Here is a 72,089-nt window from a genome sequence, read left to right on the forward strand (position 1 = left end):
TGAGAAATCCTAGTCATTGGCCAAGCAGCATTTGTACCTAATATGTCTCTGTATTATTTTGTCCATCCATGCGGCGAGCAGAATTTGGGCGGCTGGTGGAGACCGCCCACGTGGTGGTAGGGCTCGGGTGGCTTTGGGCAGAAAGATTTATCGTAACACCCTCCATTTGTGTTTTCTCTATTATAGCTTCTATTTCCATTTTTGGGTCTCCACAGTTTCCTTCCTGTTTGTTTTTCTTGGCTTTCTTTTAGGGATTTATTGATCCCCCCAATTTTTTGTTAGTGTTTTCCCTAATTCCTTTAAGGATTTTTTTCATATCCTCTTTAAGGACCTCTATCATCTTCATAAATTCATTTTTAGTTTTTTTTTTTTTCCTTGTGCTTCAGCTGTATTGGATTGTTCAAGTTTTGTTGTTATAGGATAGTTGGACTCTGGTGATTCCATATTGCCTCTTCTGTTATTCATTATGTTCTTACACTGGTATTTAGGCATCTGGATTTGGAGTGGTTATAGGTCTAGGTGTTGAGTCCTGCATTTGTGTTTGCTGGATGGGTGTTTTGTTCCTTGCTTTCTTTTCCCTCTCTGATCTTCTCGCCTCTGGTGAAGTCAAAGTCTTCTTCCAAAGTTGTAGACCAGGATATGGAGTACAGGGGAGGGGGGTACAGTCTGTGGTCCCTAGATCTGGTCTGCCTTCTGGGGTCTCTAGATTCGGCCTGTGCTCCAGTAAAACTGAAGTCTGCTTCCAAAGTAGTAGGCCAGAATATGGAGCCCAGGGGTGGGTGAAGTTTGGGGTTATTGGATAGGCTTATGGAGTTTGGCTGGTGGTGGGTGGTATCTTCCTTGGGTCCCTAGGATCACTCTGGCCTCAGGTATAGCTGCCAGGGCTTTGGGCCCTAGATGGAACCCAGGGGAGGTGGTGCAGTCTGGGGTTGCTGGGTGGCTTTTAAGGAGTGTTGTCAAGCAGTGGACAGTGTCTTACTTACAGGGTCCCTAGATCTGTCTGGCCTTTGGTAAAGCCAAAGACTTCTTCCAAAGTAGTTGGTTGTGGTATTGGAGCCCAGGGGTGGGGTGTAGTCTGGGGTCCCTAGATCCTGCTTAGCCTCTGGTAAAGCTGAAGTCTTCTTCTGAAGTTGTAGACTAGGATATGGAGCTCGGGGGTAGGGAGTGTGCCTTGTTGTTTTGTTTGAGACAGATTTCCATGTAGTTCATGCTGGATGTGAACTAGTGATCGACTTGCCTCTACCCCTCAAGTCTTGGGATCACAGGTGTGCAACACTGCACCTAGCTAGAAAGTGACTTCTGTATGACACAATTGAATAGTACACCAGCCATTTTACAACAGGAGCTTTGTACCCAAGGGCCCAGGTGATCAACAGCTTAATATTCTTGTCACCTAATGTTGGCATAGCAATATGCCTTGGGAAGCCCCACTTGAAACTGACTGTGACTAGAATTCACCCTAGCTTCTACATAGATGCTTAATAAGTACCTACTGTATTTTCTCTAAGCTCTGTGTGTACAGAATTTCAGAATACTAAATCAGCCCTTCTTTCAGAGGAGCCCTTAGTTTCAGGCAGATAGATCTGTATTTCCTCCTAAATGAGTGGTTTGAATTCCTTTCATAGTCCTGCTCATTTCTATTGTTTTTTTTTTAAAACAAAATTATAGCATCATAATTTGTGGGGGACCGAATATCCCTGATATGGAATATTCTGGGTTCCAGGCCCTGGCCGACATAAACAGCAGTGGTGCCAGGGAGCTCCAAGTCGCTATTGTATTGTTAATTAACACCAGGCTGTAACTGTTTACCAAAGGTGATATGCCTCCTAATTTGCATCTCTGTAGCTTAAGCCTTAAGTAGGCCCATACCTGGGCCCAAGACTCTGCCTCCTTGACCAAGAGTTGTTTAGGCAACAGAATCACTTGATGTTAGCAATATACATTGTGATAAATGCTTCCTGATGTTGTCCCTGCCTTTAGAGGACTATTTAAATGGATCTCTCAATAAACTTTGACCGCTCTTGTGTCAGCTGAGAGCCCTCCTGAGATGATATGATGTTTTCTGTCTCATCATTAACGTGTTGGGTAATTAAACTTCCCTAGTCCACACACATCCACTCAGAAAACGACCCGGGACTGTACGGCTGGCTCCGTCCACAGTCCTAAAGACATCGGTCTAGAATAATAATTAACTTCATCTGTCTGAATCTTTGTACTATCCTTTCTATGACTCTTTCCCTACTACTGTTAAAATATGACAGTTATATATATTGTATTATGTACTATTTTATTAGACCACAAACAGTTCCAGTTCTTATAAAGCCTGGATTCACTCACCTTTTTCTCTGTCTGAACTGATACATTAAAAACCATACATACTGGATTCTTTACAGTGACTCCAATTCAGTTAGTTTTATACTTGTCAAATTTCCTTATACATCTTCCTATTGTTGCTATCATTGTAGCTATTTATCAAATTATTTACCTGGCTTTCTATCCCTACAAATTATATACAGAAAAATATCTTATACTTATATAATAAATATAAAATGTTCATTGGACAGCTATATTATTAGATAGTACCAAGTGTGGTCTCCTACTAGGAACAAGCACTATTCTAATATATACTATATATTATATAATTATATATAATATTTAGATATTCATATATATATGAAATATAAATTATTTAATTTTAAGAACATCCCTGCAAGTAAAAAGTCTTATATCTCTGTATTACAAATGTAGTAACTACACTGTAGATAAGTAACTTTCCAAATAGCAATAGCATGCTTGAAATGTAATCAGCAATGATAAACAGTTTTGACATGTAAATTCATGCTGACAGACATTCTCACACACTATGTTATGACAAAAGCAAGTTACCAGCTGCAGATGTGGCTCAGTGGCAGAGTCCTTGCTTAGTATGAACAAGACCCTTAGTTCAGTCTTTAGAATTGGAAAAAAAAAAGTTACATATAGGTGATCAGACCAGTAGATTATAATACCTAATGCTAAATGCTTCCTTCTAGGTAAATAAGCCACCATATAGGGGAGACAGACATTCTGCTATATGGAAAATAGAATGTAGAAACTATGATAAAGCATAACTAGAAAGCGTCAAATATTTAAGAGAACTAAAAGCTATTGAAGGCGTGGACATGATAGTATGTGTCTATGTTCCCGGCAGTTGAGACTGAGACTGAAAATGCACATGTTCTAAGTCAGCCTTGAGACCATTTGGCCCTATTGCAAGAAAAAGAGATTAACACTATGTGTGGGACATCTGTGAAGTGAGCTAGGAAATGAATTGGGTGCTTTATATATGTTATCTGGTTGAAGTCTCACTATAAATAGTTACTATTATTTCTGCTTTAAAGTTGAGGAAAACAAACCCAAGATATATTAAATAACTTGCTCAAGGGATGCTAAGCCTGAAAACTGGCAAGCTGAGGTTGAAACTTGGTCATCTCCACCTAGTTTTCTTTTTGGTGGGCTGCACTACCTATGATAATAGGGTACTCTGGAAGAAGGGTATTAAAGAAGAATTAGAGGGACATAGATAGGACATAAGGAAAGTCAAAGTGGGCTTCCTAAGATGACTGTGTGTTGGTCTCAGAAAATATCAGGAAAAACAGTGGGGAGGCATAGTGGGTGGGTATCTAGACAGGACCAACAGGGGAAGGGAGAAAAACTGGGACCTATAAAATGCCCAAGCTAGTATGTTGAACATATGTCTAGCCTTAGGCTCTCCCATCTCCAGTGTATTGAGGTGTTATTTTCCCTTTCTCCCCAGTATCTCTGCTCTTACCAGGGATGGAATTTGGCACTTCCCTAGATGCCCATTGACATCCCCATTACAGTAGAGGCAAGCAGGTAATTGCAAGAATATAGTTAGATTTGTGCTTATTTGGGGGAAATAATTTGTTAATGCAAATTTGCCCTTCAGAAAGAGTTTAGAAAGCATTCTGGAATAAACCTAATAAAGCCGATATTTATTGTCTCTAAACCATCACCTTGTGATGCTTGCTTCTTCTTTTTGTAGTTCAGCCAGTTCTGTCATCTACAACATGTATGTGGTAAAAAGGCATCTTTTTATATCCTGAGATGTCATATGATATTAGGTGGAGTTTTGTACATTGGAAGTAAGTGCTACATAAAGACTAATTCTAGTTCTTAGTCTGGACACTGGCATTTGCTATCACATGTATTTTCTTTGTAGTGTTTTACTTTACTTTGTCTTTTTTCCCCATTGTTCTTTCTAACACTGACAAAGACATTTGCTCGCAAAGAACTCACTCTAAAGATGACAACCCCTCGTATCTCTATGGCTTACACTCCACATGCGGTCTGGTCTCTCCTGTCTTTAATTAAAATTGTTTTCTTGGTGTTGTAGCTGGGAGCACTGTGTTGACACAACTCAGTCTTGTAAAGAGCAGATTAAAATGTCAGTGTTCTAATGTTCTCATCTGTGGGAAAAGGAAAACATTTGGGGCATTTTATTTATAACTTTTTAAAGACTCCTCTGTGGAGGAGGATTAGTTGGGAATGGAAAACCATTTGACAGTTAAAGGGACAGAACTCTAATTTCAGTTTAATGTAAAGGAGGGCAAAGTATGAGAGCATGCTGAAACTCTCCTTGAGGAATCCCAGCACTTCTTTCTCTCTTTTCATTTTTACATCGCTCTGACTTTGAATTCTCAAGTGTTCTGCTTGATCTTCCCAGATGCACTATCTATAGAACATTGGTGGCTTCCTCCAAAGGCAGTCAGTCAATGTAAACACATGTGTTATGTGAGCAGAACCATTAACCAAGGAAAATGAAGATGATATATTTATTAATCCTTTACCATTCAATTTATGTCTGAATGTAAATCTGTTCTTACAACCGAATCATTGATATTTGCTAGCTATTTATCAGTGAGTGAACCCACAAATTCAACGTGTCACAGTTTGGGACCCTTTTTCATTCATGAGGCATTGATAGGTGAGGTCACACCTCTTAGCTAGCAGGTAACATTATAAATTTTAGAAGTTGTAGTAGAAAGGTAGGTTCCTGCAAATTGATAGGGTAGATGTATGGGATACTTATGTCTTTATGTGTGGACTGTTTGATCTTCACAGCTCTGTGTGGATAACATTTCATTTTTACACATGAGGAAGCTGAGGCCTAGACTTTTCCAATGAGATTCAGAAAGTGGAAAAAAATAGTTTGACCAGGTAGCTTATTAGATTAAAGTTTTCTGAAAGATTGTTCAGTATTTTTTGTTTTATTTATTTTGCGACAGTCTCTATGAAGCCCAAACTGACTTCAAAATCATGATCTGCCTGGTGTAGTTGCCTAGTATTGGTATTATAGGTGTGCACAGCCATGCCACCTAGGTTTACTCAATTTCCTCTTGTATAGCCCTTGAGCATTGTTAATCAATATTTAATATTGTACAGATGAAGATAATAAATACTAAAGCAATATGGGAAGTTCTCCCTTATGTTTATGTTGGTAGGTGGTAGCCAGACAAAATGCCTATTCTACTTTGGGCATATCATAATTGGTTTAAAAAATCAATTGTTCTGTTTTGCTCATATGAAAAGCAAAGGGCATGTCTTGGAAGGCAGAAGTCTGAGTTCTTAGTGCCCACTGTGTCCTGCATTGGGGAGTTGGCTGCCTTGTAGAGCAGCTGCCTTACAGACCTTATTTAGAGCTTTGCCTGGTTTTAGTTGTCCCTTGGGTTAACAGCTGTGGAAGCTGCATTTCTGTGGCATTCTCTCTTCTATGTAAATTGCAGATGTTCTCTAATACCCCTTTGGGTGGCTTTTGGGAAAGAGGAAAGAGAAAACCTTTGCTTTGCTTTGCTTTTCAAAGGGGTCTATCATAGTTTCTATATAGGTGGTAGTGTTTCCTTCCAGCCTTGAAAACGACTCCCTGCAGCTCTGCTGCTATGGGATCAATTTGTTGGCAAGGGTTATTCAAACACAGTAGAATTTGTGTCCTCTTTTGATTAATGTGCTGAAGCCAACAATAACAATTTTCGTGTGGGAACTAGTGCTTGATATCCAAATCAGACCATGCTTAGTGCTCTATAATTTACTTGAGATTAAAAATATGCATTTAAGGGGCAAGAGGGTCTTTTTCCCAGGTTTTGTTGGTTTGCTTTCATTTTGTTTTCTTTTTAAATTGTGTACTTGAAATGAGACATATAACAAAGTTCTTTTTTAAAAAATTAGCATTTGTATTAAGGTATAACCTACTAGTAAGCAATTTTATCCAAAGTGTATAGCTTAAGAGCTCCTTCTCTCCCTCTTTTTTTCCAACTTTTTTTTTTGAATTAGAAACATGATTGTTTTACATGACAATCCCAGTTCCCTTCTCCCACCCGTCCTCCCTTACTCGCCCCCCCCAACTAAAACCTTATCTGTCACACATCTTTTCTGCTCCCCCTGGATGGTGAGGCCTTCCATAGGGTGTCATCAGAGTCTTTCGTTTTCTTTGGGGTAGGACCTACGCCCACCCCTGTGTGTCTTGGCTCAGGGAGTATTCCTCTGTATGGACTGGGCTCCCAAAGTCCACATCTATGCTAGGGATAAATACTGGCTTCTACAGGAGGTCCCATAGATTTCTGAGGTTTCCTCACAGAAACCCATGTTCCTTGGGTCTGGATCAGTCCCATGCTGGTATCCCAGCTATCAGCCTGGGGAGCAAGAATTCCCAGATGTTCAGGTCAGCTGTTTCTGTGTGTTTCACCAGTGTGGTCTGGACCTCTGTGCTCTTCACTGGTCCATCTCTGCATCTGGGTTCCAGTTCAGATGGGTGATTAGTTATGGGTGTCTGCTTCTACTTCCACCAGCTGCTGGATGAAGGCATATAAGTCAGTCATCAATCTCATAATCAGGGGAAGGCATTTAAGATAGCCTCTCCTCCTTGCTGAGATAGTTAGCTGGTATCATCTTTGTAGATCTCCAGACATTTCCCTAGTGCCTGATTTCTCTGCAAACCAAAAATGTCTCCCTCTATTATGATATCTCCATTCTTGTTATCTTGTATTCTTCTCCTGACTCATATTTTCTGCTCCTTCATGTCCTTGGCATCCCTCTTCCTCTCCCCTTGTCATTCTCCTAGCTCTCTCCCCCCTCTTCCCGTGCTCCCAGTTTGCTTAGCAGATCTTGAACCTCTCCCCTTCTCCAGGTATAGGATTAAGGTCTCTTTATTTCAGAAGACAGCAAGGTGAAACACAGGCCAGAGCTAGGTTATAGAACCCAGCCAGCGCGGCCAGAACAAAAGAGAGCCAGGGTCCCCACGTGCAACCCCTTAAGAAGCTCCCTTACGTCACCCCGGCTTTCCTTCACCACGCCCTTCTGGGCGAGTCCCGGATCCACCTGGTACCTGCCCCAGGACTATTGGGCGGGGCTAGGGTGACTCCCTACATCCAGGGGATCATGTATGTCTCTCTTAGGGACCTCCATGTTTATTAGCTTAAAAATATGGAACACTTCACGAATTTGCGTGTCATCCTTGCTCAGGGGCCATGCTAATCTTCTCTGTATCGTTCCAATTTTAGTATATGTGCTGCTGAAGCGAGCACTCTCTCCCTCTTCATCGCCCCCTTTCTCCCTTTTTCCCTTCTCCCCATCCTTCCTCCCTCTCTCCCCTCCCCCTTCATTAAAGTAACAACAAATCATGGTCAAAATACATTACATACATACTGAAATGTCTTTTGAAGCCTAATACTATGCACAGTGAATATGTACCAATAAGATGATAATGATCAACAATAAAACAAACAGGAAGTGAGGCAAGAAGCAGGGCCAGTGTGTCATGTGACCAGTGTGTGTGTGTGTGTGTGTGTGTGTGTGTGTGTGTGTGAGAGAGAGAGAGAGAGAGAGAGAGAGAGAGAGAGAGAGACCCCACAGCCATGTACATTGTAAAATTTAGTATATTTTACACATTTTTACTCTGTTCTTTCTCTTCTCTTCTTTTTTTTTTTGTTTGTTTGTTTGTTTGTGGGGGGTGTTTCGAGGCAGGGTTTCTCTGTGTAACAGTCCTGGCTGTCCTGGAACTCACAGAGATCCACCTGCCTCTGCTTCCTGAGTGCTGGGATTAAAGGCATGTGCCATCACTGCCAGACTCTCTTCTGTTCTCTTTGTCCATCTGACTATAGAGGAAAACTACACTATTATGAAATCCCCCATTCATTTAGGTGTGCAACTGAGGTTAAATTCTAAATACCAAAATGAGACAATCACTTCGAAAATTATTTTATATTTCAGCATAGAAAATAGAATGATACATATCTTATATATTCATAATGCAAAGGGGGAGGAGCACTAAATTCAAGTTGTTGGATTAAGAAACTTTCTTGGAGAAGATAATATTGCAGTGGATTCTACCAAGGCCAGAGAATTATGGGGAATTCCCATGATTCCCCCCTTCCCTTCCTCTCTCTTCTATTACTGCTGAGTCTCATTATCTCTACACTCTTAATATGTTACAAATGCGTTCCATCTTTGCCACCCCTACTGACATTCCTGTAGTTGATACATCTTCAAAGTAACACAATGGTCTTTTAGTGTCATGTTGACTTTCTAGATATGTAATCCACATTGCTATTATAATGATCTTTATTTATGGTGTGATCATGCCATTTACAGGCTGAAATCTTCTACTGGCATCCAGCTGCTGGCCCTGCTTCTTGTCTCACTCCATGCTTGTTTTATTATTTTTGTTATTTTATTAACATATATTTGCTGTGTATAGTATTGGGTGTTTCAAAGGACATTTTCATGTATATGTGTAATGTATTTTGACCATGATTTGTTGTTACTTTAATGGTGTTATTGAGTGCAATTTATATGCCATATGATTGACCTATTTAAAGTGTGTGATCCAATAGTGTTTGGTATGTTCATAGAATTGGTCACCATAACCAGAAGTCAATTTCAGAACACTTTCATCTCCTTAGGAAGAAGATCTAGATCTGCTAGTAGTCACTCCATCTCACCCTACAGGTCATGTCATGCAAACAGAGTCATACAGCATGTGGTGTTTTGTGACTGGCTTCTTTCATTAGGCATACCATTTTCAAGATTAATCCATGATGTAGCATGTATTAGTGCTTATTTTGTATGATGTATATTTCATTATGTGTGTAGCTGATGGACATTTAGGTAGTTTCTGGTTTTGATTATTATAAATAATGCTACTTAAAAATTCATGTGAAAGTTTTTGTGTGGGTATATGTTTTCATTTCTCTTGCTTGGATATGTAGTAGGAGTGCAATTTTGAGGTCATAAGGTTACTTTGGTTTCAGCCTTTTTTGAGGAATTGCCACATTTTTTTCAAAGTACCTGCAAGCACTTTAAATTCACACCAACCATGAATAAAGGTTTCATTTACTCTATATTCTTCGCAATGCATTCATTTCCTATTTGTTTGGGTTTTTGTTCTATTTTTAAAAATATATTGTTCATGTGTGTAAGTAGTTTATCATGGTGGATTTGATTTTCAATTTCAGCTTATTGAATATGTATATACTTATTTTCTTTGAAGAAATACTTTTTGATTTCTTGATAGTACCCCTTGAAGCATAAAATGTTTTAAAATCCTAAAGTATTTATATATTTCTTTTGTTCTATGTTTTTGAGCCATATCTAAGTTTGAGCCATAAGTAGTTTTCAACCAAAGGTTACAAATTTACTCCTAAATTTTCTTCTAAAGGACTTTCATCATTTGAGCTTTTATATTGTTATATGTGATCTATTTGGAATTGATTTTGGTGTATAGTATGAGAAAGTGTTCTGTCTTAATTCTTCTGCTAGTACATCAGTGATATTTGTTGAATTATTTTCCTGTCCTTGAGAAATGAAATATTTTAAGGTGAATTTTAAAGTAATTTTAAATTTATGCAGTGAAATTATTTGTGTAAATTTGGCACCTGTGTTAAAAACTCAACAGTAAACAGTAAACGTAAAAGTTAATTTATGGATTACTTAGTGCTATTCTGTTGGTTTATCTGAATAATTTGCAGCAATATGTGACTCTTCTCAATTAAGGATTCTGCTTGTTTGGTTTTAAACAAAACTAATTTTTTCTGTTCTGGACCACTTTCCTTTTCATAAGATTTTTAGGAAAGCTACCGGTGGGGAATTAGTATTTTGATAATAGATTTAGCTGAGTCTGCGAATCAATTTGATCTTTAATTACAAGAGTGTTTTGTAGTTTCACTGTATTCATTTTAAATTATTTTTAAAATCCACCTTAAAGTATATTTTGGTAGTGTTATAATTGAAATCTTTTTAAAATTTCACCTTTGGACTGTTCATTTTAAGCTTAGACAAGATGAGTTGATTTTTGTACATGAATCTTACATGCTACAACTTTACCAAACTGGTACTTTTAATATAATAAAATGTTGGTGGATTCCTTAAGGATTTCTACTATGTATCACTTCATCTGTAAGTTGGAGTGAGTTTACTGTTCTTTTGTTCTTTCTTCCAATCTAGATGTCTTTTATTTTGTTTTCTTGCCTAATTAATTGTCCTAGCTATGGGAGAATGCATTCTGTCTTTTATTGGTAAGTATTATGTTTGTTGAGTATTTTTTGTAGAATCTCTCTTATCCACAGTTTATTAATTTATATTGGCAAATTTTTATTTTTACACAGTATTTGTGGAGTTTAGTTTGTTCCATTAATTTATGTCATGATTTGTTTTCCAAATGTTAAGCCATTCCTATACTCCTAGGCTGTATCTCACATGATCACCATGGACAATCTTTTGTATGTCTAGTTAGTTACAGTATGATTTAGTTTCAAGAGAAAGTAGTTGAGCAAGGCATAGTCCAGGTGTACATGTCCATGTGGTGCATGTCTGGGTGGTGTATGTCTGTAACCTTAGCACTCAGAGGCAGAGACAGGAGTTCTAGGCTACTCTGGGTTATAGAGCAAGACTCTACACCCCTACTTCCACTTCCCCAAAGAGAGAAGAGATTGGTCCACAGTTGTTTTGTTTTTCATCTGTGTGATTTTCTTAGAATAAATTGATCTAGTGTCAAAAAGTAGCTTGCCTTTCTAGGAATGTTTTCATTTTACCCGGGTTATCTAATTTGTTGATACAGAATTTATTTTAGTATTTTCTAATTCTTTTTATTTCTGTATGGTTAGTAGTAGTCCTCTTTCCTTTCTGCTTTCAACAACTTGAGTCTTTTTTCTTTTTTTTCCTGGCTAGTCTGGGAAATGTTTTTCCCATTTTGTTCATCTTTATGCTGAAGCAACATTTAATTTTGCTAATACTTTGTGACTCTTCTATTTATATTACTCATTATTCTATTTTTATTACTATTACTATTTGCTTGCTTTAAATTTAGTGTCCTCCTTTTTTTTCCCCCAGTGAATTATGTGGAAGTTTGCTTTAGTCAGCTGAGATTGTTTTTATTTAACATAGGCATTGTAGCTATAAATGTCCATGTGAGCCATGCCATAGTCACATTCCACAACTTTTGCTTTGTTTTGCTTTTATTGACCCAAAAGGATTTTCTAATTTCCTTTGTAATTTCATCATTGTTTAATTGGTTTTTAAGAGTGCATTACTTTTAAATACTCATAGACTTCCTAAACTTTCTTCTGTTACTGGTTTTTAATTGCAGCACACACAGCTGGATTTAGTCACTTTTAATTGAGACCAAGGCCTCATACAGATCCTGTTTTAGAGAGCACATCATATATGTAGGCTGGAATGTTGTGTAGTCATATGCGTTGGAGTCCACCAGCTGGTAGTGCTGCTACTATTTCTTTTGATCTTCTTCCTAGTTCTATCATTTCTGAAGGTAAAGAATTTAAATTAAAAAAAAAAGATATATTTTGCTCTTTCTTAGTTCCCTTTCCATTGTGACTAACCACTTTGACCAAAGCAACTTAAAGAAGAAAGTTTATTGGGGGCTGTACTGGCTAGTCTTATGTCAACATGACACACAAACTAGAGTTAACTGAAATGAGGGACCCTTAATTGAGAAAATGCCTCCATAAGATCGGTTGTAAGGCATTTTCTTAATTAGTGATTAATGGAGGAAGGCCAAGTCCACCTGGGTCTGTGGTCCTGGGTTCTATGAGAAAGCAGGCTGAGCAAGCCATAGGAAGCAAGCCAGGAAGCAGTACTCTTGCACGGCCTTTGCATCCACTCCTGCCTCCCAGCTCCTGCCCTGTTTGACTTCCTGTTTTGACTTCCTTGGATGATGAACAGCAATATAGAAGTGTAAGCCAAATAAACCCTTTCCTCCCCAACTTGCCTTTTGGTCATGGTGTTTCATTGCAGCAATAAAACCTTTCTAAGACAGGGGCTTACAGTTTCAGTCCATGATCATCATAGCAGGGACCATGGCAGCCGGCAGACAGGCACGGTGCTGCTGTAACTGACAGCTTATATCTGATCTATAAGTAGGGGTGGAGAGGAGAGAGGGAGGAAAGGAGATCAGGGGTAGCATGAGCTTTGAAATCTCAAAGACCACCCCAGTGATACACCTCCTTCAACAAGGCCACACCTCCTAAAACTTCCCAAGTAGTTCTACCAGCTGGGAACTGAGTGTACAAATATGGGAACCTATATGGGGCCATTCTCATTCAAACCACTACACTCACCATTTGCCAGTTTTGTCTTCATGTACTTGGTGGCTTTTTGTTAGGAGTGTTTATGTTCATTACTGTTAAACCATTGTGACGGATTTAGATTTTTGCTGTCGAATGCCCTTTTCACCTCTGTAATTTTTTTAGCTCTAAAATGTTTTGTATGGTATTATATGCCATTGCAGCTCCTCATAGTTGCTATATGGATGGTACATTCTTTTCATCCTTTTTCCTTTAACCTATCGTAAGTGATCTTATGTAGAAAGCACATAATTAATGTGCTTTTGATGATTTTGATTTTTTCTTCTTTTTGCCAGTGATGACACTCAAACCCAGGGCCTGTACATAAATGCTAAACAACTGTTGTACCACTGGTCTGTATCCCCAGCAATAGGTCTGTTTTATCCAGTCTGGCCATCTATGTTCCCATGGTTCATGACAGTCTGTGGTAAAGTCATTGCCTATGTAACCCCTGAGTACACTGGTGTTTATAGAAACATCAAGATGAGTAATTTCTGAATTTCTTTTTATTGCTGTCCCTGTCCTAGCATTTTAAATGATACTGTTGTTACAGATCGAAGGCCACATGCCTCACATCAGATAGGCTGACTAGCCATAAAAAGCTACCTAATTAGCTTTGAAAAGTAGAGAATTCACAATCAGAGTTGTTGTATCATATTCCTTCAAGCCAATAGAATGTAGCATATAAACGAGAGCTGAGCAGGACCGTCTTACTAAAGAAGACACCTCTTTTCTAGCACACACACACACACACACACACACACACACACACACACACACACACACACACACGTTATATATAGTATGCATTATATATTTGTTTGTTTTTTGAGACAGGGTTTTTCTGTGTAACATCCCTGGCTGTCCTGGAATTTACTCTGGAGAGCAGACTGACCTCGAACTCACAGAGATCTGCTTGCCTCTGTCTCTTGAGTACTGGGATAAGAGACATGTGCCACCACTGCCCAGCTTGCACCAATAATATTAAAGTTATAGTTTAGCTTTGGAGTTACCAGAAATAACTTTGCTTTGTTGGACAAATAACCAGGCCCAGTAACAGACCAATGTGATTTATTTCAATACTATGATAGTAATAGAACAGTTATTGTTTTATTTCTTTTTAGCTCTAGTTGATTCTCATAGTTTAAATTGTGTTAATAACAAATAGCTTCTTCTCAGTATCTTCAGGTCCCGTGAAGAACCTGCTTCTTCATGGAGAGCTTTGAACTCACATTCCCAGCTCAGTCATTTCCCAGCACGGGCTGTTCTCTACACAGGGATGATAAGGGAGGGGAGTGCAGAGGCATTGGTGTGATGATCCAGTGCTTGTCCACTGAAACTATTCCTTAGAGGAGAGTTGTTTCTTAATTCAATTTTCCTTCCTATAGTCTCAAAATGATCATTATAGACATGGTAGTTACCAGGTAAGCTAAATGGTACATGCTGCTTATTTAAAATGGGGGATTTGAGCAGAGAAAGGGCACTAGAAAGGAGAACAGAATATCATCAGAAGGATTCTGTGTGCCTGCTTTATATAGTGACATGTAATAAAATATAGAAAAGAGATTTTAGACGAGGCTTCTACTTATTTTTTGTTGGGGATATTTGATATATTATCACTTAATTTCTTAAATAAATGGAACAAATAATTCAAATTGTGGCCCATGAGAGTGTTTTAATTCAGTCTTTACTCTGAAATTCCCTGTTTTCTGTATGCTTAAATGAATTACAAAGTAAAATGTAAAACCCACTAAACACTAAGTGGTTTCACAAATAGTCTCCTCCGTTTTTGTATATGTTGGAAAAAATACATAAAAAATTTTTGTTTGGAGGAGAAAATAAATCTCCTGTTAACACTTTATTCTGTTTGTGTTAGTGATGATTTATATTTTAAGGTAAAATATAGCAGTTTCTATATGATCTCATTTTAATAATCTGCAGGTTGACCCTGATTATCTTTGTCTATAATGGTTTTATGTCAACTACATATATAAAATGAGACTGTCTCACAGATGTTCTTTCTGGCCTACCAACATATTCCATCATACTCAAAACTACCTTGGATCACCGGCACAAACTATCCCAGCCAGTCCTCTAGGGTGTAGATTCTATAAGGCAGTTTAGTTTACAAGTCAAAGCTTTTGGAGTGGTAGAAAAATGCAGGGTTGGGACTTAGGGGGAAGGAAAGGCCATGCCAGCCTGGATGGTCCCCTGAAGAATTCTGACATTTGACTACCTTAAAGAGCTGTTTGGAGCCAGAGTAGGGGTGAAGCCTTTTGTATGTCAATATTGGTCAGCCATTGATGGAAGGTCCTTAGGGAAGGATTCTCATTTGACCACAGAAAGGATGTCCACTCTCCCTGGACTGGGCAAACAACAGTTTTTAAAACCAAGGGGAGCTGGACAGGCCCTTCCATTGTCTTCCATGACACAGTTAAAAATTTCAAACTGCTTGGAAGTGCATAGTTCTTTTATTCAAGTCAGAAGAGAGAAAACCCAGAGTTAGAAACAATAGAATGATAGCAGTTAAATACTAGAACAGTGCTTATTTAAAACTTACCCTGACAGTGTTTTGTTTTGTTTTGTTTTTGGGTTTTGTTTTTTTGTGTTTTCAGATTTATTCATTCAAGAGACTGACTACCTGGCAGCTGTACCCGTGCTCATGGCAGAGGCAGGCTTATTAGCACTGCAGAAGACTATACCTAAGATACTTGCTTTCCTGACTTTGACAGAGATCAAGGCCTTGACCTGCATGTGGCATACTTTGTCTCCAGGATCTGTATTATAGTGAGTTATCTTAAATTTCACTAATTTAAAGGGAACCGAGGTTCACTTTTAAATTAATAGATACTATGCCAAGTATACCCTGCAAAGGGTTATGCCACTTGACTCAAAGGCACTGAATGGAAGGCCTTGGGTGACTTGGAGTTCTAGTGAACATCAGTGTATCTTAGAAGGAGGACATTTTCCCCACTCTGCTTATTCTAATAAAAGTCATACCATTTGTGCTTCTGCATATAAAATTCTATAAAGACAAACCCCGTATAATGCAGTATTCAGATGTGAGAAACTTGTCCCAGGCCCTGTTTCTCCAACTAATGTCTAGCATATCCTTAACTTATTCATTACTCTCCATTGAGAATAAACATAGCACTTCTTGAAGCATCACTTTTCTTATAAATATATATTTAAGTATGCATAAATTATATATATTTATAAAATCAAATTTTTATTCTAATGGAAGCACAATGGATATATTTTGAAGTAGGAAAAAGAATTCTTCCATAAAAGTATGTTATGAATATGCACTGATTTTTTTTATTTTTTAAATGATTAAAGTTGACATCTTTTATCTGCTTAATTTCCATTATTGTAACTCTTAATGCTGTAGCCACATAAACTATCTGAAATCCTCAATACCTCTTAAAAACACAGGGGGTTCCGAGTCCACTAAGTCTGAGAATCATTGGAAAGAGCCAAACCAGCAGCTGTTGTACATGTGGGTTCATACAGCCTGATCCCTGGATGACACTGGTGGGCAGCTTCTGATACCGGCTTCACTTCCACTGTTAAGTATTGAGGTGAGACAGAGGCCTGGGTGGGAGAGGAGATGAGTGTGGACACCAGTAAGAATGCTTCTGTTTATAATGAGGCAACTGACAGACTTAGGAAATCTCAGCATATCTCTTTCATGCTTCTTTTTTTAGGCAATTTTTTTATTTATTTACTAAGTAATACTTGATTTACTTATTTTATAGATTCTTTTTATTAATTCAAGTTAGGGACCAGGCTTGTTTCACATGTAAGTCCCTTCTCCCTCTCCCTCCCCTCACCCCCATCTCTCCTCCCCCACCCCATCCACCCACCACTCCCCAGGCAGAGTAGGGCACTCAACAGAGGCTCTGCAAAGTCCACCTAAATTTTCCTGTGCTGGGCCTGGGCCCTTCCCCATGTGTCCAGGGCCAGAGTGTATCCCTTCACATGGGTTGGGCTCTCAAAGTCCCTTCTTACACCAGGGAAAAGTGCTAATCCACTTCCACAGGCTCCCTGGAGTGCAGAGGCCTCCTTATTGGCATCCATGTTCAGGGGGCTGGATCAGTCCTGTACTGACCTCCCAGGTAGCATCTCAGATAGCATCTGGGGTCAATGTGCTCTCCCTTGTTCAGGCCAACTGTTTCTGTGGGTTTCTCCAACCTGGTACAGACTCCTTCGATCTTCATTCCTCCCTTTCTTCAACTAAATTCCAGATTTCAGCTCAGTGTATTTCTGTGGATGTCTGTCTCTGCTTCCATCAGACACTAGATGAGGGCTCTAGGATGGCATAAAGAATAGTCATCAATCTCATTTTAGGGGAAGGGCTTTTAGGTTATCCTTTCTTCCATTGCCTGGATTGTCAGATCGTGTCATCCTTGTAGGTCTCTGGAGATCTCCCTGGTTCCAGATCTCTTCTCAGACCTATAGTGGCTCCCTCTAATATGGTATCTCTCATCCTGCCCTCTTTCCTCAATTCTTCCCCCTACTCAATATCTCTGCTCCTCCATTTCCTCTCCTCTACTCCTCTTCTTGTGCTCTTATTGTGGCAGCACCCTCTCCCCTACCCTCATGCTCCCAATTAGCTCAGGAGTTCATGCCACTTCCCATTCCTGGGGTCTATTTATCCCTTAGAGTCCTTCATGTTTCCTAGTTTCTTTGGTGAAGAGGATTATAGGCTGGTAAACCTTTGCTCTATGTCTAAAATTCATATATGAGTGAGTACCATGTTTGTCTTTTTGTGACTGGGTTACCTCACTCAGGATGGTTTCTTCTAGTTCCATCCATTTGCCTGTGAATTTCAAGATTCCATTGCTTTTTTCTGCTGAGTAGTACTCCATTGTATAAATGTACCACATTTTCTCTATCCATTCTTCAGTTGAGGAGCATCTAGGTTGCTTCCAGGTTCTGGCTATTACAAACAATGCTGCTATGAACATACTTGAACATATGTCCTTGTTGTATGAACATGCACTATTTGGATATATACCTAAGAGAGGAATGGCTGGATCTTGAGGTATATTGATTCCCATTTTTCTGAGCAACCGTCATACTGATTTCCAGAGTGGTCTTACAAGTTCACATTCCCACCAGTGTTCCTTCTTCTCCACATCCTCTCCAGCATAGGTTGTCATTGGTATTTTTGATTTTAGCCATTCTGACAGGTGTGAGGTGGTATCTCAGAGTTGTTTTGAGTTGCATTTCTCTGATGGCCAAGGATTTTGAGCACTTTCTTAAGTGTCTTTTAGCCATTTCAGATTCCTCTGTTGAAAATTCTCTGTTTAGTTCTGCACCCCACTTTTTAATTTCATTTGGTTTGGTATTTTGGTGGCTAGCTTCTTGAGCTCCTTGTATATTCTGGAAATCAGCCCTCTGTCAGATATTTGGTGGAGATATTTTCCCATTCTGTGGGTGGTTGTTTTGTCTTACTGACCGTGTCCTTTGCCTTACAGAAGCTTCCCAGTTTCAGGAGGTCCCATTTATTAATTGCAACCTCAGTGTCTGTGATACTGGCGTGATGTTCAGGAATCGGTCTCCTGTGCCAATTTGTTCAAGGGTAATTCCCACTTTCTCTTCTAGAAGATTCAGTGTGGCTGGATTTATGGAGAGATCTTTGATCCATTTGCACTTAAGTTTCGTGCATGGTGACAGGTATGGATCTATCTGCAATCTTCTGCATGTCCGAATCCAATTGTGCCAGCACCATTTGTTGAAGATGCTATCTTTTTTCCATTGTATAGATTTAGCACCTTTGTCAAAAATAAGGTGTTCGTAGGTGCGTGGGTTAATATCTGGGTCTTCAATTCGATTCCATTGGTCTATCTGTCTATTTTTGTGCCAATACCAAGCTGTTTTCAGAACTATGGCTCTATAGTAGAGCTTGAAGTCAGGGATGGTGATGCCTCCAGAAGATCTTTTATTGTACAGAGTTGTTTTGGCTATCCTGGGTTTTTTATTTTTCCATATAAAGTTGAGTATTGTTCTTTCAATGTCTGTGAAAAACTCTGTTGGGATTTTGATGGTGATTGTGTTGAATTAAGCATAGGTAAAATACAGAATATTTTGAATATATTAATGTTTTGCATTCAAAATTTTTTAGATCATTTAAGATAATTCTAGGTGTTTCATTTTGTTTTTTTAACATGTTGGTGATGTGTTTCCAATAGAAATCTTGGCGGAAATCATTCCATTTATGTGATTTGTTTTGCTACTTAGTCAAGAATGTTTTTTAGTATTTTTAAAAGAGAGAGACAATTATACTGATACTAGTAAATCTTCTGTTCAAAATTTCTAATTTTAAAAACAAGAAACATTGCTTTTGAAGGAGAGGAAAACATGATTTTTTTTTTTTTTTTTTTTTTTTGCCAAGTTTCATTGCTGGTTGGAAGAATAAGTGAGATGCTGAAAAATGGTCCTAGGGAACATGTGGACTGTTGTATTTATTCCTACATTAATTGGAAGCTTGGTTTGTGTAAACAGTTTTTTTCTTTTTCATTTCCAGGTAATGAATATTTTTATATCTTACCCAGACTGCCATGCTATTATCCTATTCATGAATACGATACTTAGGGGCATCAGAACATCCTAGAACTCAAATTAGCTTTGAAAAAAAGAAAAGGAGCAGTAGCAGCTTTACAGTCATTTGATTGTACCCTGTGAGACAAATGAAGTGATTTAAAGTCATTACAGATTTTAGGCACTAACCAACAAGTAGACAAGGCCAACGTGTTTCTACCATTGGCTGGCTGGTCAGTCCCTTCACTAGTTTGCTATTGATGACTGAGTATTTAGGCAATTTTGAGAGTTAGATTGCATTAACTAGGTATAAATATCAGTTTGTTTTCATTAATCTTTTTTAAAAATGAACTTTATCTTGACATAAACTTCAGCCTTACAGAAAATTTGGAAAGATAATATCCAGAGTTCCCATATTCTCAAGCACCTACTCTTGTCACCAGTGTCTTCCTCTGATCTCTCCTTGGTGCCCCAGTACTTGTGATCTCAACTGAAAGGATTTTGTTGAGACATATAGCATATCATAGGTGGTGGGGTTTATTACAGAGTAAAGCTGGCCTCCCTGATGGGTTAAGAATAGGCAATTGGCTGGGTGGTGGTGGTGTACATCTTTATTCCCAGCACCTGGGAGGCAGGGGCAGGAGGATCTATGTGAGTTCGAGGCTAGCTTGGTCTATAGAGCAAGTGCCAGGACAGGCTCCACACACACACACACACACACACACACACACACACACACACACACACACCCCAAACAAAAACAAAACAAAACAAAACAAAAACACAAAAAACACCAACAAAAAAAACCCCTGTCTCAAAAGAATAGGCAAAGGCTAGAAGTACCATTGTAAAGGAAACACTGTCATGGAGTAAGATTGGACAGTAGTCGTAGGCATTGTTGTGGAGGAAAATGCTTTCTTGGGGTAGAAGTGGACTATGGCCCCAGAGAACAATAGGCTTTATTCGATTACAATTTCTAGGAGACAGCTTTCTTGAGGGTTTTCCAGTCCAGGTGCTTTATAGGCATTTGCACTAACTCTTAAAGAGAAAGGATCCTAGTGATAGATCTTTGTTCTTTACCAGAAGGCCTCCTGCTGAATAGTAATTTTGTTATCACCGGGTCACTTTAGAATGTCACATCTTCACTTAGGGCTAGAGATAAAACTCATATTCCATTCTTGTGACTAAAAATCATATAACAGAGCAGATTTAAAGGAATTTAAAAATACAAACTTTAAATTAATGCTTTATCATGGGCCCCATTAAAGCCTTGCTATGTCTCCCTTTGTTTCCTTTGCCTAATTTGTAGTTATCCTTTCATGCCATGCTCTAAATCTTTCTTTGTTCAGAGGAGGTGCACATGCTCTTGTGTTTGCACGCACACAGGTCAACCTTGGCTGGTCTTATGTAAGACTTGCTTCTTTAATTTTTGAGGTTGGGTCTTTCTCTGAGACAAGGGCTTGCTGATTAGACTAAGCTGGCTGTCAAGGAAATTCTAGGGATCTGCCTATCTGTCTCCATAGCACTGGGATTCCAAGCACACACCATAATCCTCAGACATTGGGTTTTTTTTTGTTTCTTTTCCTTTTGTTGTTTTCATGGATGTTGAATGCAGAGGATCAAACTCAGGTCCTCATGCTTATGCAGCAAGCACTTCACCAATTGAGCCATCTCTCCAACTTCAGTCTTTATTTATTTTTTTGACATTATAATTTAATTGCAACATTTCTTGATTCCCTTTCCTCTTTCCAATCCCTCCCATATACCCCTTCCTATTAACCCTCACATTCATGGCCTCTTTTTCACTAGTTGTTATTGCATGCACTAACTAGTGAAAAAAGAGGAATACACGTGTATTCCTAGATATAACTTGCTCATTCTTTATAGTGCTGCCTGTATGTGTGTTTTCAGGGCTGACAGTTTGGTAGTGGACAACTGGTTGGTATGCTCCTGTTCCCAGCTTTCCTCAGTTGCCTGTAGTTCTTTTGTAGTGTGGAGGCTTCATAGGTTTTTCTCCATCCAGTTTGGTATTTTCATTGGTGTCACCCTTATTCAGCTCATGTTTGGGTAGTCATGTTGATGAGGCTTTATGGGTATAGCTTCCAACATTATTAAGGGATGCAGTCTCACAGCCAACTCCTGATTTGCTTCAGCTCTTATGATCTTTCCTTCTCCTCTTCCAAAATGTTCCCCAAACCTTAGATTTCAGAGAGTCTTATAGATATATCCATTGGCACTACTCTACAACTCCATTTTGAGTGGTTTTGGTTTTCTGTTATGGTCTCCATCTGTTGCAAAGAGAAGTTTCCTTGATGAATGCTGAATACTTGTCTGTGGGTCCAAGGATAAATGTTTGTAGATTGTTATTAGGGATTATGCTGGTTTAGTAAATTAGTGGCTATAAATTCTCCTCTAATAACCATGACTTCACTAGCACTGAGTAGTTAGCTAGGTTTCTGGTACCAGTTGTGGTTTCCCTCTTGTTGAGCCAGGCTTAAGTTCAATTAGAGAGCTACCCATACAAACAGCTCTCTACTGTTATTGTATACCAGTCAGTATTTCTGATCATATGTATACTCTGCTATATTTATTCAAACTTGTTATCACCTTCCAAGCATATTTTATTGTCTTATAATATAAACTGGATGGACTTTGTGGGGAGTTTAAGTTCTGTGGAATAGGGTTTTTCATCACTGAAAGCTCTTTGGGTTACATTTTCATTGTGGGGATATAGCCTATAATTCCTGCCAAACAGGAAAAGGCTTTAACCAACTACCTCATCACCCCTTGAAAAAACTGCTACTATTCCTGTTCAGTGCCCTTTGCATCTACTGTGGAGAGGGAGAAGTACCTAAAATAATAGATTAGCCACAGAAACAAAAGAATAACTAGAGCACTTGGAAGCTTATGAAAGAATAGGGCAGTGAGCTTCATGTACCAGGGATCCCTGCTGTTTCCTATTTTCAGTGTGGCAAAGCAAACCAGGCCCCTATGGACTCTTAATACTAAAGAATGAATTATAGTCCTGAATAGTAATGTGACATTGCTAATGATTTCATCAGTGACCAAAGTCCTCTCCTCCCCTGTGTGTGTGTGTGTGTGTGTGTGTGTAAGCATGAATTTACCAGGTAACTGTTTAGATTAAGTATAAACTTTAGGTTTTAAAAGAATAGTTTATTTATCATGAATTTAACAGTGTGAAAAATGCATTAATATACCTTATATATGTATGTATATGTGTACCTATGCAAGCATATTGGCTGAATAAATGAGCAAGTTACATCATTAGTTTTTCAGCTAGTCCCTTTACCTACTGCTATTAGTGTAGTTGTGTTTTTCTGACAGTCTTTAGAACCACAGAGGCAGACATCCAAAGATACATACTGAACAGAACTCTGGAACTTAGTTGCAGAGAGGGAGGAATGAAGATTGAAGGGGTCAGTACCAGGTTGGAGAAACCCACAGAAACAGTTGGCCTGAACAGGGGGGAACACATCGACCCCAGATGCTGTCTGGGAGGCCAGGACTGATCCAGACCCCTGAGCATGGATGTCAATAAGGAGGTCTCTGCACTCTAGGAGGCCATGGGTAGTGGATTAGTATTTTTCCCTGGTGTAAGAAGATACTTTAAGAGCCCATCCCATGTGAAGGGATACACTCTTGCCCTGGACACATGGGGAAGGGCCTAGGCCCAGCCCAGGATGATGTGGTGGACTTTTCGGAGCCCCTGTTGAGGGCCCTACCCTTCCTGGGGAGTGGAGGGTAGATGGGGTGGGGGGTAGGTCAGTGTGGGGTAGGAGGGGTGAGAGTGAGGGGAGGGAGAGGGAGAAAGGGATTGACATGTGAAACAAGCTTGTTCCTAATTTGAACTAATAAAAAAATGGAATAAAATCAAAATCCTCAGAGCAAAAAAAAAAAAAAAAAAAAAAAAAAAAAAAGAATTCTTCACTTTTCTTCCTAGACTTGCTTGACTTGCTTTTCCATTTTTCTTTTAGCTTGTTTTTGTTCATTCTATGTATAATAGTTTTAAATTACCATATAGAAGTAGTTAGACTTCATTGTGTGTGTGTATCTCACAAATCTAGTTTTGTTTTTAGTGCTAATGCTGGAACCCAGGGCCTTGCACATGCTAGCCAAGTGCTCTATCTCCAAGCTATACCCCTCGTTCCAGCCTTAGATTGCAATTCTGATACGTTTTAGTTCTGTGTTTTATAGCCATTGTTATGATTTACCATAAATTCACAATTATCTTTTGGTAAAGTCATACTACTGTTAGGGCTAAAGAATATAATACTAAATGTTTTCCTGGGTGTATATGTATTTGACTTCTAGAGTAACATAACACTTTGGTAGAGAAGTAGGTGTAGTTTCAGAAGAGACACTTTCCACGTTTTCATACTTCCTCACCCTGAATACCCCAGTGAGTTTGTATGCCTTCCTTGCTTCCTTCCTACCCGACTTTTATGGCATGCCCTCAGAATTGTGCTTCATTGGCCTTTCAGACCTTGTTTGATTTCATTCTGCTGGCTTTAGAGTTTCCTCAGCTTTGTAGGATCCCTGAGACATTCAGGAACCATGGTTCACTTGGGTGTGGTGGTGCTTGCTTATAATCCCCAAACTAAGAGGTTGAGGGGGAGGGAGAAGGGTCACAAGTTTAAGACTTGTCTAAGCTACATAGTGAGACTGTCTAATAATAAACAAACAAACAAATAAATAAATGCATAAATACATAAATATGAAAAAATTACTCAATTCATTATTCAGCCTATGAGATTAGTCAGCATTTCAGTATAGACAAATGAATTATCTCTCTTCTAATATAAGAAGTCACTTCATTTTTCTTCCTATTGTAGTACATACCAAGTTATCAACAATAGCTTGTAGAACTAGAGCTAGAATACAGTACTATAATCCACTGTGTGTAGTATAAAGATCAGATGGTGTTCCTGGTATTCATACAAATAGGTGAGAGAAATATATGTGGAAGAGATGGACACCCTCAAAGAATGTCTTTTTCTACCTAAGAGTATATCTTTTGTTACTGACAGTTAGTAGTAACTTCAAATTAGTAGTGTATAGCCCCACATGAAATGGAGAATTGATAATTACCTGTAAATCTGGATTGCTGTCTGCATCACTTGGGACATCAGTCTCTTCTTTATCTCTTACCATGGGGTCATGGCCCTTGTGCAAGTGACAGGATTTGTATTCCGGTTAAGCTTGACTTACAAGAAATAGCCTTTCTTTTCTACAAAGAAAGAAATTAAGGTCTCTCACTGAGATTTCCCATTGTCTTTTATGCTGAGAATCTCTCACTGAGTTTAGCTTGCCAATTTCTGTCTAATAGTTTTGTCTTTAGAGATCCCTAAAGCAAATAATTCTGTTGTCATTTTCCTTAAGTGCTTATATGCCTTTCAAATATTTGGTTGGAAGCAGAAGACTGTCCCTGTCTTGTTCATCTGGGTAAAACTCATTTACTGTTTTTCCTTTTAAACTGTTAGCTCAAGTGACCTTACACACAAGTCCCAGCTGTGCATTAGCATTGCTTGGGGATGTGTTTGTATCTTTTGTCTAAAAATACCCAGCCGGTAGGATTCATGATCCATGAAAGCTAATTGAAACAATTTCTCTTCAAGTTTTGGCAAGCGAAGCATGCATTATAAGCATTAATATCTATAAATTGAATTGTTAATGAATCTAGACACTAATAATGAATGCAATTTTGCAAGCTTAACTAGAAACACTAAAATTATCAGGATCTGGAGCAGAATTTTCAATCATTTTTGCTTATTAAATAGCAAAGCTATGCTTTTAATAAGCTAATCATTTTTATTTGCCCCCATAGGAGTAGCTCAGTTGATTAGAAACAGGTTTCTAAGTGCAAAGAGATGTTGTTTTTCTCTTACTGCTTTAGCCACCAAAGCACTGAAATTTTCAGCAGGATATTTATTTCACAGCCAGTGTCTTCTAAGCACGTTTGTACATGCATATGTTTTCTAAAACTTTTACTCTTTCCATTTCTTCTCCATATAGTGCCTGTCTCATTCATATGTATACTCTTTACATTTTTAAAAGAGTCATTATCACCATTGGTTTAAATAAGTGGTCTCATTTCACATGCAGACATTTTAGAAGATTGTACGTTATCAGAGTGAAAAACAAAATGAGTTTCATGATTACCTTTCTGATTTCTATTATTTTTAGATTCAGGAACTTCTTTGGTGTATATTTCAATTTGAATACCATCTCCATGCAAAAACTTTTCGTAGCCCCACTTAAGAAGCTTGTGACATCCAGTAAGCAAGGCTGATCAATGGTGTGATGTGTTCTGTTTAGTGCTAAAGTGACTGAGATGGCAAGTCGTGAGCTTAGGGGACAGTTAGTGTTTTCAGTAGTTCTTCCCTTATAGTTCCTGAGTATCCTGAGATAGTCAATGTGCCTTTCTGTGCCTGTTCACTTACTGCCCAGGAATGCCTTAAGCACTACCGAGAGTTTGGAACTAATAGCTAGGGATGTGTGGCTTCTCTGTTTATGTTCTCAGGCATGTGACTGAAATTAGATTCAAAGTGCCTTCTCTGAATGATATTGGCAATTATTTAGGTTTGCACCAAGATGCTGAAGCAGATATAGAATCTGATAGTCATTTTGGATTTTTGCATCAGATATTGCATGCTGGAGCTGTTGTGGAAGGGTAGAAGGATGATGGGGTGGGCGCTGGATTCTTTGTTTTTTTTTTTTTCAGCGATGTTGAATATTCCTTTTGACTACCAGGTTTGATGTTATATAACCATTTTAGAAAAATGAAATTTGTCACCTATGTATAATATGTGGTGCAGAATGCCCCAGTAATATAGTATATATGAATTGCTTTGTCAATTATAAAACGGTTTGCAGGCTTGTCCAATGTGGATGTAATAATCACAAACATGATTTTTTTCTGATGACTATTTACAAAATTCAAGCTAATACCTTAATTCTCAAATAAATAGCTTTACTAAAGTGGCAATCTAGTGATCTCTCAAGCATTGTTTACTGCTTTCCTTGAAATGAGTGAATAGTCTAGGGAAAACTGCCTCACCATAAAGCCTAAGGAAAACAAACAAAAAGACAAAAATATTCCCCCAAAGTGTTTTTGGAACACTCATTTCTTAGCTAATAAACTTTTTACTACTTTCTGGGATTTTTTAAAAATTCAAAATCCTATTTGAATCTAATTTTTTTTTTTTTCCATTCAAGGTAGCCTTAAACAACAACAGCAGCAACAAATGAATAGCCATAACATTTGGGTGATGATATTTTTTTCTAATCCATAAATCTGATTGAGTCCATGGATTTCAGCCCTGCCTAGATTTGATTGCCTATTTTATTACCATATTATTTAAGAAATATGTATACTGGTAAATGTGTGTAAATGTAGTTATGTCATCAACGTCTTCTACAGAAATGTGTCTACTGGCAGCCATCTGACATGGCTACTTGAAGCACTGGAATAAGATAGGAATTTTAACATTTGTCCATGATTTTCATGTAAGTTAGTTCTATAGCAATTTTTTTTTTCTTTTTTGAACTTGTTCTTTGAGAATTTTGTGTCATCATGGATTTGGGAACTATCCATTGGAGCCCGACTCACCATTGGTATATGACTGAAGACAAAATTCTTAAGCAAAACTGATTGTGATTATAATTACTGATATACTTAAAATGGTTAACTTTTTCTTATCTAAGTATTTGACAAAATGTCTGTATTAAGTTTTTTTTTTTTTGTTTGTTTTTTTCTCAAATACTACGCTGTGTGCTAGTTTAGAAAACCAAGTCACTATCCTTAAGAAAATATTTAGCCAGGTGAATTGCCATTATCATTATACTATTTTTTTAAAACCACAGCCCAGTTATGTAAAAATATTTTCTTTATATCTGTAGTTTTGAAAATAGAAGTACCAAAATATGTTACTGTGAAAGACATCTCATTCCTGGCTTGGCCTGTGCCCTGTTCCTTTCGTTTCTACCTCCTAGTGCCACAATTACAGGTTCACCTACTACACCCAGCTTGAAAGAGTATTTCTTTTTTAAATCACAAATGTTTTCTGCTTTTTATGACTGTCTTAGAAAGATGACACCCTAAAGATGAAATTAAAATTTATAAATCAGACACAAGTGTAAGAACAATTTTTACTGTAAGCTTGATTCTTGACCATCATCTTAAAATACTTTCAGTTAAAGTAGTATTGAAGGCTTTGTAAAAATGTATTCTGTAACTCTTGAAATTATAGTGACAGACAGAGGCAGAGAGATACAGACAGACAGACACATACAGACAGACAGACACACACACACACACTGACACAGACACAGACACACACACACAGACACACACACACACAGACACACACACACAGACACACACAGACACACACAGACACACAGACACACACAGACACACAGACACACACAGACACACACACACACACACACACACACACACACACACACACACACACACGGTGGCATAAAGATTTTAGCTTTGGCATGAGCAAGAACCTGGAATCTCTTTTGATCTTCTTCTTTATACTTTTTGTAGCATCTTTCTATGACTTATACAAAACAAGAAATCAGTGAAACTTACCCATTGTTTGAACAAGCTCTATGGGTTTGTTCATGGGTAACTGATGGGTAAATGGGTAAATGATGAGACTTACCACTAATTGTCCTTCAGTGCTCACCCTTCCCCCAACAGGAAGTAATCGGAAGCATTAGTTCTTTTTTATCCTTCCAGGTTTTTAAAAAAAGTATATGTAGAAACTAAGTCAAATAATGTATACTTTGCCCTTTTCTGTTCAAGCAGATGGTATTTTTGTCTGGTCTCAGTGGACCAAGAAAACAGGGTACTTTTAATATGGAGGCAGGATAGCAACCTGTTTTGTTTGTGTTGTGGTCTGAGTTGAGTCTAGTAGAATCCAGATAGCAGTGAAACTATTGATTGATTTAGCCACTGAGTCAGACTTAAGTGTTCTGCAGAATAGACTCCTGTGACTTCTGTGTAGTGCTGGATTCTGTGTAGAGAAGGAGATCAATAGGTGTACAAAATAGAGTTCATGATGTCTCTTCCCCCATAACTGCTCATTTTCTACGTGGTTAATGAAACTATTATTTTGTAGGTTGTACAGGCGGAAAGTAAATGGCCAACCTTCAGTCCCATCTCTTCAGCTTCTAGATGTCCCTGCACACCCGGTATAACAGGGCTGTCTGCTCAATCAAGAAATCCTATGGGCTCTGATTTCAAAAGGCATTATGTTACTTCATGTCTCCACCACTACCTTTAACCCAGCCAGGTTCTGATGTCGTCATAACTGTGTTCTTGGAGCAGCGCTTTCTCTCATCTGCCTTTGTTCCTTGTGGTGGTTTGGAAAGAAATGGCCCCCCAAAGGGAGTGGCACTATTGGGAGGGGTGGCCTTGTTGGAGGAAGTGTGTCACTGGGAACTGGACTGTGAGGTCTCTTTTGCCCAAGTTTTCCTCAATGTGACCGTCAGTTGATTTCCTGCTGCCTCCTGGTCATGATGTAGCCAGCACCATGTCTGCCTACATACCAAAGCCATGCATCATGATGATAATGAACTGAACCTCTGAAAATGTAAGCCACCACCGAAATTAAATGTTTTCTTTGTAAGGTTTGTTGTGGTCATTGCTCTTCACAGCAATAGTAAATCCTAAACTAAAGATACCCCTTCTTGCTCTCTACAGTCCGTGTAACAATAGGGACCTTAACTAACCATTTCTGCACCTGACGTTCTAGAAGCTTCCACCTGGAATTAGATTAAAACCCAGGTGCCATACTGACAGTTGGTTTCTACCTCCCTCTGCTTCACTTTTTGCTATGTCTACTCCTTGAACAGAAAGGTTGTTTGAATTACCATCCTTGAATGTTCAGTTCTCTTTATATCTAGAGTTGTAATGTCCCAGATGTACTTAAGACTGTATGCAGCACTCAGTTTATATAAGTTCCTTCCTGGAAACTTTTTTTTTTTTTTCATCTCTATGTCACCAATACAACTCTTTCTACTCAAAACACACATGGCTATCTAGAAATAATTTTTGTATGTATGTTAGTTTTGTGGTATTCCCTGCTAAAATTCTAATTTCCACCAGCGTTGAACTCTGGCTATCCTGTTTATTTTTAATTTTATTTATTTATTTTTGGTATTTCGAGACAGGGTTTCTCTGTGGCTTTGGAAGCTATCCTGGAACTAGCTCTTGTATACCAGGCTGGTCTCAAACTCACAGAGATCTGCCTGCCTCTGCCTCCTGAGTGCTGGGATTAAAAGCATGAGCCACCACCACTGGGCTATCCTGTTTATTTTTTAATTCAACAGATGTTAATTGAGCATTTGGCCATGGCATTTACATTGCAGGCAGGACAATAGTGCAGAAGGAAGTTGCTATAGGTGTGGAGCCTTTACTTTGTGTGTGCATGTGTGGGTGGAGGAACCAGGCAATAAAGATCTAAAATATAGCCTGGCGTTGGTGGTGCACACCTTTAATCCCAGCATTTGGAGGCAGAGGCAGGCGGATCTCTGTGAGTTCAAGGCCAGCCTGATCTTCAAAGAGAGTTCCAGGACAGTCTCCAAACCTACAGAGAAACTCTGTCAGGGGGGTGGGGTGGGGTGGGGTTTTATGTGCTAGGAAGGAAAACAAATGCAGAAGGTTGCAGACTCTCTACATGTTAGGTTTTCAATTTCTTCTGCTATATTCACAAAAGGTATATAACCAGATACTTAAAACCCAGTGGTTTATTAATATTCGGTGGGTATACTGAGGTTTTTATAATCCAGGTTAGACTTAGCTCCAGGTTGTGTGGTTTACAATGCATCTCCTCTCTTCCCTTTCCCTATTTCCTTTGTTTCTTTTTCCTCTGGACTATATTATTCAGGTTAGTCTCCAACTAACAGCTCAAGTGTTCCTCCTGCCTTACTCTCCCAAGTTGCTGGAACTGCAAGCATGTGCTGTTATACCAGGCTGCTGTTGCTTCTGTTGCCATTTAAATCCCCCACCGCTTTCTTTATTGTCAGTGGAGTACCAAATCATGCTATGATAAAAAGTTAGGATGAAAGACTGGTCTTAGCAGTGCAATACATTTTAAGGCTCTGATTGTGTCATTTGTATTAACTTTCCAGTAACCAAAGTAAGTTTCACAGTCAAGTTTAAAGTCTAGGGGATGGATGGGAGATGAGTTCTGGCCACTGTGAAAAATGGACACTAATAATATATCCAATATAAGTGTCAATGAAGTCGGCAGGCCAATTGAGTAAAGTAAGAGGAAGGAAGCAACTAACTATAGACATCTGGGGAAGGAGGTGGAGGAGAAGGAAGGGGAGGGAGGGAGGGAGGGAGGAGGAGGGAGGGAGGGAGGGAGGGAGGGAGGGAGAGAGAGAGAGAGAGAGAGAGAGAGAGAGAGAACATAGAGATGCCACTCCTGGCCAGCTGCAGAAACAGTAGACCAAGAGAGATCAGAAAAATCATGGAAGATGTAGGGAAAAGGACTCGTGGCACATTGTAAAGACTTGTTCTTGTCTTAGAATGAGCTGCAAGCCAGCTGTACGAGGGTCTTGAGCCTAAACACGATGATACCAGAGCCAAGCATAAGGCAACCCTTGTTGTCAGCTGGCTAAATAAACATATACTATAATACTTGGTCTGACCTGAAGACTTTGCAAAAACAGTCAAAGAGACAAATACTTAGTGTGTAAATAGGGTAAAATAATCAAAGCTCTATAACTGGTGGCTAAAAACAATAAAATAAAAATGACAAGTATAGATACTGATATGGATGGTACTGTTTAACAGGGAAATCTATTTAGTAGAATCTTTCAATCCAGAGGAATGCCCAAAGTGTTTGAAATTAAGCTAGTTATACAGAAAGTACAAGATTGAGTTTGGTCACCATCCTTTAGAGATCCAGTTACTTGTCGGGCTTATAAAGTGATAGGCAGCAGATGATTTTAGAAAAAGCAATTCATTGGAAATTGCAAGCATTATATTTATTGAATAGAAAATTAAGACCTATGTCTTAAACATTTAAATAATGCAGAAATAAAAACATTAAGTTGTAATAACTTCCAGTCATGAACCAAACAAATCAGGCAAAACTTGGTCATGCCCTGTTGGTACTTCTGTCGTATGAGACTAAAAGAAATTGTCAACAACCTCATCAACCCCATGCTTCATACCTCATCCTGACCAGAGGAGGTAATGGTCATGTCCAGATGATTTTCTTGTTTTGTTATGTAGCCTTTTTGGAAAAGAAGATCTCAAGACAGAGAAATAATTCTGCAAAGACTCGGTTGTTGTATTCTTTTTGAATATCTAAAGTTGGCAGCTGTGAAAAACTTCTTGAACAATAGAAAGATTAAATTTCTTAATGTCTTTTAAGACATTTTAATATAATATTTTATTAATTCTCTGAGAATGTCTTACAATGTGTTTTGATCATTTTCACCCCCTTTTAAAAGATTTTTAACAAATGTTCAACTCATCTGAAAATCACAGCTGTCTTTCCCTGGGCCCTGCATTATTCTTCTCTTATTAATGTATTAAAATTGACAGTTGATTAGAATAGCAAAAATATGACTCATATTTCTTAGATGTCATTATTGTTCTTTGATCAGATTATTGACTTTAATTGTAGTTTGAAAGACACCTGTGATTCATATTCAAACCCACACAGTCTGGTTTCAGAGTCTGAGCTCTTTCTCACACACTGAACTGGATTATCAGAGAAGTGTCAAGCACAAATTCTTACCATGGTTCTTACATTTTCTAATTGTATCATATTATAGTTTGTATTATAATTAATATAATCAGTAAATATTCATATTCACTACCTTAGCATAATTCTGGCTTTGTTCACTGTTACTCTTAGATTTGACTTTTCTTCCTGTTAGTGTCTATCCATCTTACTGCTTTCAATGGCAGCTGTGGGATTCTCTTTTTATTCTGGAAATAGCTTTCCCTCCTTGTGTAGTGATAATTGTAAGTCCATAAGTGTTTATCTCTCCACAGTTTGGTCGTTTCTTTTTCTGTTATTGAAAACGCTGACAGTTTTACTTTCTTTATTTTATAGATAATGTATTAGAAGATTTGTTAGTTTGCTTTGTTTTCAATATAACCCAGGCCTTGAACGCACTATGTAGTTCAGGCTGGCCTTTACTTACAGTACTCCTGCCTCATCCTCCCAAAAATTAGAATTGCAGGTGTGGGTTCCACACACAACTGAAAAGTGGTTTTTCTGGTTTTTGTTTGTTTGTTTTGGTTTTTCAAGACAGGGTTTCTCTCTGTGTAACAGTCCTGGCTGTCCTGGAACAAACTTTGTAGACAGGCTGGTCTAGGAACTCAAGGAGATCCACCTGCTTCTGCCTCCTGAGTGCTGGGACTAAAGGTGTGTGTCACCACACCTGGCTTGTTTGTTTGTTTTTAAATAGTGTTTATTTCATCATTCTCAAGGTATTCCCTAAGGACCTTTATAATTTTAGAATTTGTGATTTTTTTAAGTTTTAATAAATTTTGAATCATCATCAGTTCAGCTATTACATCATTGCATCTTCATTTCCCTATTTTCTTCTAGGGATTCTATTACTATTAATCTCTGCTGTCATTCTCTGTATCTGTTGACTTCTGTTTTGTGTCCTCTATCTATTTGGTGCATCATCCTGCACTTTAGAACATTTCTTCAACCTTACTTTGTAATTTACTAATTGTTCCATTATCTTTGCCTAGTGAACTGGTTTACCGTTTAAATGGAGTTTAGAACATGTTATCCCCAAACTTCCCTCCCCCATTGAGGTATCATGGCATTGAAAACCAACAGAAGCAGGCCTTTCCCCCCTGATGTTTGGTTACTACCTCTACTAGACAGAATGTGGGGCTGGTTTATCTCTTCTTTCTTTGAGAGTGATTCTGGATCTTGGGAAGGATTCATCCTTTTGTGCCTTCCTTGGGGAGTCTTTTTTATCCAATAGTTAAGTTACAAAAAGATGATTGATTTGGGTTCTGAGTTATTTAATAGGTACCTTTAGTTAAGAAAAAGAAAAGGCAAGTAAGAGTACTATCAGGAATACTTACTGTTTCTCCTACCTAAAATCTGATGACAAGATATTTTTAATCTTAAGAGTTCTGTGATCAGAACTCAGCTTAAATTGAAGCTGATATTTAATCTGTATTTTTTTAATGACTTCTTGTTTTCTATAGGAACCTGTTTCTCCCATAGGAACTTCTTTGCAGACATGAAACCCCACATGCAAACTTGTGCTAGCTATCTATGCTCTACCAATTTTGACTTCCTCCTTATGAGGCTTCATTGCTCTATGGAAACTAAGATCCCTGAAAGGCTCCCTCTGATCCCTCCCCTCCATCTGCCTCTGCTCTTCCTTCCTCCTTACCCAGCACTGATGCTCCACTGAGCACCCCTCAGTCCTTGATGCCACCTCTCATAAGGTAGCTGTGCTTGCTTGGGTCATGACAGTGAATGCAGCCATCATTTGATTTTCATTTCCACTGCTTGGGGATATGTATCAATTCCATTAGCCAAATTAGAATACATTGCATTTTTTAACTTCTTTATTGGATCTTTGGGGGTTTTACATCATGTCCTCCTGGCTTCTTCTTCCCATATTCTCCCCTCATCCCTGTTGCACCCCACCCCCACCAACAAAAGAAGACAAAACAAAGTAGGCAAGCAAGCAAACAAAAGCAAGAATAACAACAAAAAACCATTAAACCAAAACAGAACAACAATAACAACAAAAAACACATCTGAAACAGCAAAATCTCTGCTTCTTCTCTCCTGCCTCTCCATCACCTTTTCATTTGTCCTAGTGGCATTGGAGGCTTCATTGTGTCATATAGTAATACCCCTTTGTCCTATCAGCTCGGCTAGCAACTGTCCATTGCAATGAGTCATTGGTCTGGTTCAACGCTTCTGGTTTTTGGTACACTAGATCTTCACCAGAGCTCTTCTAGGGTATCCAGTGTCTTGGAGATCTTATGGTATCCTTCCACAGGAACAGTCCCTTCACAAGCTCCTCCTACAGGACCTAGATGGGGTAGGCGCTAGAATGGGTCAACCCAAGGCCCAGTTGTGGGTCTGGGTGTTAGCCAGTCAGGTCAGATCGAGCCACTGGGGCCACCCTCCTCAGGTGTGGTGGTAGGTGAAATCTTTCACCTACATGCATGTCCTCAGGGTGGGTTCATCCTTACCTGTTATGAGAGGTGGGGGCCCTTGCTTCCCTCTGATTTCATCTTACCTGATTCCTAAGGCCTCCTGAGGTGCCACTAGCCACAGACATCAACACAGACCTCAGCTGCAGCGGGACCATGACCCTTGGCCACAGCTTAGGCCAGGACGACACCCTGCCTCTGGGTGGAGGGAATGTCCACTAAGGTGGGAATGGTTCTGGCAGTCCTGTGGTCCCTAGACACCATCAAGACCTCAGGTTTCAGCCCCACCCCTGGGCCTCTATGTGACCATTAGTGTCAGTGCAGGACTCAGACTTCAGGTCAAACCCCACACCACTGTGGGACCATGGACCCCAACATGGTCCTTAGCAACAGCTGGGGCTGGATGTCACCACTGCCCCTGGTGGCAGTATGGCCCTGAGACACTAACTTGGCCCTTGATATTGTGTGTCTCCATGGCCTGCTATGGTAGCAGGAACATCTGGCATCAGCACAGACCCTGGCTGCAGTTGGATCCAGTTGTCACCATATCATTGAGTAGCAGCACAGGCCACTCAGATACAGATGCATCCTGGTCCTCAGTCACCAACCCCGACTCAGGTTGCTGGTTTGACTCCCGGCTTCTTCATGGTGCCTGGTAGTAACTGGAGCCACATAAGCCAATCTGGACCCTGGCTGCTACAAGACCATGGACCCAGATGTGGCCCTTGGTGGCAGCCTGGGCCCAGATGACACCCTGGCCCTGGGTGGTATCATAGACCACTCATGTCTGTATGGCCCCTGCTGTGGTGTGGCCCCCTGACTCCATCCAAGCCACAGGCTCTGGCCCACACCCCAGGACTCTGTAAGGCCCTAGTGGTAATCTGTGCCTCAGTTTTTAATGCAGACTCCAGCTACAGGTGGGCCACGGACCAGACATGGCCTCAGGCAGCAGCTCAGCCTGGTTGACATCCTTGTTCTGAGTGGTGGCTCTGGGCACTCAGATCAGGATGGTTCTGATGACAGCATGGCCCCTGGACACCAACAAGACCACAGAACGCATGCAACCCAGACCCCAGGCTTCATGTAGACTTTGGTGGCATCATGGGGACATGGATATTAATATAGACCTCAACTATGGTAGGACCATGGGCACAGTCATGGTCCTCAGCAGCAGCTTAGCCCTGGATATTACCATGGCCAAGGTGGCTGCAAAAGTTGCCCAGATCAGTATGGCCCCAGTGACAACATGGCTCATGAATCCGATCTTGGCCCCCGGAAGTGGCCCAGCCCACTGGAGTCAGCATGGCACTCAACAGCAACAGGAATCATGGGTATATACAGATACCCTGGCTACTATAGGACCAGAAACTCACATATGGTCCTTGGTATCTGATACAGAGATCACCGTGGTTCCGGGTAGCAGCAGACCTCCCTCCTTAGCCTACTCCTCACCACTGTCACCATGGACCCAAGTGGCAAGCTGGTCTCTAACATCTGCCTAATCCTCTACATCTACTTTTCTTCCTCTAATTCTCCCAATACCCCGCCCATTATGTACTTAAAATGAGGGGGCCCACATGCTCATGGCCCTTAGGCACCAGATGGGCCCCTAGCTGTCTTCCTATCACCCCAGACCCAGCTGACTTTCTTCTGCTTGCTGAGTCAGTGTGAAATCTGCATCTGGGGTGGGGGTTGCTGTCCTCGGGCCAGCCTGGGCCCAGGGACACTAGCTGGCTTTCTTCTGCTTGCTGGGAAGATTCCCAGCTAGTGCATTTTTTAATGATACAAATAGTGGCACTGAGATTTTTGTATATATGAGCCTGGTGTATACACATCTCTGCTATATTGTATAGACCATGTTGATCTGGTAGTAGACTTACTGGATCAGAGAGTAAAGGCACATTCAGCTTTACTAGAAAGACCAACTATGCTTTCCAATGTACCTTTAGTGGTGTTTACTTTCATTCACAATATACTTGAATTCCTTTTATTGGAAATTCTGATAATATTTGTTGGGACTTAAAAATAGTTTTCAAAGCCCTTGCTCTAGTAAGTCCATAGCCCCTAAGCCTCCTCAAATAGCCACCAACTGTAGACTAAGTATTCAAATGCCCAAGACTATGGGGAGCATCTCATTCAGACTACCACATTCCACTCCATGGGCTCCATAATATTGTGGTACTATCTGTTGTATTATTTTAAGATGTGAAACATTTGTTTATGCTGTAGAATTTCTTTATTGATGCAAAGATGAGTTGCATTCTTTATGATGGGTTTGCTAAACTCTGTGAAGCTGTGTTACTTTGACGTCTAAAATGCCTGATTGGTCTAATAAAGAGTTGAATGTCCAATAGCTAGGCAGGAGAAAGGATAGTTAGAGCTGGCAGGCAGAGAGAATAAATAGAAGGAGTAAGAAAAGGAGGAGGACATCAGTGGCCAACCACTCAGCTACACAGCAAGCAATGGAGTAAGAAGTGTACAGAATACAGAAAGATAAAAGCCCAGAGGCAAAAAATAGGATACTTTAAGAAAAACTGGTAAGAAACTAGCCACGCTGAGGTCAGGCATTTATAAGTTATAGTACGTCTCCATGAGTATTTATTTGGGTGCTGGGTGGCAGACCCCATCCCCCAAAAGAGCAAAGAGTAATTAAACAATCAACAACACATAACATAATGCAAAATGTGTTTAATACAATTTCAGAAGTCCCTATAATCTTTCACAATCATAACACTTTTGTGAAAATCCAGAGACTCTTCTGAGACTCCAGGCAATCTGTTAATTGTAACCCCTGTAAAATAAAAAAGTAAATTACATACTTCCAATATATAATGGTATAGAATATACATTACCATTCCAGAATGTAGAAATGAGGACATAGTGAGGAAATACTGGACCAAATCAAGACCAGAAACTCAGTAGGGCAAACACCAGCTCCCAGTTATATTAAGGGGCTCAGATGACTCTGCCCTTTTAGCTTTGCTGCCTGCAACTCACTTTTTCCTGTTTTGGGCCAAGTCTGCTCTGTTTTCAGCTCTCCATGGCAGATTTCCCACAACTGTGGCACCTCTGCTATCATGTAGTCTCCAACACAATCCATGCTTTACTTCCTCAGCTTCACACTGTGACCTCTCAATGCCTTTACACAAGGACTTCCCTGCCACGAACTGCCTGGCTTCTCCTGCTCTCTGAAACTGTGGAAGAAGATTCTACAATACCTTTATCCTTGACTTCCAAAGCTCTTAACATATGCTTGGCACTGCTAAGTTCGGCTGCCCCCTTAGATGGTCCCTGTTCTCCTCTATCTGCATTTGCAGCAGTTTTGTTTTCTGTTGCTTTTTAGGGACAGAAAATCCCCTATAAGTTGGACCACTGTGTGGGGTCTTGTTCTCAGGGCACCCTTCCCTTTGTTCCCTTCATTTAATTGGGGCTCTCCGTAATGGCTCTAATCTCTTAACAAGTACAGCCTCTCTTCCAACATAAGCCTTGGCTGTAACATCAAGCTTGCCATTACCCCCTTTCTTTCCAGAGTGTATGATCTGTATTTCTTTCTGGCTCATTTACTCTTTTTCATTGTTGACCTGTATAGGCATGCTTACTAATAAACACATAGTAAAGTCAATAGTATGCTGTTTTAACGTTTCTACTGCCAAAGAAATTAGTTCATTACTTTTAGATTCAGTCTCAAGAAAGTCCTTAGGATATGGGCAGAAAGAAGCCTCATTTTTTGACCCTAAATCACAGAAACAGTGGTGGCTATCCAAGCCACTAAATTACTATCCTCTGAAACCTCTTGTGATCAGCCTCCATAATCTGCATGGCTCTTATCACTACTGTATTCCAAGCTCCCACTAGGAATGCCCTAAGGTTCCACATCCAATGTCCAACCACTTTTCTAGTTCAAGGCCCCAGAGTCTTTCATATCATTCAAAAAAGAGTGAGGTCATGTTCTTTGTAGCAGTACTCCACTACTGGCACCAACTTCTATATTAATTAGTTGTCATTTCTGTGATAAAACAGCATGATCTAGGCAACTTATTGCCTAGGTTTATTTGGGACTGATGTGGTTTTTGAAACCTCAGAACTTGTCCCCAGTGACATACTTCTTCTAGCAAACCTCACCTCCTAAACCTACCCAAACAATGCCACCAACTTGGGACCCCAGTATTCAAATACCTGACACTACAGGGGGAGGTCTCATTCAAACCACACTTGTCAAGTTCAAGAAAAGGGCTTATTAAAATTTTGAAAATATATAAATGTGAGGGAGAATTGCTCTCTATAAAGTGTGGAGCCATTTTGTCTTTAGACATGCATTTATACTTTTCCATTCATTTATACTGTTCTTGGTGTATTTTAATCAGTTTACTTTTAATGTTATTTTTGTGTTTATATATTTATTTCATATACTTTAAAGCATGTGGATCAATGGGGGAGCACTTATCTAGTATGCACAATCCCTGGGTTCATTTCCTTGCATCATTGAAAGGTAAAGAAAGAGAAGGGAGGCAGGCTGATTTGTTTTCTTTAGCTGACTTTTTTTTTTAACATTTGTTTTCCTATTTTTTTCTGTCTGGCTGCAACAGAAATACTGTGTAAGCTCATCTATTAAAATGTGTTAGGAATTGGATGATGATTCCTGAGATGCAGTATAGGGGCTGGTAAATATCCTTTCTGTACTTGAAGATGTGTCTTCTCTGTAGGGTGTAGATTCTGTTCCCGACTAATTTTGATTAAGTCTAATTGGTTCAGTTCTGTTTATCTCTCTTTCCTTCCCATGCATTCTGCCTCTTGTCTACAAACTACAAATTTGTACCTATTAACTCATAACTGCTCTTTCCCCCTTACCACCAGTAACCACACTGATCTACTCTCTGTTTCTATGCATTTGAAATATACATATATTTTAGATGCCAAATAAAATGAGATCATATAGTCATATAATAGTTTTCATTCTGTTTCTGGTTTATTTCATTGACTAGATTCCAAAGGTTTATTTGTGTGATAAATGTGATATAATTTCCACAGTGAAACCCATTATTTTGTACAATTAACATGCTAGGATTATTTTTTAGAGATACAAAGTTGGGAGTGGGTAGGGAGGTGGGAGATAGATCTGGGAAGAGTTAGGGGATGCGTATATGCAAAATACATTATGTGAATTTCTCAGATAACCAATATACATTTTAAAATGTTAAAATAATAAGGAAGCAGATTGTAAAAATCTCATTATTCAACTTTGACAGAGATATCAGTTGTTTCCATATCTTAACTATTATGAAGAATGCAAGTACTTTTGCAGAAGTATAGTTTAATTACTTTTGGTGTTTTTCTATTTTGTTTGTTTTGTTTTGTTGTTTGAGACATGGTTTCCTCTGTGTAGCTTTGTAGATCAGGCTGGCCTCAAACTCACACAGATCTACCTCCCAAGTGCTGGGTTTAAAGGTGTGTGCTACCACTGCCCAGCTCACTTTAACCCATTTAAAGAGACACTATATCCAGGCTTGACAAGGCACTCTGTAAAACTAATAGACATTTTTAACTCTTTGGAACATTTTCTTTAGTGTCTAAAATTTTTACTTTGGACCATGAGCAGTTAAGGTAAAAAAGAAGAGAAAGTAGGGTTTTCAAGTTAAATAGCATTCATCTGTCTATTTTATACTTCAGAATCTTTGTCTCTTGCTAATGAGTTAAATACCTTTATCAGAGTATGAGCTTACTAGTGTTGCATCATCATCCTTAGGTACCACTTTCCAAATGGCAGTCTCTTCTCATTTAGTCTGCAAATACTGCTTAGTTTACCTCCAAAATGCATCCCACAGTCTCACTTCCAGTGTTCCCAAATTATTTTTGTCTCTTAATTGGACTTATGGAATCGCCTCTCCACTTAGCTCCGCTCTTACCTCCTAAAGGTCTATTCTCCAGGAAGCAGCTAGAGGCATCCTTTTATAACCATTCAGTTTATGTCAGTTATTTGCTGAATCCCCTCCAGTGGTTTCATTTCAACACCCAGTCTTCCCTGTGGGTTACTACTCCTACCATGGTCTGTTCCTACCTCTAAGGGCTCTTCTACTTCATTTTCATTCAACTCCCAATAACATTAACCTTCTTGCCTTTCCTTAAAGACATTTCTGACATTTTTATTGTTTCTTTTGCCTGGACCTTTCATCTAGATATTCTTAAAGTTGTCATTCTTATTCACCCTGTGTTCAAATCATTCTACAAAGTACTACCAAGGTGACAGGTCTCTCCTTGCTCCCATAGTCACTTGTCTTTAGGGCTGGTACATGGAGAGAAACATCAAGACTGTTCTGGAGACCAAGTGAAGATTTTCAGCAGAAGTTCCTATCTGTTCATGGTGGCAGGACAGGTGTCCATTCTTCAAAGAATGTTTTAAGTCTCTTAAGTAATAGCTTACTATCTAATGTATGTTATCAGTTACATTATTAACAGAGTTACTGGAAGATTCACATTTTGTAACTTCCTTATAGTGAATGTATGTACTTATAGAATATATTATTTATGATTTCATTCTGTTGCTATCCTGATTTTACCTCTTTGTTTTAGATTTAATTTGTATTCTGATATCATTTAATGTATTCCTTCCTTTATTAAATTCTTTTTGGAACAATTTACAATATAAATAAATAAACCAATAAGCTAACAGCATTATCAACAAAAGTTTAACTGCCATAATAGTCAGTTCTATCTTTAGATAGAAGAAAATTTGGCTTGTTGGGGCAGTGGACATCTATGACATAGTTGTTAAGCAAACCTTTCCCGGAATTTTCATTCTCCATTCATAATGTGTAACATCCCTCTTGGTTCCAGGTATACACTTCAGGAATAAGTACAGCTCCCTACCCACTTACTTAATTTGTGCAGTATTGGAAACATTGGAATCTTGCCTGATAAATTTGAATTTGACTCAACTAGTATTTTAGATGTACAGTAAACTTCCTTTACACGAGGAAAAGGCAATCTGCAGTGAAAGAGGATTAAACTGGCCTATAGAAAAAGGTGAGATTTATGGAGAAAAATAATCTAGCCCTAATAATGTCTTGTCTATCTTTGCACAATTCTTCTTTTTAGTCACTGAGATACTTCCATGCTATTTTAGTAAATTCTTCTTTTTCTAAGTCAGTTCAGAGTTGTATTGGTCACTTTAACTAGAAAGGTCCTGACTAGGCAACATAATTATAGGCAAAATGGGTAGTTGGAAAACCACATGGATGTAGAACTAGACCCTCACTATAAACTTTGTGAGCCTGAGTGAGAGTCTATAGAAATGTATAGTAGAACATTTTTTTTTTTGCTTTTAGCTTTTAAATTTATTTCTCTCACCAATTTTTGTTCAGAAAGGTAAAATTATGATGAATTCAGTTCTGTAAATACCCTTTATTCTTTTCTCTTTGGCTGTATGCATTGGTGGGTTTTTTTGTTTGTTTGTTTGTTTTTGTTTTTTTTGCTTCTCATACAATCATACAATACATCCTGACTGCAGCCTCCCCTCTCTCCATTCTTCCCAGTATCCCTTTCCTTCTCCCCCAGATCTACTGCTCCTCCATTTTCCTTCAGAAAGGAGCAGGCTTCCCGGTGATACCAACCAAACATAACATAACAAGATGTAATAAGAATAGTCTGGATGAGGCAACCCACAGGAGGAAAAGGGTCCCAAAAGCACACAAAAGAGTCAGAGACACCCCCATTCCCAGTGTTAGGAGTCTCACAAAAACTCCAAGCTAAACAACCATAGCACATATGCAAAGGACCTAATGCAGACTCATGCAGGCTCCATGTCACTGCTTCAGTCTCTGTGAGCTATGAGTCCTGCTTAATTGATTCTGTGGGCTGTCTTCTTCTGGTGTTCTCAATCCAAATAGTAAAGATACGGTCTAGTTATGAATAGGTCAAAAGAAATACAGATTATTTTGCTTCTGTGTCATGCCTAATAAATAACAAACTTCTGACTCTATTGGCAAATTGAAAACATTGATGTTGAGAGATTTTAATGACCAGTGTTTTTGACTCCTGTTACTTTGTTGTTATTGTTGGTGACAGTGTGTGTGTGTTAGTGTACATGTGCGTGTGCGTGTGCGTGTGCGTGTGCGTGTGCGTGTGCGTGTGCGTGTGCGTGTGCGTGTGTGTGTGTGTGTGTGTGTGTGTGTGTGTGCTTCCTCCCTTCTGTGGGTTTGGCTGGTGTGAGACTGTTTATTGCTTGTATTTTTGTAGGCGTAGCAAACTTCCTTGGGCTGGAACTTTCCTTCTAGTACCTTCTGTAGGGCTGTATTTGTAGATAGATGTTGTTTCAAATTGTTGTGAAATTTTTTTCTCCATCTATCATAATTGCAAGTTTTCTGGGTATATTAGTCTGGGCTATGATCTGTGATCTCTTAGAGTCTGCAAGACATCTCTCCAGGATTCTGGATTTTAGAGTCTCCATTGAGAAGTTGGGTGTAATTCGGATAGGTCTTCCTTTATATGTTAAAAATATGGAACACTTCACAAATTGTGTGTCATCCTTGAGCTAATATTCTTTGTATTTTTCAAATTTTAGTATATGTGCCTCCTAAGTGAGCACTGTGTGCACTGTTCTTACCCTCTTAGAACTTCCTGTTTTTAAATCTATCAAGGGAGGAGAGTAAAAGGACCTGCTTCCTATTGCACCAATATCCATGAAGTATATGAGGTGGCATTTATAGGCTCTAATAAACTTACTCACTCAGCAGTGTTGTCTCTTTGTGCCAGGGACTGTTTTAATGCTTGAAATAGTCAAGAAAAGACATAAATATGTCTGCCTTCAAGGCAAGTTCATTTCTCAGGAAGCTGCCTGTGGTTTTGGTTGAAGCGAGAAGGCTGTTGTATGCCATGGTACACTTCTCAAAGAAGAGAGCTCTCCTACAATCCAAATCACACCCTTTCCCCCTTTTTATTGAAAATAGATTTTTCTCACATTGATATAAATGAGTTAAATTTCCCCTCCCTCTACTTCTCTCAGTTTCTTCCCTTTTCCCCCTCATCCCAATCTACTCCCTTTCTGTTTCTCATTAGAATATTAACAGGCTTCTGGGGGATAAAAATACAATATATAAAATAAAACAAACAAACAAAAAATCACATTGGAATTGGATAAAAGAAACAAAAGGAAAAGTGGAAAAGTGCCCAGGAGAAGGCATAAGAAACAGAGATCCACTCATTTGCACACTCAGGAATCCCATGAAAACTCTAAATTGGAAGCCATAATATATACTCAAAGGACCTGTGGCAGACTCATGCAGGCGCTTTGGATGCTGCCCCAGCCTCTGTGAGTTCATATGAGCTTCACTCATGTTGACTTAGAGGGCTGGCTTTCATGCTATCTGTCATTCCCTCTGGCTCTTATAACTCTTTCTCTCTCCTCTTCTGCAGGGTTCCCTGAGCCCTGAGGGGAGGGTTTGATGGAAACATCCCATTTAGGACTGAAATTTTATAAGGTCTTTCACTCTCTGCACAGGGGCTGTGGGTCTCTGTATTTGTTCCAGTCTGCTGCAGGAGAAAGTTTCTCTGATGATGGCTGAGTAAGACATTCATCTATGAATACAGAAGAATGTTGTTAGGAGTTATTTTATTGCTACTTAAAAAAACATCTTGGGCTATCTAGTCTCAGGTTCTTGGTCACTTGAGCAGAGTTCCATCTCGTGGAGTGGGCCTTAAATCAAATCAGATATGGTTGGTTACTTCCATAAGTTTTGTGCCACCATTGACATAGTATATCTTGTTGGCAGGATACCATTGTAGATCAAAGGACTTGTGGCTGGGTGTTGTTTATGTTTCCTTTTTGATAGTGTACAGAGTACCTTCCTGTATTAAAGACACTAGAACGTAAGGGTGAAGGTTCTATGTAGGCACCAGTTCTACTACTCCATGTTCAATGAGTTGTGCAGGTGTTGTATTCAGCAGTGGGGCCTTGCTCCACAAACGTGTGGAGAGCAACCTATAGTCCTTGTAGTAGTCTCCATTGTTTGGGGATTCCCATGGGACCCTTTTGACCAACAACTCAATTAGATGTAATCTAATTCCAGTACTAGAAGCTTCATTTGGTGACACGAGATGTCAAGTTGGGGCTCTGTCTCCCCATTATTTGGCAATTTCATTTAGATCAAGTTTAAGTTTCTACTGTATTAGGTTTCTATGCTAACCCCCAAATGGTTCTTAATTTTTGCTGTCTCTCACAGTATTCCCTCTCTCATCCCCCTCTTCCCTTCCCCTTCCCACTTGATCCTCCTGTTCCACCCCACCCCCTCCATCCATAACTCTCTAGTCTATTTCCTTTGCCTTGGGATATCTACCTCTCTCCCTTAGTCCCTTAATCTATACCTAACATCTGTGGTTCTATTATTGATTGTAGCTTGGTTATCATTGACCAAACAGCTAATATCCACATATAAGCAAACAGATTCTGTATTTTTCTTTCTAGGTATAGATTACCCCACTCAGGATGCTTTTTTTTTCTAGTTCTATCCATTTACCCACAAATTCCATGGTTTAATTTTTTAGCAGCTGAGTAATGCTTCATTGTGTAAATGTATCACATTTTCTTTGTCCATTTTTGAGGGACATCTAGGTTGTTTGTATTTTTGGCTATTATGAGTAGAGCAGCAATGAACATGGTTGAGCAAGTGTCTCTGTGGTAGGACGAAGCATCCTTTGGTTATATGCCCTAGAGTGGTATAGCTGGATCTTGAGGTAGATATATTCCCATCTTCTTGAGCAACCACCACATTGATTTCCATAATGTCCGTACAAGTTCGTATTCCCTCCAGCAATGGATGAATGTTCCCCTCATACTCCTCATTCTTGCCTGCATAAGCTGTCACTGGTTTTATTGATCTTAGCTGTTCTGACAGGAATAAAATGAATTTTTCAAAGTTGTTTTGATTTGCATTTCCCTAATGGCTAAGATGTTGAACATTTCTTTAAGTGTTTCTCAGTCATTTGAGTTTCCTCTTAGGAGAATTCTTTGTTTAGATTTATACCCCATTTTTAAATTGGATTACTTGTTTTCTTGATATTTAGGTTGGTTTTTATGTTTGTTTGTTTGTTTGGTTTTTTTTTTTACATAATTTGGGTATTAGCCCTCTATCCAACATATACTTTGTCAATGTCTTTTTCCATTCTGAAGGCTGGTACTTTGTCCAGATGATGGTGTCCTTTGCTGCGTACAAATTTTCAGTTTCACGAGACCCCATTTATTAATTGTTGATCTTAGTGCCTGTGCTAATGGCGTTGTGTTCAGGAAATCTTTTCCTGTGCCAATGTGTTCAACACTATCCCTCACTTTCTCTTCTATCAGGTTCTGTGTATCTTGTTTTATGTTGAGATCTTTGATCCATTTGATTTTGAGTGTTGTATAAGGTACTAAGTATGCATGTATTTGGATTGCTCTACATACAACCTTCCTGTTTTACTAGCACCATTTGTTGAAGATACTGTCTTTTCTCCAGTGTGTATTTTTTACTTCATTTTCAAAAAGCAGGAGTCCATAAGTGTTATGTTTGGTCCTTCAATTCAATTCCATTAATCAACATGGCTGGTTTTGTCCCAATACCATCCTGTTTTTATTACTAAATCTCTGTAGTGCAACTTAAAATCAGGGATGGTGATACCTCCAGCAGTTCATTTACTGTTCAGTTTGTTTTTCAGTTGTCCTGGGTTTTTTTGTATTTTCATATGAAACTGAAAATTGTCCTTTCAAGATGTGAAGAATTGTGTTGGAATTTTGATAGGATTACCATTTTCCCTATATTAATTCTACCAATCCATGTGCATGGGTGATCCTTCCTTTTTCTGATATCTTCTTCAATTTCTTTCTTCTGTGTCTTAAAAGTTTCTAGCCATACAAGTTTTTCACTTGCTTTGTTAGAGTTACCCCAAGATATTTTATATTATTTGATGCTATTGTGAAAGCTGTTATTTCCCTGATTTCTTTCTTAGTCTGTTTGACACTTTTATATAAGAAGGCTACTGGATTTTGTAAGTTAATTTTTTATCCAGGTACTACTTTAAAAGTGTATCAGCTGTAGTTTCCTGGTGGAATTTTTAGGGTCACTTATGTATATTGTCATATCATCTTCAAATACAAGCACTTTAACTTCTTCCTTTCCTATTTTTATCCCTTTGATCTCCTTCAGTTGTCTTATTGTTCTAGTTAAGGTTTCAAGTACTATATTGAATAGATATGGAGAGAGTGAACAACCTTGGCTTGTTCCTGATTTTAGTGGAATTACTTTGAGTTTTTCTCCATTGAAATTGATGTTGGCTATGGGTTTACTGTAAACTGCCTTTATGATGTTGAAATATGTCCCTTGTATTCCTAATCTCTCCAGGACTTTTATCATTGAAAGGATGTTGAATTTTGTCAAAAGTCTTTTCTGCATCTAATGAGATCATCATGTGGTTTTTTTTGTCTTTCAGTTTGTTTATATGGTGAATCATATTTACTGATTTTTTGCTTGTTGATCCATCCCTGCATCCTTGGGATGAAGCCTACGTGATCACTGTGGATGACCTTTTTGATGTTTTCTTGGATGCAGTTTGCAAATATTTTATTGAATATTTTTGCATCTATGTTCATTGGGAAATTGGTCTGTAATACTTTGTTGTGTCTTCATTTGGTTTGGGTGTCAGGGTAACTGTAGCCTTGTAAAATGAATTGGACAATGTTCCTACTATTGCTGGTTTCTGGAATAATTTGAGGAGTGTTGACATTAACTTTTGAAAGTCTGGTAGAATTCTGTGCTAGCACCATTTGGCCCTGGGCCTTTTTGGTTGGGAGACTTTTTAATTACTGCTTCTCTTTCACGAGGGCTTATAGGTCTCTATTAATAGATTCTCATCGTGATTTAACTTTGATAAGTGATATGTATCAAGAAGATTATCCATTTCTTTTAGATTTTCCACTTTGGTGGAATACATGCTTTTAAAGTCTGTCCTTTATGAGTTTCTAAATTTCCTTGATATCTGTTGTCAGTGTTTGTTGATTACTTTTATTTTGTTTTGTAGTGTGTGTGTGTGTGTGTGTGTGTGTGTGTGTGTGTGTGTGTGTGTGTGTATTTCCCCCTCGTTTTTATTTGTTGTTCTGAGATTTTTTTTTTTTTTATTCATTGTGTTTTCTTGGGTATGATTAACCTCTTTAGCTTGGAGATTTCCTTCTAGCACTTTCTGTAGGGCTGCTTTGTAAATAGATTGCTTAAATTTGGTCTTTATCATGGAATGTCTTGTTTATTATATTTATTGTGATTGAATGTTTTGCTGGGTATGATAGTCTGGACTATCTATCATTTGTGGTCTTTTAAACTATAGAACATCTGTCCAGGCTTTCTGGCTTTCAGAATCTCCATGGAAGTGTCAGTTATTCCACTAGGTCTGCCTTTATATGTTACTTGGTCTTTTTACCTTGAAGCTTTTAATATTTTTATTTGTTTTGTAGGTTTATTGCTTTGATTATTATGTGCTGATGGGACATTCTTTTCTGGTTCAGTCTATTTTGGTGTTCTGTATGATTTTTGTACCTTGATAGGCATCTCATTTAGATTAGGGAAATGTTCATCTATGTTTTTACTGAAAATATTTTTTGTGTCTTTGACCTGGGTTGTTTCTTCTTCCTCTATTCCTATTTTTCTTTGATTTGGTCTTTACATAGTATTCCACATTTCTGGGATTTTTTTTTTTTTTTTTTTTTTTTTTTTTTTTTTTTTTTTTTTTTTTTTTTTTTTGCTTCAGCTGTGTTGCAGTACTTAGGGTCTGCTGGGATAGGGTTGCTAGACTCTAGTGGAGACATATTGTCCTGGCTGTTATTGTGTTTTTTTCCACTGGTATCTAGACATCTGGTTTTAGGAAGATTGTAATCCTAGGTGCTAATATCTTGTCTTTTTTATGTTGGGTGGGTGTTTTTGTTCCTTGGCTTCTCTTGCCCTCTCTGGTTCATACGAAAGTGTGGTGGCTGTGTGGTGCCTGGTTGGAAATTCTTCTGGAATCCTGAAACCTGTGGCCACTGGGGGTTCCAGGTAAAATGTGCTTTTAGGTATTGGTAGCTGATACTTGGGAATGGGGAGGGTCTGGAGTAGGGCTGAGAGAGTCCACAGGAGAGAGGAAAGTAAAGAGTATTGCACCAGGATCTTCTTAGTTCCCTGGGAATGGGGACAGAGAATGAGGAGAGGCCAAAGCATTTGGTCTCCTTCAGAACTAGGATGAGACTGGGGGATTGGGCTTGGAGGAAAGGAGGGAAAGGTGAAGATCTGCATCTGTCTCTCTCGGTTTCTGTCTTGTTTTTCTTTGTCTCTCTATCTCTCTCCCTGCCCCATATCTCTGGTTCTCACTCACACACATACATATACACAATCTATACAATAATAATAATATTTATATTCAGACTGGATTGAATAAAAGCTTACTCTTCCTATTAATAATCAGATGACATTGAAAAATTATTTTTCCTATGTTCTACAAAAGGTTGTTCTGAGGTTTTATATGCAAAGTGTCTTCTTTGCATATCAAGAGTGTTTTATATGCAAAGGTAGGCCTAATGGCAAATGTCTATCATCTCAGCATGCATGGAGTTGAGGCAGAAGTCTTATTAGGAGTTCAAAGCCAGCCTAGTAAGATGATCTCAAAAAATGAAGTAAGATGAAGCAGGCAATTTTAGTTTCCTTAGCATTGTTTATAGCTTCTTTGGTCATGAACCAAGTATTTCCTATCTTAATACTAGCTTTAGAATGCTTAGAAAAACTTGAATGATTGTGTTATTTGCTTGCTTCTAGGATCTTTTTCTGGTGTTGCTGATTATACTTCCTGGTGTGTCTTGTAATTTGTCCTGTAAGAGACTCCTTGAATCTAATAATAGTTTGGATTTGGAGACTTCAAATATAATTACCCCTAGCCCTTGTATTGAAAACTTCTTTGTGTCTTCATTGTATAGGGCATTGGTTACTCAGTATTGTCCAGGTTCCATTGTTCATCACTTGTCTGTTCTCTGCTAAAAGGAATCTTATATGACAGTCTTTTCAACAGCATGACTATTATTTCCTGTTTGTCTTTTACCAATCTCAAAGTTTCTCCTTTATGTTAAATAGAAGCTTATGTGGGATAGTTTGCTTGTTTACATTTGATTTGTTTTGAGAGTCTTCTGTACCAAGGCCTGGCTTGAACTCACTATGTAACTGAAGAGCATCTTTAACTCTGATCCTCTTGTTTTCACTTTCCAAGAGTTAGAATGCGCTTTTGATATTGTTTTAGATGTTGTCCTATGTGTAGGGACCTTACATGTTAACATGGTCACAGTTTCTTGACACCCTTAAAGTCATTTGTCTCTTGTCTTGCTACCCAGGATGATTTCCCCCGAAATACCTTGTTTTCTTGTCTCTTCCTGTAATCTCTAATTCCTCAGCTCACTCATTTTCCTTCCCACTGAATTTTATGTATATGAGACTCCAATTATTTTTGCCATTTGTGTTCTTATATGCTGGCAAATAGTTCCAGTTTGTCATCTCCTTGAATACCTTGACTTCTTTTTCAAATTACAACCATTTGTCTAATCTCCAAGGAGTAAATTGGTTTTGGTCCCACGTTCTATCATTGGTTTTGTGTCCCTGTCTATTCCTTCTCCTGTTCCCCACAGCAAAACATTTAAAGTATGGTCCCTAGACCACAAACTTTACCATTACCTAGGATAGTGGTAGAAGTGGAAAGCTGTAGACCCCGTTCTACACTCAGTGAATCGTAAAACTCTTGGCGTGAACTCAGGCAATTGGCACTTCAGTGAATCCTCCATATTATTCTGATGCACACCAAAGTATGAGAACCACTGTCCTAGAACATTTAATTAAAACTTCTTTTCTCAACCTTTCCCTCAGACATTGTCCCTATTTACTATTAGGTAACAACTGATTGTTGCTTCATAGGGAAAATAGATGCCATCAGTTATGAGTTTCATCAACTTTGTTGATTGTTAGGTTCCTATCATAGCTTCTCATGTAAGAGATTGTGTGTGTGTGTGTGTGTGTGTGTGTGTATTTGGTAAATTTTGGTTGATAGCTAGGTATGTTGTGTAGGATTATAGATACTACAGGAAAAATATCGATGTGTAGAAATGGGTCCATATCCTCTGCTAGGCTGTTAGGATAGAGTCAGTCCAGTCAGAAAGAACTAGGTCTAGATTTTTAAATTGGTTCCCTCAGTTTTTTCTAGCATTGTCTTGTGTTGAAGGTTAGTGTTGGTTTGCCTGAATGATTTTTCCATTTGTTTATTGTTTTATCAATGCCCGAGTCTTCCCTGTGTGCTTACACCACAGAGAGAACATAGAATCTTTCTCTACTTGTTGTAGTAGTTGATTCACTCCATGCTTACTAGCCTGGTGAGGTATAAAAAGAAGAGACCCAGTGCCCTGTCTCCATCCCACTGTTAGGCAGGTCCTCTTGTTCTAAGAGGGGTGGGTGGGTGTCTTCTTGTTGACATCCTGGTCCCATCACACTGTTAGGCAGGTCCTTGGACTCTAAGGGCGGTAGGGTATTCCTGTTGACTTTGGAAAGCTTCAAACTTTGGAGATACAGGACAGTTTGCTGCTTCTCTGGGTGGCTTATAGCTTCTGTTTTGTGAGGAGGAGGCTAAGTATTTCTCCAGCATGGTGTCTGCTTTTTCCAGGCCTGTGTCACAAAGGGAAGCTTTTTCTATTCTCCTCCCAGCCTGGAATTTGCCTTTAAAAACTCACTAAATATTCATGTCTGCAAATTTCCTTGAGTCTGTGCATATCAGGGTTGATGTTCTCACAACTTTTATTTGGCCTGGGTTATTTGTTTACAACTTTTAACTAGAATCTTTTTGCTCCTTTCTTTATGTTCTTCTATTTTTCAGACCCAGGTAGGCCAGTGTCCGTATCCCATGTCTTCTTAGAGACGTTTGCCTCTCAGATTTCAAAGTAGTTTCTTTTCATGTGTCTTCAGTTGTCACAAGTGAAAGGAGCTAATAATTTGTATATTGTGTAGTTTTTTCCTGTTAGTTAGTAATGATATTGTTTTGGACCTTTTCTTTTCTTTCTTTTTTTTTTAAAGGCAGGGTCTCATATCTCAGTCTGACCTTAAACTCGTTATATAGTTGAAGATGACTTTGAACTTTTGATCCTACTGCCTCCATGGAGATTACAGGTGTGTACCACCATCTCTGATTTTTTAATGTGTCTTTTTCTTTTTTTGTGGTACTTGGGATTAAACCCATGTTTTTATGCATGCTAGCCAGCACTCTACCAACTGAGTTACCCCTCTAGCCTTATTTTATGCATAGTTATATAGTGACTATACAATGCCAGTCAGTCTTTGACCATTAGGTAATTGTTGCTATAAACCATCTCCAGATCGTTTGGTAAATGAGTGTGTTAGTTAGACATTTCATCACTGTGACAAAATACCTGGCAGGGCTCAAAAGGGGGAATTACTTATTTAGGCTGTGTCCATGGTCTGATTCCATTAATTATACATAAGCCTGGATGAAACAGAGTGTCATTCAGCAGGAGCATGTGACAAAGACAGGAAATAGTAGGAGAATAGGCCCAAATGCTTGATATAATCTTTAGAGGTCCCTTTCCAGTGATCTACTTTCTCTAAGTCCCACCATCTCCTAAGCTGGAGACAAATGTTATAAAACATGAGCTTGAGAGGACATTTCATTTTCAGATGATAGTATTCCACTCTTATCCTTTGTACAGAAAGGTTTATGTACAAAATGCACATAGAATGGTTCCAAGAGTCCCCCAAATATTGACAGTCTTAATATTGTTCGGAAGCCCAAGACCAGCATCTTTTCTGAGACGTGGTGTAAAACTCTTAACTTGGATCCCCTGTAAAATAAAAAGATAATTATATACTACCGAGATAAAGTGGCCGTGAAGAAATATTCTGATTGGAAAAGGGGAAAGGAGAAGAATCTACTGAAACAAGATGAACCAGAGGGGCGTCATTGAATGCTTAGCTCCATGACTTGCATCATTGTGACCTCCAGTAGTGCAGCCCCAACCTTCTGGCCTTGTTGTTTGCACCCCACATGGGCTCTTTTGGGGGATCTGGCTCCACTCATTGCCAGTGCCTTTCCTCAGGTATAATTTCTCATTCTTGGTGTGTCTTCTACTTTCTAGCATCTCAGTTTTAGCTTATGCCACAACCTCAGCTTTACACATTGCTTTAGAGGGGCTGCCTGCAGGGACTCCAAACCTATGTATTGCCCAACCTTTCAGGATTTCCTTTCAAATCTTGGTGGAAGCTTCCATGATCCTTTAATGCTTACATTTTGTATGCCTGTAAGACCAGCATCATATAGACAATATAAAAGTATGCCATCAACTAGAGCAATAGGCAGACATCAGACAACTGAGTACAGTGAAAGAAATCCTATTCAGTCTGCAAATGGGTGCTCTAGAGGCTCTCTTTTCTCAAGAGAATTTCTTCTAAATTTATTGGCTCTCTCTTATCCTTGAGCCTGCCATTGGTGATACCTGGACAATTCAGGAGATACCCTCACAGCACCTTTGCTGCTGTTTCAATGTATACTGCTTGGCTGATTTTAATGGTGCAAGTCTTTTCAGAAATCATATCATCTTTAGCTCTAATTTTACAGACTTCTGAGACCAAACTGAAGGTTTTTCCGGTCTTTCTAATTTGCATTTCTCCTATTCATACCATAAATCTGATTAATAGCAACTTTCAATAACTGTGTACTGTTTGAATCCTGGAATGACTTTAAGAATCTCCTCTACTATATTAACTAATCCATCACCATTAAACTCCCACAGTCTCAGGCACAGTTGAAATGTAAACAGCTTGTTGCTGTTTTTATATCTTATAAAAATGACATCTACTCAGTTCTCACGGGTCTTTGTTGTCTTCTAAAACTTTGCTGGCACAGTCTGCTATCTACTCTCTGGTCTTCTAACCCAGTAAACTCTGCTTACAGCATTTGAGGCTTTCTCTCACCCACTTCTCCAGACTTCTCCATTTTTCCCTCACAGTCCAATCATAAGAGCTCAGTGATCTCATCTCTCTGGTACCAGTTTCTGTGTTGGGTCTTTAAGCACCATGCCTTAGGGGGGATGTTTATTTTGCATCCTGGTTTCAGTCCAGTCTTTGGCTGCATTAATCCTGGGCACATGATCTGAGGGATTAATGGCAGCATCAGCATGTGACAGAGGCTACTTTCTTTCCTCAGGATTGACAAGAAGCAGTATGGGATGGGGGGGGGGGAGATAAAGCGATAGAATTTGTGACCTGTACCCCACTCAACAGAGGTAGTCTTCCACATTGGCTGGTTCAGAGCTGTTTTCCAAGTATGCATCTAATCTGAAGATGTATACAAAGCCTTATAATGTTTATAATTTGTTTTGAGGTATAATATACTGTTAATTTGTACAGGTACCACAGCATGTCTGTGTGACTCTGAAATCTTCAGCACTGTGTCAGGACTGTCGTTTATGGGCATTTTTATCTTATCTCATAGAGCACATTTTTCTTTTTGAAGACATCCCATTTTGATTCATTTGGTGATCCTAGTGCATCCAGAGTGGGCCACTGTGGCATTATGTGAAATGCCCAGTCATTTCAATTCTCTTCAACTGTCTTGTGACATGTATTGTATGATGAGCAAAGCTGTGAAAAGCACCACTGGTACTGTGCATCAGTACGGTAATAGCATGGTTCACAGTGGACTGTAGAAGATCTTGTTGCATTTTATTGAAAAATGTTGTGTTAGTCATTCACTGTTATGATAGCTGTGATAAAATGTTAGCACTCATCACAGTGTTCCTACATCATAGTAAAGTAATGTTTAGAAAAGATAGAAAATTTAAAATCGACTTTCCCATTAAGTAGAACTTCTTAGCAAAAATAAAATTAAAACTAAAGTAAGTTTTGGGAAACCTCTCTTAGATGAACAAGGAAAATAATTTATTGGTAGTAATTTGGTTTCAGTAGCTGAAAGTATGTGTAGTAAGAAAATTAACATAATAAAGATTATTAGTCTGTCAATTAGGGGCATTAAAGACATTGAGAACAATATAGTCTATTTTAAAATAAGGCTAATGAGAAAAGGAAGGCAAATTATTTCCTTGTCTCTTTGAGTACTTGCTCTAAATAACCATAGGCAGGATGTTTAAAAAACAGAACAAAACATTAGCACCACACGAAGTGGAATCTGCTAAGACACGTGTTGCTGAATAGTAAAAAAGTGCATGTGGTGAGAGGAAACCTGCTCCAAGTGAACCTGTGAGAGTCAGTGGTGAAGACTTTCCTGGGATGACTTCTAAAAAGATGCTTTGTTGGAAAATATTTGGGTCTATCATGTGTTGTTAAGCCAATTCTGTCAACCATGAATTCCATTGTTCTCAGGGACTTAGACAGCATCACTCCTGTTATTACTATTATTTCTTGTGTGAGAAACTGAGCCTAAGTATCCCAAATTACACACAACAGTTTGGTGGCTTTGCAGTTGTAAAGTTGCATTTATGAATTTTTTGAGCTCCGTATTAAAAGTGCACTTGTTTTTTTTTTTCAAATGAGAAGAACTCATGCAACCACCATGATAAAGAGAATGGCTCTGGAAATGTGTTTAATGAAGCTCACACTCTTTAGTTAGTTCAGTATCAAGCCACACTTGCACATGATATACTGAGCCATATCAGTCTTATAGTACTTGAATAATACAGCTTGTTTTGTACATGCTTGACAAAACAAAAAGTAGAATTCCATTGCCAATCAAGCTCAATGCAGTTCTAGAAAAGTTTTTAGACCTTGATTCAAGTACAAAGGAATATTCCATATTTTAAGATCCATTAACTGTATAATTGAAGAGCTTCCACCTAACTTTCATTTGGAACTGATTAATGTACAATGTAATGAAGTGCTAAACTGCAATTATCATAAAAATAATTTGCTATAATTCTATAAATGCCTTCCAATTGTTGAATATCAATTAATACCATATGTTCATGACTGTCTTCAGTGTTTGGTAGTTCCTATTTAAAAGAAAATTTCAAAGAGTAAATATGTAAATCTTACTACAGATCTGCTTTAACTGGTGTACTTTAAATTAATTTTAATAATTGACAGCACTAACATTGAATCTCCTATTTAAACAAGATGTTATTATCTCTATAATTTTCCTGTTATTGATAGGCTTCCATTTCTAAAAATATATGAAATGATTATAATATGCTTTGAATTTCATCAACAAAAAGTTGCAGAAGATTGCATCTGTTTTGTTGCATGCTTTTGTAATATCCTTCCTTAAGCTTCCCTTGATTCAGACTCTACAAAGAGAAACCTTCCAGATCTCCTGCTGTATTAATTGGTTTTCTGTTCCACCTCAACTTAGGCTTTCTATTCGTTCTCCTTGTGTACTAAAATGAATACAATATGTAGGGCTAGAAATGTAATACAGAGGTATAGTACTTGCTAAGCAAGCACAAGGCCCTAGATTTGTTTCCCAGCACTGTAGAACCCAGTGTGGTGGTTCCTGCCTGTAATCTCAGCACTGGGGAGGGTCAGAAGTTTATCCCTCAACTACAAAAGGATTTCTAAACTAGCCTTGGATCCATGAGACTCCTTTATAAAATGCACAAACCGTAGGCATACATTAATAAAACTTAAAAAGGGAAAGAATTTTCAGACCAGTAGACTTATATGATATATCAGAAGATATGTGAACTTTTTTTTTGTTTTGTTTTGTTTTTTAGAGGCAGGGTTTCTCTTTATTGTTTTGGAGCCTGTCCTGGAACTCGCTCTGTAGACTGGCTGCCTCTACCTCCCGAGTGCTGGGATTAAAGGCGTGTGCCACCAATACCCAGCAACATGTTAACTTTAATAGCAAAGCCACCAATCTGATGCAAAACTCTCTAGGGCTATGGCTTAGGTTGCATCACTGTAATTCATTATCTTCTGCCATAGCAATGTGTGATGTCATGTGTCTACTGTCTTGTGTTTATTAGTGTTCCAAAGAAGCAGAACCAATAAGCTGTTTTATGGAGGGAAAGAAACTCATTTTAAGGAATTGGCTCATGTAATTTTGGAGGCTTGATGAATATGATGGGGACACCTTGCAGCCTAGAGAGAATGCAAAGTGTTGAAGTTTGAGGCCAAAAATAACCTACTGTAGAACCAGGGAGAGTAAATGAAAGTAAAGGTGGCTGATGAGACCAAGGGCAATCTGATGGATTCTTGCTTGCTTGGGCAAAATTGAGGCAACATCTCTTCAAGCCTGGTATCGATTGTATGAAGCCTGTCTGTATTACATATTAAAGTATGCTTTAGTAAGAGTCCATAAATTTCAATAGAAATCTCATCCAAAACCACTATCAGAAATATCTAAATTGGACTAAAAGCATATGGTTAAGAAAATCTGACAAATACTATTAACCCTATGTACTCTTTTCTTTCACTTTTTAAAAGACAGTTTTGTATCTTTTAAATACAAATACAGATTGTTTTGTGTATTCCCCACAGAGATACAATACTAAAACAAACAAAAAAATGGACTGGCTTACCAGTGGATAGGGTATTTTATGGAACTTTTCTATGTATGCCAACTTTGATTCCGTGGGTCAGGAAACCAAGGTGAGAAATTTTCAAACTACTAACATATTTATTTTCATTTCTTTATCTACAGGCAGGGGAGCTAACCCCTGAGTGGGTCTCTGACCACAGTATATTCACTCTTGAAATATGCATGGGTTAATGTCTTAGGGTTTGTTTTTGTTTTTGTTTTTTTTTGTTTGTTTGTTTGTTTGTTTTCAAGACAGGGTTTCTCTGTGTAGCTTTGGAACCTATCCTGGAACTAGCTCTTGTAGACTAGGCTGGTCTCAAACTCACAGAGATCCACCTGCCATTGCCTCCCGAGTGCTGGGATTAAAGGCGTACGCCACCAATGCCCAGCTTGTCTTAGGGTTTTTATTGCTGTGAAAAAACACCATGTCCACAGCAGTGCTCTCCCCCCCCTCACCCCCACCCCCCACCCCCACCCCCACCCCCCGCAGGTTTCTCTGTGTAACAGCCCTGGCTGTACTGGAACTCAATCTGTAGACCAGGCTGACCTTGAACTCACAGAAATCCACCTGCCACTGCCTCCTGAGTGCTGGGATTAAAGGTGTGTGCCACCACCACCCAGCTGAGCCCAGCAACTCTTAAAAAGAAAACATTTAATTGAGGGTGGCTTACTTACCCTTTCAGAGGCTCAGTTCATAATGATCATGAAGGGAAGCATGGCAGGCAAATGTAGTGCTGGAGCTGAGAATCTGACATCTTGACTTGGAGGCAACAGGAAGTCGACTGACTGTCACACTGAGGGAAGCTTGAGAAAAAAGAGACCTCAAAGACTGCCCCACAGTGACACACTTTCTCCAAGGCCACACTGACTGACAGTGCCACTCCCTTTGGGGGCCATTTTCTTTCAAATCACCAATGTTAGTATGTTAGTATGCCTTCTATTATCTGATGCACTCATGTGGTGACTAAGACATTTTGTATGAAATGTTCTTATTTATTTTGCTATGAAAATCATTCAGAGATAAATGGGTTTATGCTTAAAAATCTGTTTAATTTTATGCATATGTGAGTATAAGTATATGCACCACGTGTGTACCAGAGTCCTCAGAGGTCAGAATAGGGCTTGATCTCCTGGAACTGGAGTTACAGATGGATGTGAGCTGCCATGTAGGTGCTGGGAACTGAACCTAGATCCTTTGCTAGAGCAGTGAGTGTTCTTAACCTCTGAAGCATCTCTTCATTCCCTCACGTTGTTTTGAATTGGTAGTTATCCTTACTCCATCACTCCTCTCTCCATGTTCTCACTAATTCCCGTAACAACCACCCAATTTCATAATATTTGTCATTCATTCTTGTCATGTTGGGAGCTGTGGACATGCTAATGAACTCTTTTCCATGTATGTTCCCTCCTACTTCCCAAGTGAAAGCAGTGGCAGTTGTACTGCAATAGCTTGCCCCCAACAAGAGACCACTAATTTGGGATCCTCCTTGATAGCCAATGAGTAATGTATTCTAGAATCTCACTCTTACCATGTACTGCTGTCACTGGTTCTTCCAAGTTGGATCCCATAGGATCAGTTCAAAAATGGGGATTCTTATGCAATGATTTACTGAGTGAGTGCTCACAAAAGACAGGGAAGCAGAAAGGGGCAGGGAAAGAAGCTAAGTAATGATGTAATTTCAAAGTTTGGAATCAGATTCAACCAGTGAGATGCTCTGAGAATCACACCCTAGAAATACTCATCTTAAGATGTGATGACATGGCTTTTGTAACTGTTTATCACTAAAGTGTTCCTGGGCACTTGAGTTTCTAGACTTTTAAATCTCAGGTACTAGAGGGCAGAGGGATGCTCAGTGAGAAACTAAATTGGCAGTTGCCAGTTTTAATGAAGTTCATTGTGATTTTATGTACCACTCAGCTAGATTGTATCTATCTAGCTCCCTAATTATTAGTCATTTTGATTGTTTGTGGTTTTTTTTTCTACTACAAACCATGTGGAGATGACTATCTTTCTCTAAATAGCTGACACATGTACTTTTAAGGCAATGATAAGATAATTGGTAAAGTACAAATGAGTCCTAGATTTGTCAGTTTTTTATCGTATAATAACCATATTTAAGGGAGAAAATCAAGATAAGCTTTGACTTAGAAAATGGAAATGTGTTAAGTTGCTGCTTGGATATGGGGATGAGAGATAGAAATTACATTGTAACAACAACAACAACAACAAAATATGCCAGGATAGATTTGATAACCAAAAGAAGTACTTAAAGTTTTGAGGAAATAAATGTAGATTTTATATTTAAGTGCCCATGAATTTTCTAGCCTTTTAACAAATAAAGTGAAAAGTGAGAATTGGCTGGAAAACTAGGTTAAGGGATCTCCTTATTGACTTAATGCAATCAGATGTATTTTCCATAATTAGACGATTAATAAGCATTTAAAATATGTATCTACCTATAAATGAGAAAAAGGCAGCCCAAGTAACTGCTCCAAAAGACATAAGTGAAGGCTATGGATTTATGACAAGAAAAGATGGTATATAAACCTAACACTGGGGATTTAGGTGAGGAACTTTTGAAGAAAAGAATGCACACTTTCTTCCAAGATTATTGAAAACACATGACAAGATGTTCATCCAGGAAAAGAGAAACATTTACGGAAAAAGAATTAACTCATAAAATGGAAACTAATAACCAAAAAAATCTAAGATATTCAATTTTCAAAAATTATAGGATTACATAGATAAATTATAAAGTAAATTATTGTGGAAAACGCATACCAACAGTTGCCTCATGGGAAAGAAGAGATTTTCTTTATAAAATGCATTGTATCTGTTTACATTTTTTTGGTGTGTGATATATATATATATCACATATATATATATATATATATATATATATATATATATATATATATATATATATAGGCACATGCCATAGCATACATGTGGAGGTCAGAGAACAAGCTGTCGGAATCAGCTATCTCCTTTATTATCTGGGTTCCATAGAACAAAGTCAGGTCACCATGTCTACTGGTAAGTGCCTTTACCCAGTAAGCCATCTTTCTGACCCAAGAATTAGAAAAAAAAAACCATTAGGCTGGAGCTCGCTTTGTAGACCAGGCCAGCCTTGAACTCATGGAGATCCACCTTCTTCTATATCCTCCTGAATGCTGAGATTGAATGTGTATATAACTATGCCTAGCCCAAAACTAAAGTTTAAAAACAGGTTTTAGAATAGCAGAATATTTAAAAATAACCAATAAATTAAAAAGAAATAGCAGTTGTAAATGTAAAACAACAGAATAGGTTTTGTTCAGTTCATATGAACCATTGATCTGGGTTCAACTTACTGATTTCAAATGGTTGAAATAGAAACATTTTTTTACTTGTTTAATATGGCAGAATAATATCATTGTAAATTGGAATGAAAAGTTAAAATAGCTCCCTGCACAATACAATTTGTAATGAAGATTTTTTGACGTTTTAATGTCATGGTGTGGTATAAGAACACGGATGAAAAATGTAGCAATTGTTGAAGGACAGAAGACTATAAGAAAACCCTGTCTTGTATTACAATAAAGATAATTTCATACTAATGTTCATAAAGGAAATAGCAACTCTGAACTTTATCTTTGTTAGTCTACCCACTTGTAAGTAAAAAATATTATTTGTCAGAAGTGGTATATTCTTAAGAAAATACGAAGACTACAAACATTAAGCACTATTAGATTAAAAACCAAATTGTTGTAGAGAAACCTCATTAATGATTTATAAGAGAGGATACACATCATGTTAATTAAATTTACAGATGATGGTAAATTGGATGGTGTTGACAAAACCAGAGAGGGCACATAAAAGAGACCTAAAGTGGTTAGAAATATGGGCAGGAAATGAAATGTGATTCAACCTGGAAAAATGTAGCTAATACATCTGGGGAAAATAATCAGAAACACAGCCATTCAGTTGGCAGCATATACAGTACTTGGAAAGTAGTACTACCAAGAGACTTTGCTTGAGATGATAGTGGCGGCAAATTATGTAGTCTTGTAATACAGTACTCAGTAAAGTCAGTTGATGAGAGTTTAGTATGTACATCCAAAAGGGCCATACCACATGTCTGGAAGCTAATGTTATTTTACTAGTACTGCTGAAATCACAATGAGAACATCAATTTGTGGCACACAGGATTCAATTAAGCAAATCGCATAATGTTCAAACTGAAAAATAAATGTATGATAAGCTTTAGACTTTAACTTAACTGCAAAAAATGAAAGTAAAACATAATTTTTATTTTCTCTTATGTCCAGTTACAGTAATTCACAAATATTTGAAAGATGTAAACATCATGGAAGTCAAGTCACTTTAAAGGTAGGATAAGAAGCTTTATAGTTAAGTACTGGGATGACATTAAGTAACGGAAATTTAAGATTGAATCCGGGAAATGTTTTCTGACAGTGAAATCTATTAGTCTCTGGAATGAAGTCCCCAGAGAACTGGGGGGAAGTTCCATTCTCTAGCCATTGGACTGGATCAAGGCTTGGACAAAACATTATTAACACAGACATACACACATACATGCACACACACATACATACGCGCACACACACACACACACACACACACACACACACACACACACGCATGCACACAAAGACAAAAGAAAAACCAATTAGATCATTTTGTATCAGCAGAGACGTGTGCATACAATGACACCATCAGATCTCATCTAATTATCTCATCCCCAGACTTCTCTGACGTGCTGTAGCCTATCATTAAGGAACTACCTATTATTTTTTTAATGAATGCTTTTTAGAAGATCAAATTCATATTTTCCAGCTCATAGACTTCAATTTCCTGGATTATTATTTCTTTTTTCCAACTCATAGGAAAGCTAGAAAAGAAAACAGCCTTCCTCTCCCTGTTGATGAGATATGGCCTTAAATATTCCAAACCTTTGGATCAAATCATATGAGGTCACTGAGCTCTGAAGTCCCACTTACACCAGTGCATTAGAAACATATTGTGATTGCAGTTTTGCAACCACAACTGTGGAAGAAATGAAATTCCTTCACTTCCTTTTCTGGGTGAGTCCACAGAGAGATCTCAACCAGATGCTGTCTGGAGGTACCTCTTCCTTTAAGAAAGCAATACAGCTGAGTTTGAAAACTATAAAGGATGCAGTTCATCCATACATTAAAACATCATGTCAATTGTGCAGTTAAATTGCCTCAGAAGATTTTGTCTGTAATTGTATTCTGTGCCCTCACTAAGCAAAAAAGAATGAAGAAGATGAGTACTTTTAAATAAAAATTTAGTTTTAATACAAGCTATGATTCGTTTTTAGTCATGAGGTAAATGTGTTTTCTTAATGCATATGTGTATTATATGTACATGTATAAACATATACATAAATATACATATAATCTAAAAGAAGATCTGTAAGTTATATTTTGTAATATCAATTCCTTTTGTTACTTCTTTAGAAAGAAGTAAATAGATGTTCTATTCCAGTGCTGAACATCCGAGCTGGAGAAAAATAGATGCTAAGGAAATATAGGCAGTGTAGATAAAAACTAATTTTTAAATAACATTATTTAGTTTTTGAGTTTATAATTACTTCATTTCCCCCTTCCCTTTTCTCATTTCAAACCCTCCTAAGTGCTTCCTGCCTTGCTCTCTTTCAAATTCATGGTCTCTTTTTAGATATTGTTGTTATGTAATATATATGTAACAACAATTAAAGAAATGTGTGTGTGTGTGTGTGTGTGTGTGAGAGAGAGAGAGAGAGAGAGAGAGAGAGAGAGAGAGAGAGAGAGAGAGAGATTTTAATAGAAGGATTTAGATAATTTTATAGAATTTGTTGAGGTAGAAAAATAGTATTAAGAGTTAGGGTAAACAGGTGACTAATAAAGGTTCTTCAGGGTGTGCTTATGCACACACATACCCTGAAACTATGGAGTATGGTGTGAGTCTAAACCCTGCAGAGCAAGCATCCCAGGCCAAGTGTGAGATGCCGAAGAAGAACAATGCCATTGTTTGAAGTCAGAGGAATTTCCTGTCATTCTGAGAACAGAAACTTTCTGTTCTGCTCAGACCTTTAGTGGATTGGATACGAACCCTCTTACATGATCAGTGTCATTCAGTCTACTGATTTAAATGCTAATCTCAAACACAACACCTTCTTAGGTGTTTAACCAAATATTTGGTCATGTTTTGGCTCTGTGGGTTCACACACACACACACACACACACACACACACACACACACACACAAACACACTCACCATCACATAAAAATCTAGAGGAACTCAAACTAGAAAACATTTTAAAGAGAGAAAATAACTGTAGAAATAGTACATGAAAGCTATTCTAATTACAATAAATAGGAAAACCAGGAAGAACAAGCCTGACCCAACAAAAGTTGGTGGCTGTGGAAAGGCTGTCAGGAAGGAAAGGCTACTGTGTGTTAATTTATTTCTGTAGTGGACAAGTATGCACTTCAGTTATGCTCACAGAGAGACCAAGTTTAATGAGATATCAGTCAGAGGTTAGAGTTGTGGGTTGAAATGAGGAAGTTGGGGGAGATTATTTTACTTTATTTGGCTTTTAAAAAATGATTTCATTTGTGTCACGGAAGAAATCACATGAGAAAACCATTTTTATTCGACTTTACTCTTAAATATATTAAGGATATTTTATGGCTTTTTAAGACATACTCTGTTGGTACACACAGTGACACACTCTATAGTGTACACAGTGACACACTCTATAGTGCACACAGTGACACACTCTATAGTGCACACAGTGACACGCTCCATAGTGCACACAGAAGCATACTTTTATAAAGTACATAGTGACATACTCCTATTAGGCTTATATCACATAATAATAATAAACTACAAGTGTTAATGAGTCATGCAAGAACAATATGTGGTTATATAGCCACATGTGAGTTAACAACTACCCACTTTCAACAGAAATGAGTATTTCTTAGGCCTGTGTTAAATACAAAGCTAAAAGATGTACCTCTATCGGATGTATACAGTTCACTCTACTCTGACCATGATAAACACTCTGCTCTTTCCTCCCCAGCAGGTGTATCTTGCCTTCACACATTTCCTGCAATTATGCCTTCTTTAGTGTAGTGAACAGACTGCTGTTTGTATGCTCAGTTTTAGTGGTGGATTGAGTGATATAATCCTAGCTCATGCAGAATTTGCTTCATTTTAAAATTGCATCAAGAGGAACTTAGTGCTTCCTTCAGCAGGTGCTAGGTTTGTATGTTAACTCAGTTAGCTCATTGAAAAAACTAATATCTGCATAATCTTTATTCACTAAGCTCTTTGAATTGCTGTTATCCTCTGTGGGCTCATTGATTTCTTCGACAGCCAGAGGTAGCTGCTTCCAAAGGAGTAGAGAATTCTGGTTCTCCAGACATACCAGTGGCTGTAGTCTGCTCTGTAAAGCTAGTTGGTTCAAGCACATGGTCGAAACTTGCTCCCAGCAACCTCCCATATCATTGGTGTTTTCTAGTAAGAGAGTAGGGTAGGGTGGGAAACTGGCAGAAGAGGGTGGGAGCACAGAAAGGCACTGTCTTTTCTTATTGAGGCACTGAGCCAAGGAAGGAACTCTTCAGATACCACAGAATTAGGGCACTTCCTTGCAAATTTGGGGGTTTATATTGTTATTTCTATAAACAGAATACAAAAATATACAACCCATAAGGTAAGAGTAAAACTTCACATAAACTAGAGGTTTATCTTTAGAAAAGTTTACTCCGATAAATAATATGTGCTAAATCTAATTATAGAAACAGAATTCAAATTAATATAGAACTTAAATGTTCTTGTATCCAGTAACAGAAGTTTCTGAGCTATTACCATGTGACAGCCTGCTAGCTAGCAAGCATTCAATTGCAGTTTTTATTTTTATTGATTCAGTTAGTTTTTATCATTTCTTATTGTAATTTCCAAGACCCCCCCCACCAACACATATGACAGTTCCTTAATGAGAGAAACTGATATAGCACTCTGCTCCCACCAAGGCAGACCCAGATTGTGTTTACTTTGTTGGTTCCAGAAGATTTTTTTCTTTTGTGTAACCCCAAAACTATTTTGAAACCTATAATTTTATTACACTTTACCATTAAATATATTAAAATATTTTTGTCAAATATTTCTAAGGTCAGGGAATGTCACTTGGTTGATAGAGTGCTTGCCTAGCATACACAAAGCATTCTATCTCCATTACCTCATACCCTGGGTGTGGTAGCTCACACCTGTATCCTCAGTACTTAGAAAAGGAAGATCAGGCTTTCAAGGTTATCCTTGGCCACATAGCAAGTTCATCCTGGGATGTGCTTCATGAAACACTATCTCAGAAGGCAAGGGTCCCCAGACTGATAGCTGGGAAACCAGCATGGGACTGATCCAGACCCCCCTGAATGTGGGTGTCAGTGAGGAGACCTCGGAAATCTATGGGGTCTCTTGTAGTAGGTCAGTGCTTATCCCTAGCATAGGAATGGACTTTGGGAACCCATCCCATGTGGAGCCTAGACAGAAGGGGTTTGGTCTAGGCCCTATCCAAAAGGATATGACAGACTCTGAAGACCCCTTATGGAAAGCCTTACCCTCCCTGGGGAGCAGAAAGGGTATGGGATAGGTAGGGTGCTAGTTGGGTGTGTAGGGGAGGAGGGGAGGGAGAGGGAACTGGGATTGGCATGTAAAATAATCTTTCAAATAAAAAATTTAAAAAAAGAGAGAGGGAGGAAGAGAGGGGAAGGAGGGAGGTATGGAAAAAGGGAGGGAGGGAGGGAAAGAAAGAGGGAAATTATCTGGTTATAGTGATAGATAAACTCAAGTTAGTGAGTTAGGGGGAATCATTACAAGTTCAAGACCAGCGTGAGCTTAGTATAATAACCTGTCTCAAACAATAAAGAAAAGTTACATATACATGTAAATACACACTCTAGCAATTTTATTATCTACGTTAAACATTTAGGTCAGGGTCCTAAACTATTATTATACTTAAAAAAACTGTATTATTGAAATATCATTTCCCTACTGTGCAGTTCATCCATTTGAAATACACAATACATGTTTTTATTATTTTCACATAGATTTGTAAGCATAGTCAGTTTTCCTGACTCTAGAAAAATACTTGATAACTGACACTCTCCACTTCTCCCCAACACTCCAAATCTTAGGCAGCCACTGATGCATTTGTCTATATTAGTCTGTTTAAGATGTTTCAATTTAATAGAATTCCAAGTGGACGGAGAAATAGTTCAGTGTTTAAAAGTACTTGCTGCCCTTGCAGAGGACCCAGGTTTGTTTCCCAGCAGCTGCATGGCAGCTCACAACCATCTATAACTTCAGTTTCAGGGTTATCCACTGTCCTCTTCTAGCCACCTCTGGCACACAAACAGTACACATACATGCATACAGGCAAAATACTCATGCATAAAATAAATAAGTATAAATAAGTAAATAAATAGAATTACATAATAATGTGTTCTTTGTGACTGGCTTCTTTTACTTAGCATATTTTTGAGATTCATCTATAGGCTATAAATCAATACTTTTATATTGTATTTCCTTGTGTACATTTTTATGACTCCACTCAAATTACATTGAATTTTTTTTGAAGCACACTATGTACAAGTCTAGATGATCATTCATACACCAAGGAAAATATTTGGTTCATTCCAGTATGATTACTATGAACATGAAAATATGCCTGTCATTAGAAGATGTTAAAATAACTATCTTAAGAATACTCTTTTCTAATGTTCTCATTAGAGTATCTATGGTCCTCATTGTTCTTAATCCCAAGGAATTAGAATTATATATTAGTTGTTCAACCTTTGTTGAATTCACGTGACTATTTTGAGAAAGAGAATGATAACACTAGAAAAATATCCTGAAAAATATCCTATGCACACAGTGTTTATGCAATATCAGGAACAGTTATTTCTCAGTAAATGTTATACACATCAGAAATCAAAGCTATTGTCCTTCAAGACCAGTGTAGCCCCCAGCCACGCTTCAGGTACTTACATCTCTTCCTATAACCTGAGTTTTGTGTAATTCATCATCTAGATGCCCTTTACTGGATTCAGTTAAATTCAGTATGGACTTTGAATTGTGATACCCAGAATAAACTTTGGTGTTCAGGTCTGGTTTGATCACTATAGAATTTAATGGTACATTTTTATGTTAGTAGAAATTTAGAATCTGTGTTCATTCTTTCACTTATCTGTTATATATTTTCTATCTACCATAAGTAGGTAATTTGTAGTTACTTAGAACTGAACAAGTAATAGTAATTGATCTTAGGACTTAATTTTAAAGACTATGTATGCATATCTCTAAACATGAATATATATTTATGTGAAATCATATTTTACACATATAAAACTTGTGTGTCAATTACGGATTTGGATATCAAATGTTGCTGAGTATCTTTCTCTAAGGAAAAGGAAGGATTCTTGGTTTCTAATGAGGCAAGCATGACAGCAAGGAGAAAAAAGAATTCAGAAGGGAGAAATATTTAAGTATCTAAAATTCAACATAGCAAGAAAGGCTTAAAGAAACATTAAATAGTGTTGGTATTCCCCATAATCTTTTAGTTTGATGAAAATCTAATTAATCTTTTAAGAAATTAAAGTTGTAATGTGAAAGGGAGAGAAATAGAACAAGTACTTATGAACAGAAGAAGAGTAGGTAAAGAAACCAGAGGCAGATGGGGCATTTCCTGGGTGAACTTGAGAATCATGGAACATGTCTCTGTAGGTTATATGAAACAATAATTAATAACCAGGACAATTTCTCAAAAGCAGCATGATGAGCACTGGCTGTCCCTACTAAAATATTAAAACTTAAAACTGTATTGATTTAGACAGCGTGAAAAGAGTATTTATTTGACTATGTAGGTTGATTGAATAGAAAATATAAAAGCAGGCTCAAAATCAGATTAAAAATAATATTTATTAAATGTGATGTTAGAAATCAGAAATCAGTGTGGAAAAAATAGATATTCAATAATAAATTATATGTATTCATGAGTTAGTCATCTGTACCCCACAAAATGTTGTATCTTTGTTTCTGCTGTTTGGAGATAGGGTCTCACTATATTGCCTTGGCAGCCCAGGCTTTCTTCAAACTCACAATTCTCCTGCCTCCTACCCCTGAGTCTGGAATTACAGACATGTACTAAGACAACAATACAGAATGTTGTATTCTTTTCTTATAATGTATATAAAAAATTCAAATGAATAAACCACAATTTAATCTTGGAAAATAAAAACAGAAACCTACTAGTTTAACTCTGAAAGGGGTTTGTTTGCTTGCTTTCTTCTAAATCAAGACAGAATTTCACAATCAAGTCTGCTGGGAGTCTCCACTTTCTGATTCCAGTACTTGTAAGCATGCACCATCCATGCCCAGCTGATGTGAATATTCCATGGGCACATAATCCTAATAAGAATACAAAACTAAGAATTCATAATAGAAAAGACAAATTCATTTCCCTAAATAAATCTATAATTGCTATGATTAAAAATCTTAAGATTTTTGTCCTAGAAGACCATCCTTTAAAACTGCAGAGGCAGCTGGCCTAACAGATGCATGAAAGTTCAAAATATAAACACAAGAAATATAAAAAGACAGACAGCATGATACCTACAAAAATATTTAACTCTACAGTAATTGAACCCAAAGATATTGACATGGTTAGAATGCAAACAATTTAAAGGTACAGTTTACCAAATCATCAGTAATCTCAAAGTGACTCTGATAAACACACGAATAAAGTAATGATGTCAATTTAAGACGTGGACAAGAAGGTCAAGAATTTGAATGTGAAATTCAATGACTTAGAATGAAAAAAATCAGTAAAGATAGATTCTGGAGCAAAGACAACCATACAAGTAAAAAGCCTAATATATGAAATTAAAACCTGAACAGCATATTCATTGACTACACCAGGCAGAATAAAGAATATCAGAGATTGAAGATTGTTGAGGATTAATTACATTCAGTAATAGCGAAAAAAAAGTAGTCTTGATTATAGCATTTAAGACCTGTGGAATGTGGACCATACCTAATTTTTTTTTTTATTTAGAAGAGGGAACTAATATACAGACTAAAGCCATAGAAAGACAATGGAACAAAAAACTGATGCAGTGAAACTAAATGTTTCAATTTCCCATCTAACAAAAGAAGTGAAAGCTGCAGAGGAGAAATGCTAAGTCACTTACAGAGGCAAACCTATCAAAATAAAAGCAGACATTCCTACAGAACTCCTAACAGGAGTGCATATATGGTTTGTATCAAGCTCCCAAAGGGATGATACAATCACCATATTGGCAAAGTTACCATTTAAAACAGAAGGAATAAAGACTTTCAATGATATGCATAAAGTAAAGCAATGCAAGAAGGCAGCAATGGAAAAGATACATAAAATAGTATATACAGGAGGAGGAAGAGAAGGAGAAGGACAGAAAATGATGTTTCAAGCAAACAGGCTCTTAAGGCAAGCAGTGACAGCAGTAGTAACATCTGAACAAGAAAATAATCAGAAGTGAAGAAATACACTACATGCTGGAGAAAGAAACAATCTATTAAAACAATATAATTATTGTAAATGCTTATATATCACATGTTAGCAAACCCACCTTCATAAAACAAACAGTACTAGACATAAAGAGACAGGTAAGTCCAGAAACAATGATAGTGGGTGACTTTAATACATCACTGTCATCAATAGATAGATATTACAAAGGAAAAAATCAATACGTCTTAGAGTTAAACTGCTTCATAGGTTAGATGGACATAACAGACATCCACATTATAGTCCATCCAACATTTGTAGAATATACATTCTTCTCAGCAGTCCATAAACTGATCTCCAAAACATATTACATTTTAGGCCACAAAGCAAGTCTTAACAAATAAAAATAATGATTTGTTATATCTTATTAGATTATAATAGAGTAAAACTAGAAATAAATATATAATCTACAGAAGCTATACAAACACAAGGGGATTGAATAATACACTTTGGACCAGTCAGTGATTCATTGAAAAAATCAGGAGGAAACTTTAAAAAATTCCAAGAATCATAAAAATCAAAAGACAACCAGACACTTTGTGATACAACAAAGGTAGTTCTGAAGTTTATAGCTTTGAGTGTTTACATTAAAAACAATGAAAAACATCTTATGTAGCATATGATACACTTGAAATTCATATAAAACTAAATATTATCCAAGCCCCAAATTAGTAAATGTAAATAAATAATAAGGATCACAGTGTAAAATGAATGAAATGGAAACTGTAAAGCAATGCAAACAAAAAGTATAATGAAGAGTTAAAGGTAAACAAGATTGGCAAACCCTTAGTTGGACTAGCCAAAAGAGAGACAATTTAGATTAACAAAATCAGAGGTAAAAATGGAGAGATTATGACAGTTACCAGTGAAATGTAGTAGTAGGTCTTTAGGAAGTTTTTTGAAAATTATTTTTTAAAGTCAAAATTTTGGAGAAAATGAATAAACTTCTAAGTACACTTGACCTAGCAAAATTGAACTAGAAGGATATAAGCAGCCCAAAATCTGTAATAAAATGAAATTAAACAGTAATAAATTATATTTTAACCTAGGACTGGGTGGATTCAATGTTGAATCTTGCTAGATCTTTGAAGATGCTCAAACTGTAAAAAAAATAAAAGGGGGGGGATGGCATGAGTGCCTGCAAATCTATTCTATAATGCCAATATTAATCTTATATAAAATCAGAATAAATTTCCTTGATGAAAATAAGCAAAAAACAACAAACAAAACAAAAAAGGCCTTAACAAAACACTAACTCATTTCCACAACACATTGTAAAGATCATACAGCTGTTGGAACTAGTAACTCATGACTTTAATTCCAGCATTCTGGTTACTGGGACCGGAGGATCACTGCAAGTTCAAGACCAGCATGGCCTACTTTGGTGGTTTGAATACGAATGGCCCCCAAAGACTCAATGCTTGGTGCTTGGTCATAGGAAGTGGCACTATTAGGAACTGTGGCATTTTTGGAGCAAGTGTGTCACTAGGGGCAGGCTTTGAGGTCTCAGAAGCTGAAGTCTGGCCAGTGTGCCGGGTCTCCTGCTGCCTGCAGATCAAGATGTAGAACTCTTAGCTCTTTCTCCAGCACCATGTCTGCCTGCTTGCTGCTATGATTCTTACCATGACAATAATGGACCAAGCCTTTGAAATTGTAAGCTAGCCCCAATTAAATGTTTCCCTTTATAAGAGTTGCTGTGGTCATGGTGTCTTTTTTGCATCAATAAAATTCTAAATAAGAAATCTACATAGTAAGTTCCACATAATCAAGTTTCATTCCAAGCATGGAATGATGGTTCAAATTAATTCTAATAAGTGAACAAACAGTAAAGTATATAAATAGAATCAAAGGAAAAGTGATGTGATTATCTCAATAAATACAGAACACAATTTTTTGAACAAATTCAGTATCTCTTAATGATATACCTCAGAGAAACTGGTAATAGAAGGAACAACATAATTAAGACTATATACAACAAACCTATGGCCAACATTGTACTAAATGCTAAAGAAAATAAAGCATTTACTCTAAAATTAGGAATATAATAACAATTTTTTTCTCCTCTCTTAATATAATGCTCAAACTCTTAGCCAGAAATTCAGTCTAGAGAAATAAAATTGTGTGAGAATAAGAAAGTAAGAAATCAAATATATTGCAGATGTTAAGATTTTACTGGACCCTGCAGACCGCACAAGGAAATTCTTAGATCTGGTAAGCATAAAGTACCTGGAGACAGGTTATCATTAAAAGAATAAACAGTATTTCTTTTCTGTTTATCAATGATGAACCTGCCGAGAAAGAACTCAGGAAAATAAGAAATTCTAATAAGAAATCTAACCAAGAAATGAAAGACTTCTGCAATGAAAGCTATGAATACTAAAGAAAGACCCTGAAGAAGACTGAGAAGATTAAAGACTTCTCATGTCCATGGATCAACACATTAAGAATATTTTGAAAGTGGTTGTCTTACTAAAAGCAATCTACAAACTCAGTGTAACCCCTATCAAAATTCTATTAACATTTTCCACAGAACT

The 72,089-nt window shown here is 38.1% G+C and overlaps 1 non-coding gene and 1 pseudogene across 1 annotated transcript; both read right to left on the reverse strand.

Moving 5' to 3' along the window:
* Positions 1-7,473: 7,473 nt before the first annotated feature.
* Positions 7,474-7,580, reverse strand: LOC113834695. Its single transcript, XR_003483429.1, has one exon. It is a non-coding gene; the product is annotated as a U6 spliceosomal RNA (small nuclear RNA).
* A 35,292-nt stretch (positions 7,581-42,872) lies between these two features.
* On the reverse strand, positions 42,873-42,967 carry LOC113834704 (annotated as a pseudogene).
* Between the last annotated feature and the right edge of the window lie 29,122 nt (positions 42,968-72,089).

The sequence above is a fragment of the Cricetulus griseus genome, chromosome 3 (assembly GCF_003668045.3).
Source record: "Cricetulus griseus strain 17A/GY chromosome 3, alternate assembly CriGri-PICRH-1.0, whole genome shotgun sequence".
NCBI classification, from domain to species: domain Eukaryota; kingdom Metazoa; phylum Chordata; class Mammalia; order Rodentia; family Cricetidae; genus Cricetulus; species Cricetulus griseus.